The following is a 72,089-nucleotide window of genomic DNA, read 5'->3' on the forward strand; positions in this document are numbered from 1 at the left end:
TTCCAGAGAGCAACCTCGAGCCTGAATAATTTTCTGTGATGCCAAACCCACTTTGCAAACCATTATTTGCATCATGAGACAAGGTCCGTATTACATATTGGCAATAGAAATCGCAGAACGTTTTCAGGTTGCTTCAACAAATGGCCATCTTATCACTTTCCAGTGGATTACCGCGCATTGCGACGTGATGGGAAATGAAGAAGCAGACGCTGAAGCTAAAAATGCCTTAAGCAGTGCACCAGAAGTACGCATTGCGTTTTCACGAGCGGACACGAACGCCCTGCTTCACTGCTTGATGCACAGCTACACACTTCAACACTAGACCAAACCGAAACGGCGACACTTGCGACTTCACTAATGGGACCCAGAAATGGGGTTCCGCATGCCCCCTAAATTGAAATGCCAACTTGCAAGTACGATCCACCGCATTCGTCTTGGTGTGGCGTACACCAGACGTTACGCACATATCATCGGTCGCAGTGACACTGGTCCTAATTGTGAACACTGTGATGTGCCAGAAACACTTGAGCACATATTTTGTGATTGCCCAGCATACACACGTGAATGACAAACACTGATTTCTTCTACTGGACGACATCGCAGCAGGTCATTACCTGATAAGACCGTTTCGGGCCCTTGGCCAGACACCAGCAGTGCAACTGTGGTCATAAGAGCAGTTATAACCTTTTCGGAAGCAACTGGACTATGCGCGGCTATAATATTTTTCTCAGCTAGAAAGAATTCTATATACTCACCCCTCTATCTCACCATCGTCATCCATTAGTCTTTTTTCTCCCCTTACCCTCCTTCAGCGTAGAGTAGCAGGCTAGAGCAAGCTATCGCTCAGGCAGACCTCTCTGCCTTTCTGTAAATAAACTTGTCTCTCTCTCAGAAGACGCGTTCAAACACTAATAGTACGATGATGCTGCATATCACATACTAAATTTTGCATGTCTTTCTTAATAAACTATAGTTGGCATGTAAGCAGTTCTATATTTAGACTGAGAAGCAGGTTATTATCGTAATCACTTTGACCTAGTTATAGCTGCAGGGCCAGTTCATGTCAGAAATAAAAAAAAGCCACTGCTTGCAAGCCTGTAGCCCACTTCTAGCTGTACCGTGCCTGGAAGTCATGGGAATTTGTGAGGTAGTATTCCTCACCTTGTGTTTACATGGTTTGATTGTTCACATTAGTGGGATGTAAAAACTCCATTCAGTGGAGAACATGGTTAAATTCTGGTGCTGAAAAGAAGCTGTGCTTACAGAGAACAGAGCATTTTACCTCCCTTAATTTTGATAACTGTCCAGCTTGGACACAGGCTAGATCAGGGGGGAATCCAGCCACTCATTGATATGTGAAGTTTAACGTCCCAAAACCACCATATGATTATGAGAGACGCCGTAGTGGAGGGCTCCGGAAATTTCGACCACCTGGGGTTCTTTAACGTGCACCCAAATCTGAGGACACGGGCCTACAACATTTCCGCCTCCATCGGAAATGCAGCCGCCGCAGCCGGGATTGGAACCCGCGACCTGCGGGTCAGCAGCCGAGTACCTTAGCCAATCCAGCCACTCATTCTAGGGGGGGTGGTTGCCTGAATTAACACCGGAGAGGGAGGTGCAGCCTTGACTTTTTTTTTTTTGAGCAGAAATATGCTTTCAACCATGGATACTGTTAATCTGTGCTCACAGTGTTTTGCTCATTAATGCTAATTGGTGATTGGAGGTGGACGACAAGCAGGGTGGTGGGTGCTGACAGACATTTTGGGAAAGGCGATTGCCCCCACCACCCCCTCCTCTGGATCCGCCATTGGACTAGATGTACATAAACTGACCAAGGTTCTTATTGTAGCAGCATTCTTAGTTACAACAAGGGCTGTACAGTCAGATGTCTTTATATTGATATGCTCGTGTCTCAGTTTACTATCTGGCAACTTAGTCTTAAAGGTTGCATGCCATAACACTAGTAATAAAAGCAGGATTTGTGGTATCCTTCCATAGGTCATTGGGTCATAAAATCTTTTATAGTGTTTTTTTTTTTCTGTACTTTCAAGAAAGGTTGCAGCTGTGGAAGAACCTTTTCACTGTCACTGCCTGAAAGCGGTCTACGAGGTTGAACGCCCCAGAGCACTCGAGCTATGAGAGATGCTGTAGTAGAGGATTCTGGATAATTCCAACTAGCCGGAGTTCTTTAACGTTCGATCGCAGCGTGTCAAGAGACCTGTAGCACTCTGCCTCCATCAAAATCACACTGCCATGGCTGTGATCGAGCCTGCGTCTTTCACCTCGGCAGTCAGGCACCATAACAGCAGTGCCACTGGCTAAAAGAGTTTGCAGCAAGTTAATGTGTGTGTACTTTGTCGTGCTTGGGTGATTATCTTACAATAAGCCATGCAGTGAAGAAAGCCATTATGTCAAAGTGCAAGCAAAGTGCACATTATTCTGATCCTCTGATATTGTTTGGTGCCACATCATTTATGCGTGAAACTCCTTGTAACGAGGCTTGAAAACTGACAAAACCAGCAAGCCAATCTTCAAAACAGATCTCGCTGTACAAAGAAAACACCTTACTGCCACGCTTAGCCGGGAAGAGGATGGCTTTTGCCATGAGTCGTCTTAGGCAAATACTTTAGAAAGTGTGTGTGTATATCTTGTTTTATGTTTTTCTTTATTCACTTCCCCTTTATGTTACACCTCCTCCCCGCTGCCCAACGTCGCATGACCCCCTTCCCTCACTCATGAGGCTCCTCCATTCCATCTGACCACGTGGCCTGTGATTCTACAAAACACACTGCAAAGGGAACTAGACAACACATGCACCACAGCTCCCTGTACCCCCCCCTCTCATGTCTCCAGTGTCATAGCATCCCATTTCCACCACAGAGCTGTTCCTAGTAAGCTCTTAGTCCTAGTAATTAAACCATGAGTCCAACTGATACAGCTTACATTCTGTGGATATATTGTCACGATGAGTCACAAGTACTGGGGGATTTATTAAACCACCAGGTAGCTAGCACTAGGACGATGCGTCAGTCGTGGCTGGCTCTCGAGCAAAGAAGAACGCGATCTTCTTTTTTCCTCCAGATTTAGAGCCGCTCTTGCTGTCAACCCACTACGTGCTGGCGGCATTATCCCCCCTTCCGAAAAGAAAAAAAAACAAGTACCAAAAAGAGGAAAGGAAAGTACATAGCAGCACCGCGATGCTACTACATAGGCACGTAAAAAAAAATGGAAATTCGGATGAAGTGAAAGTAAAAATTGAAGAGCGTGCCAACATAGGAAACGTCAATGAAGGAGAAAGTAAGTTAAAGGCAATATAAAGGGCATTCGTGGCTTATTGGGCTAATCTTGAAGATCACACAGCTTAATTATCAACTTACAAATATGCAGCAGCAAAGGTGTCAGTTGCAAGGGAAAGAAAATGTGCTTGGCCTCGCTCTCCCTTCTGCACACTTTTATTCTAAACACTGCATGTTTCATGCTGAAACGAATCCTTCATTAGTGGACTTCCCAATTTCGATTACAATGGTGGCAGATTCTCTCCATGCACAGTCAGCCTGGCAGCAGCAAATGCTCATATTGGTGAGCAGCTGCCTGTGCTCTGATGCAGACACTCCAACCTGACATTATAGTTCAATGGCAGCTTGGCTGTGCTGCTGTCTGGTTAGGACAGCATGTAACAAGCTATGTCATTCCACAGCCTGATTTCCTGGACACTGTGTTTATCAGTTATACCATGAACCGGTCAGGATAGCAAGACCCTGGTAGACTGCATCAAGGTTCGCCAGTGCTAAGACTCGCTAGGATCCAGTAACAAGCCTGAAACATTTATTAATTCATATTTGGGGGATAGGGTGGTCATGGTCACGCATTATGTTCATGTATGTGTCTTTTGTATGTGTGTGTATATAATGTACACATGCGAAATCAGAAAAGTTTTGAGGACGTTAAACCTCCAACCTGGCTATGCTACTGAAGAAGACTCCAGCATAAGAAAGGGCTTCTTTGAGACTTCAACATGGCAGAGTCAAAGTGCAGTTTTAGCAAGTGCAGAACCTTCTGTGACCTGTTGCAGTGATTGATCAACCTGTGTCGGGTCAAATTGAGGCTTTCTTGCAAGATAACAAGATCACTTTCGTGCCAGCTATCCCAAGCTATGTATTTCTGTTCATTAGACCTAATGCTCTGTCCAGATGAATACAAGATAATTTTGGGACATTAAATCCCTACATTATAATTACATGTCGGTCTCAGTGAATGGGTGGTGGTCACTAGTGCCCTTTGCTTGGTTATGGAGTCTTTGTATGTGCTACAAGATCATCTAAAGGTAGCATATACGACAAATTAATTTGGATGGATGGATGGATGGATATGGCTGTACCCTTTAGATCGGGCGGTGGCTAGCGCCACCAAGCCGTAATACCTAATGAACCAAAAACTATATTTTTTTTCCTTAAAAAGTGAGTTTGAGGATTCGTACTTTGCAGTGAAGGGTTTAATCTTCACTCGTGCCTTGACTTTAGCCACCAATCAGATAACCTCCTTCTAGTTAAGTCTACCCGCTTAAAGTTTATTTTGCCCTCCCGGTCCCTAAACCCCAGTGCTTTGAAAAACTCTGCGCCATCATCCTGAACTATAGGGTGAAGGCCTTTACAGAACATTATCAAGTGTTCGGCAGTTTCTTCTTCCTCTCCACACGCACTGCATACTGTGTCTACCCCTTCGTATTTGGCCCGATATGTCTTGGTTCGCAGTACTCCCGTCCTGGCATCAAACAGTAGAGAACTACCCCGAGTATTATCATAGATCCTTTCCTTGGCAATTTCCTGCTTAAAAGTTTGATAGATCTCTAGTGCGGACTTCTTAATCATGCCCATTCTCCACGTCAGTCTCCGTTTCCTTCACTTTCTTCTTAACCGATAGTTCTTTTTGGTTTGGCCACCTGCTGTTTTCTAAGTATTTACCAGTCAACTTCCTGGTTCGCTTCCTCCATTTTGTGTCGACATTCTTCATGTACAAGTAGCTCAAAATCTTCCTAGCCCAATGCTCTTCCCCCATTTCTCTCAATCGTTTCTCAAATTTTATCTTGCTGCTAGCTTCCCTGCCCTCAAATGATGTCTATCCCATATCACCTTGTACTCCCTGATTTGGTGTATTCCCGTGAGCTCCTAAAGCAAGCCTATTTATTCCACGTTGCTTAATTTCTAATCTTGCTTGAACTTCTGATCTCATGCACAAGACCGCATTGCCAAACGTCAGCCCAGGAACCATGACCCCTTTCCATATTCCTCTCAAAACATCACACCTATTGTAATTCCACAGTGCCCTATTTTTCATGACTGCTGCATTCCTGTTACCTTTAGTCGTCACGTATATTTCGTGTTCCCTCAGATACTCGGTCCCATTGCTTATCCATAGGCCTAGATATTTGTATTTATCTGTTATCTCTAGCGTGACCTCCTGCATTCTAAGCGCACTACCTTCGTTGTCATTGAAAATCATTTGGTTAGATACGACAGCGCCCTCTGTTCAATATAGAAGGAACTGCTAGCACTGCATACAAAGTGGGTAGGTAGAGTAAAAGGGCTGCATGTGAAGTAATTCAGCAAAACAGCTGATGCGTTGGCTTGCAATATGGAAAAAACTACCGGAGACACACCAACAATTAGGTACTATATGGCTGCCAGTGTAGTGATATGGCAACAAGGAGCGTTAAGAAGAAAGCCTGATAGGTGGAGAGAATTTATACTTTGGACAGTAGCAATAAAGAAAGAAAAATGGCACTGAGTTAAGTACTGAAAGGGTAAGAACGATATAAGGTCAGAGAAGTTTTATGATTATTCAAGGGGGAGCGCTTAACTGCGTGAACCGAAGTCAGGTTGCCTCGGAATGTGTAGTTATTAAGCGAGATTCAGTAACAAAGAACAATGCACGTGCTGTGGGGAAGCTAAGAAAACTGCACAGCACATTCTGATTATTGATTTTTTTTTATTGATATGATATATAAGGAGATGTTGGCGCACCATTATGGCGCCGGCTACTGCTTAGCCGTTGATTGAAACTGGAACAAGTATCTTCAAGCAAAACATACAAAGCAGTGCATAGAAAATAGAAAACTCGGGCACAGATATGCAAAGACACACTTATACGCACATATCACAACATAATGGTAAGTAAATGTTCGAAAGTCAATGTAAGAGGTCTCTGGAAATGTCCCTCGTTAATATTCGGTCCACCAGCACAAAACAGTAGAGCACACGTCTGGTCCTTATAAAGATGCATTCGCTCGTATGTACATAATAGTCGACACGTCATTCATTTCACAACACACACGTGATGGGTGTCACATGATACTGTACACAAGTGCATGTGTTACAAATAAAAGTTTGTTCTTTGTTAATACTTGTCAGCAATCCCGCTGTCTTATAAAAAACGTGTTAATGCTTTTAAAGCGTGGGACTGTAAAACTCCAGTTGGCCACGTGCCCAGAAGTTTTTTCATGCTAAATGGTCTGCGGTCCAGTGCGAACAGTTCGGACTGAAGACGGCGTCTCGGCGTGTCATGATGTGGACAGTCTATGAGAAGGTGACAGACGTCTTCATCTATAAATCCACATTCGCGTTCGGGAGCTTCAGCTCTGCCGATTCTGTGCAAAAAATGTTTTATGTATGCGGTGCCTAGCCTCAATCGGTGAATTAGAGTTTCCATCCTTCTATCTAATGCCAGCGTAATTTTGAATTCAATAAATGGATCGATGTGATATAAATCGCAGCTCTTTGTACTTTGGTCAAACCAAGCAGTTTTGCTTATTCTGAAAGTTGTATTCTTTATAATACTACGCAATTCATTTTTCGAAATTGGTAAATAAACAGTAACGTCTTTACGATGTGCCTGTCGTGCTGCTTCATCGGCAGCTGTGTTTCCAGGAATGTTGCAATGGCCAGGTATCCACTGGAATTTGATCTCATGTTGCGCCTTCTTTGCTTTGGTGAGCTTCTTCAGCGTTTCGTATGTCATACTATCACTTATTACTGTCCTGTTTGTACTGGAGAGTGATCTTAATGCGGCCTGTGAGTCACTGAAAAGTACCCATGTTCTAGCGTCTGCTACCGAGTTTATAAACTTTAGAGCATACAGAATAGCGAAGAGCTCAGATGTAGTAGATGACGTCATGGGACATAATTTAAACGATTCCTGAATATTGAGCTGTAGTATGATAAATGCCGATGTTGAAGACGTTGTAGTACTTGAGCCATCTGTGTAAATATGTATGTACTCTGGATACCGCATGTGTATCTGATAAAGCGCTAGTTGTTGAGTAGCTTGGATGAACATGTCTCTCTTTCTGATAATGCCATCCACTGAGAATTCAATGCTTGGTATTACAAGCAGCCATGGAGGATAGTCCATTTCAGAGCTCCAAAATTAATTTCTGGATAATATATGTACATTACTCTGTACATCGTTATGAGCATTGCTTTTATCTCTTAGTAAAATCTCCAGTGCCAATGGGTGGTCCTTGTGTTGCGTCTGTAAGCGAAAAAAATGGCGGCATGTTTCAATTGTTCTCATGACTGGAAAGGGTGGTTGTCGAGTCTCTGCTATGACAAGGCTGCTGGAAGTCGCTCGTAGAACACCTAGGCAGACCCGCAGTCCCCTAGCTAATAGTCTTTGAAGTCGCTCCTCTGAAGTGCGGGAAAGGCCGTGTAACACTGCTGCAGAATATGCAACTTTTTGTCGTATCAAAGCATTGTGAACAGCGAGCATGGATGATACAGATCCGCCCCATGATGTCCCAGCAATTCTGCGGAGTATATTCACTGGCGTATTCACCTCGTTTTTTAGTTTCTTTATGTGAGGTGCCCATGATAGCTGCCTATCAAGTATTACTCCGAGAAACCGATGCTGTGTCAGCATCATTAGTGGTTCTTCTTCTAAATTGAGATTGAAGTTCTTTAACTTCTTACGGGTGAAGGGCAATACAGCTGTCTTTGCGTGCGATAGAATCATTCCTCTTTCTTTTAAAAAGTTGTTGATAATATTTACTTCGTCTTGCAATGCAATCTGAATTAATCGTATGTCTGTGCCAGATGCCCAAATGCACACATCATCTGCATATAAGGAGTATTTCAACCTGGAAGGCAGTCTTTTAGCTAAATCAGCCATAACACAGTTGAAAAGAAGAGGGCTTAGTACGCTTCCTTGTGGCACTCCCTGTCTGACGTCGTGTTCTGCACTTTTTCCTTCGCTCGTCTGAATGAATATTTTACGACCTGATAAAAATTTGGATACCCAACGCAAAGACCTGCCGGACAGTCCGAGTTCCAACATACTCAGCAGAACATGAGTGTGACTGACTGTGTCAAATGCCCTTTTGATGTCCAAGAACACTGCGACCGTCAAACTACCACAGGCGCGTTCATGCTCCACATACGTTGCTAAGTCCAGTATTGCATCCATTGTGCATCTTTGTTTCCTAAAACTTGTCAAGTAGTTGGAGAATACACCAGTTCTGTTGCACCACCATTGAAGTCGCGCATCAATCATTTTTTCCATTACCTTACATAGACAGCTTTTCAGACTGATTGGACGGAAGGATTCAAGGTTCAAGGGCACCTTAGCTTGTTTTAAGATCGGAATGATGCGAGCAGACTTCCAAGACTCGGGTACAACTTCTTGCGTCCATAGATTATTGTAAATATCTAAGAGAATAGTTGTGCCTGTGGGCCCAAGGTTCTTTAGCATATTGTACGTAATATTGTCCGGTCCAGAGGCCGATTTTTGACGACATGATGCTATCGCACAATGCAGCTCCCTTAAAGTAAATACAGGGTCTAGTTGAGGATGCTGGGCCCAAAAGCAAGCATTAATTTTCTGGCTGGCTAACGCGACAGAATTATCAAATAAGGCACATTGTGATGCGGCGGGCCTACTGATAAGTTGACAAAATTCATCTGCTACCACAGCTTCCAGTTTGTCCAAGGCTACAGCAAGAGCACGAAATGGGAAGCTCTGTGATACAGGGCCACTAAGTGCTCGAATTACAAGCCAAATTCTTGGAACAGGTGTATGGGGAGAGAGCGTGCCACAGAAATCACGCCAGCGTCGTTTACCTAAGTTTTCTAGCCGTCTGCGCATTACACTGTGGATTTTCTGTGCATTTTTGTATGCTTCTAAACTTCCGCTGCGTCGATATGCCCTTTCCGAACGTCGTCTGATAGCTCTTAGATGTTCATACTCTCCATCGACTGCAGCATAGTCTTTTGGAATTAGGACTTTCTTTGTACATTTATTCGCATTATCTTCCAGAAATTCAGTAAAGCTTTCAACTGTCGTGAGTTCACTATTTTGGTTTGTTAGGTGGTACCAAAAAGCTTTCCAGTTCGTCAGTTTGCCGTAGCGTCTGGTGTCGTCTTTTTGCAAGTAGGGGTGATTTATTAGAATGGGAAAACGGTCACTCCCACGTGGTTCTACATCCGTTGTCCATACCACACCATTCACTAGATCTTGGGAACACAAGATTACATCTATGCAACTCGAGTAATTATGCCCTCGGAGAAAAGTTCTGATTAAATGCGGAGATACTCGTATCCATGCCGGTACACCTGTGTGCATGAGTCTACAGAATAAGCTTTGGGTTATAGGGACAACAAGTAATGAAAAGCTGCATGCACATGTCCCAGATAGATAAAACTGTAAAAGGCAATCGTCATACAGAATTTAGGAAACTCTGTGCTTATACATGGTGGACGAAAATTAGAAGTGTTGATTCACAGATTCATTTTCTCTACTGGCACAGAGAGAAACAAACAAAGAAAGAAAGAAAAAGCTTTATAGAGTTTCAGCAGTTCACGCCCTAGCGAGCATTTGGCGATTCCCACTTCGCGACCGCCAAAGGACAAAAATACATAACAATAAAAGCACATCATGCAGATGTGAGGGTAGGACCTGGGTTAAGAATTCGTTCTCTTTTTATGCTTAGATCTATACAATTGAAGTAGCAAGGCACTGGGCAAACCTAATATTCAGGAACTACTCAACGTAAGATGGATGCACAACTTTGCCGAAGGAACAGCGTCGTCATACGCACGTTGCTGATCAAAGAATAGCCGATAATGAGGCACTTTCATAATTAATTGTTCCTTGTTGCTAGAGAACCACAAGCATTCATTTGGCACAGTGACGAGATGGCACACACACGTACGTAGCTACCGTGCCCGACGTCCACGATGACGCTCCGTTTAACCTCTCTGAATGAATATTTTCGTATTGCAGACAGCCGTGTTTTACGTAAACACGCGAGTTACATAATCAGCGTATTCGGCACGCTAAGGCACCACACACACACACACACACACAAAATGCCTACACCAGTGCTACACAACATACCGAGATATATCTATGAATCTACCGTTAGCAATAACTCTAAGAGAAGTAGCATGTTGCGCCACCACCAGTCAGCAAAATGAAACTTGACGTTCAACTTGCTAAAACACAACTGAATCGCACAACTTTTTAACATTTTTAGACTTTATTTGTTAAAAACACAACCCGATTAGTTAAAGAAAATGTGTCAAATACACATATCTAAAGAAAGAACTTAAGTACAAGAAGTGTGAATGTACAATTATTGCAAACTTTGTCAAATGAAGCCGTGCGTCACGGGATATTTTAGGCGCGTCCGAATGGATGGGATCACCAAGCACAACCGTTTCAAGGCATACTTACCTGGTGCCGGGATTACCGTGATCAACTAGGCGGTGTCCCCAGAAAGAGGCGCGGGCATTGCACTGCGCTCGTGCTGACTTCTGCCACTACCCCAAACTGGGGCAGATGGGGCATGCAATTTTTGGTAGTGGGGGACTGCGTTCGCGCTATCCCCCTACAAAGAATTCTAAAATTAGAACTTGAATGTAGCTTTGGCGCACAGTGCCGCTGGAGTAGCGAGCTGCTGTTCGTAGTGTTGGTGTCATTTTGATATTTACCAATTGCGATGTGCTAAAGTCGTCTGAGATGAAGTATGCGCCGTCGCGAATACAAGGGAAGGTGTATGAGGGGGAATCATGGAGTAATAAAGTCACAGTTTCGCCAAAAGGGCGAAGAATTAACATATTCTAATGTTTTACGAAGCGAGGCTAGCATTTTTAGGAGCAATATTGCGCATGCTAAGTAACCAAGTTTCCTGCGGCACGGCCTCAGTAGATGACCACAACAAGGCTCCTGCGTAGTGACGGCATTGATGAGAAGCGCTTCCATACGCAGCGCATGGTGGTAGTCGTGTGTCGCCGCTGGTGGCAGTTTGTTGTGTAGAAGTGTGAAGGGCAGATAACGTAAGAGGTAAAACGGCTGCAGTCGACGATAGATTATGCACTGATGTCACACGGGGTGTATGATACAACGTTACTAGATTACCTCAGTTTGCAAACTCCGCCGGGATGTGGCAGCGAAACGCGGCCCCCTTCGTTTCCCGCTCTCTAGGTGGCGCTTCCGACGCCATTTGACCGGTCGCCGCATCGTAACGGAGCCTTCGCGCAATGTTAAACGGAATTTACGCGGTTAATTTTGTGCAATGGGAGTTATTTCCCGAGAGGGTGAGCGAAGGTTATTACGAGTGTGCAAGTAAATCACCAGTTGAGCCGCTAAGGCGATGCCACACGGCAGAGACGTGAACGCGATGCCCGAATCTTGCGGGACTTCTGTTCATACAGCTCTTTTGCGTTCCTGTTCTTTAAAATTCGATTACCTATGTAAAAAAAACCATTGACAGTGGGCCACAGCATTAAGTCTAAATGTATCCGATCTCGGTATAGCCCGTCGCCACAGTTGAAGGCGCACCTCGTCAGCGGGAGGCTTGAAAAAATGTCTCTTTTCGGCCGCGGATTTCGTCGAATCGTACCCACTTCGGCAACCAGTCACAAAGCAGCGAGGCATGTTTTCTCACACTCAAGAACCGTCACATGACACATGTGAGCTGTGTAGCTCACAGGGAAAGCGATGACTGAGTTGAAGACATTAAAAAACACCCGGCACCATGCAGATCACGCCAACGCTGACAGCGTCGGTGCCACGCCGGGCACCACGTTGATCGCTACCGTAGTAAGTTGCAGCCAGAGCACACACTACGCGAGTTACGTCGAAATAAATCTTGCTGGGACTCAGTGACAGCGATGACTACGAAGCGTTTAGAAAAAATTTATTGCCACAAACGTCAATAACACTGACTACGAAGCACACTTGAAAGCAACAAAGCAGCACCCGGCATAAGAACACAACTGCAGTAACTCCGCCGGCGTGGGTCCGGGCACCGCCGAGAGGGGGCGCGCTTGCGGCTTTTTGACCGGTACAGGGAAGGGTGACACTCGCGGCGCCGCAGTTTGCAAACTGAAAAAAGTATCTAATAGTAACGTTGGTATGATAGGCTCAGAGGAATGCACATAGATGAATGTGGCTCCAGAAGTCTGGGTAGTAATTACAAACGTATCACGCTAAGTTTTGGTAGAGGAATGAAAGTGGGAAGGAGGCAAGATGAGCAACTACAGGGAAATATTCATTCAGAAAGGCAAATAGAAATATGTATTTACTAAATAAATTGAGAAAGTAATCGCTGAGGATATATGTAGGGTTCAACGTCCCAAAACCACCACGATAGGATTTTGAGAGACGCCGTAGTGAAGGACTCCGGAAATTTCGACCACCTGGGGTTCTTTAAAGTGCACCCAAATCTGAGCACACGGGCCTGCAACATTTTCGCCTCCATCGGAAATGCAGCCGCTGCCCGCGACCTGAATCACTGAGAATAATAAAACAGTGTGGACGAACACGAATCTAATTACACTGCTTGAGTTGAAGTTGCTAAGGCACGTGACAAGTCACCCCGGAAAAGTAGACACAAACAAAAGAGTTGGTGGGATGAGGAAGTTAAGAGAGCGATAGGAAAATGTCAGGAAGGCTCTAGAGAACACAGACATATGCCGGGGCTTAGAATTTTTCAGTCACATGGTCTCCCTACTCGTCACCTTCTCACCTGCCCTCCGGTAGCGCGGCGCATTCCAGTGGCAAGTTGAAAGGCCCTGCTCTCGGTGCTCTGCCCCCCACTGCTCAGTGCCCTGCCCCTCTACTAGGGTACCTCTACTCCTGTTCTCTCAATGGAATTCGCCATAAGCAGCAGAGTGAATCGACAGCTGATCTTGAAAGAAAATGGGACATCTTTCTAAGCTGTAGAAGGGAGGTATCCCTTCTGACCAATGAAAAGATTAGAAGAAAGGGGGCTCAGTGGCTGGCAGAAGTACATAAAAAGGAGAGAAAGGCAGCTGCGAAGTTTTGTAACCATCTAAACTCGCTAAGAAATGAGACAAGCCTAGAACAGAGGCTTATAACTACAGCTCAAGGTGCTAGGCTGGAAGGGGGCGAAGCTTTTGAATATATAAGAACAAAGGTGACAGAAAAGTTTCAACAAAGAAGTGCCTTATGCACCACAATAGACGAGGATGGATAAAGTAGCGCAATGGCTCCATTTTCACAACGAGAGTGAGAAAGGGCTGAGCAGAGGGTTCCTAGCAGTACATCAACAGGCCCAGATGGCATTCCAATTATGCTGATAAAGACATTAGGTCCGAAGACTAAACAGACTTTGAGAGAGGCAGTGAGCAAAACAATAATTGATGGTGAAGTCCCCTATGGATGGAAACTTAGCAGGATGAGCATGATCTATGAAGGAAAGGGGGACAAAGCTGACTTAAACAACTACCATCCTATAACAGTGACATCTGTGGTCTACAGGCTGTAATGCAGATTAGAAAGGAAAGACTGCAGGGAAGGATAGAGAACGAGGGGGTGCCAGGAGAACTGCAGAATGGATTTCGAAAACACAGAAGGTTGGAAGACAATCTGTTCTCACTGATGCAGTGCATTGAAATAGCAGAAAAGGAACACAGGCCCCTGAGGCTAGCATTTTTAGATATCAAGGGAGCATACGATAACGTGGTTCAAGAGGACTTGTGGGAAATACTGGACACACTAGGTGTGGAAGATGGAGTCACTAATCTTTTGAAGGATATCTACAAAAATAACAAGGTAGCTATAAGGTGGGAAAATCAGGTATCCAAGCCCACAGAGGTAAAAAGGGGGCTTAGGCAGGGGTGCCCCCTGTCACCCTTATTATTCATGATGTACCTACAAGGATTAGAGGCCAAATTAGAGGGAAGTAGACTTGGCCTCAACCTCTCTTTCGTCAAACAAGGAAAACTCATTGAACAGGCACTACCAGCATTGATGTACGCAAATGATATAGTGCTAATGGCCGACAACAGAGAAGATTTGCGAAGATTGATGGACATCTGTGGTAATGAGGGAGATAGGTTAGATTTCAGATTCAGTAAGGAAAAATCAGCAGTTATGATTTTTAATGATAATGAAGGCAGTGAGCTTTGAATACAGGAGGTCACGCTAGGGATAACAGGTAAATACAAATATCTGGGTGTATGGATAGCAATGGGACCGAGTACCTAAGAGAACGCGAAATATACGTAACGACTAAAGGTAACAGGAATGCAGCAGTGATGAAAAATAGGGCACTGTGGAATTACAATAGGTGTGATGTTGTGAGAGGAATATGGAAAGGAGTCATGGTTCTGGGTCTGACGTTCAGCAATGCGGTCTTGTGCATGAGATCAGAAGTTCAAGCAAGATTAGAAATTAAGCAATGTGAAATAGGTAGGCTTGCTTTAAGAGCTCATGGGAATACACCAAATCAAGGAGTACAAGGTGATATGGGATGGACATCATTTGAGGGCAGGGAAGCTAGCAGCAAGATAAAATTTGAGAAGCGATTGAGAGAAATGAGGGAGGAGCGTTGGGCTAGGAAGGTTTTCAGCTACATGTACATGAAGAATGTCAATACAAAATGGAAGAAGCGAACTAGAAAATTGACGGGTAAATACTTAGAAAACAGGAGAGGGCCAAACCAAAAAGAACTATCAGTTAAGAAGAAGGTGAAGGAAATGGAGACTGACAATGGAGAATTGGCATGATTAAGATGTCCGCACTAGAGATCTATCAAACTTTTAAGCAGGAAATTGCCAAGGAAAGGATCTATGATAATACTCGAGGCAGTTCTCTACTGTTCGAGTCCAGGGCAGGGGTATTGCGAACCAAGACATATCGGGCCAAATACGAAGGCGTAGACACGGTATGCATTGCGTGTGGAGAGGAAGAGGAAACTGCCGAACACTTGATAATGTTCTGTAAAGGGCTTCACCCTATAGTTCAGGATGATGGCGCGGAGTTTCTCAAAGCACTGGAGTTTTGAGACATGGAGTGCAAAATAGACTTTAAGCGGGTAGAATTAACTAGAAGGCAGTTATCTGATTGGTGGCTAAAGTCAAGGCACGAGTGAAAATCAAACCATTCACTGCAAAGTACCAGTCCTATACTTCACTATTTGAAGGAAAAAAAAAGATAAATCTAGTTGGTGGTTCACTAAGTATTACGGCTAGGTGGCATTAGCCGTCGCCCGATCTAAAGGGTACAGCCACACCAATCCATGCAACGGTGCTGGAATGTAATGTCGCGTCCCTAAACCCCAGTTGCCCTGGTGCTTTGAAAAACTCTGCGCCATCTTCCTCAAGCCCTTTACAGATCATCATCAAGTGTTCGGCAGTTTCCTCGCCCTCTCCACATGCACTGCTTACCATGTCTACCCGTATCAGGCCTGATAAGTCTCAGTTCACAATACGTCCTGGCCTCAAGCAGAAGAGAACTACCCCGAGAATTATCATTGATTTTTTCCATGGCAATTTCCTGCTTAAAAGTTCGATAGATCTCTAGAGCCGACTTCTAAATAATGCCTATTCTCCACTTGTCAATCTCCGTTTCTTACAACTTACGTCTTAACTGATAGTTCGTCTTGGTTTGGCCCCCTGCTGTTTTTTAAGTATTACCTGTCAATTTATGGCTCGTTTCATCCATCTTGTATCGACATTTCTCATTTATCAATAGGTGAAAACCTCCCTACAAATAGCTGAAACCCTTCCTCGTCCAACGCTCCTCCCATATTTTTCTCAATCACATTCTCAAATTTTATATTGCTGTCAAAGCTTCCATGCCCTTGAATATGATATGTTCATCCCATGTCGCCTTGTATTCCCTGATTTAGTGTATTAAAGCAAGCCTATACCTATTCCACGTTGCTTAATTTCTAATCTTGCTTAAACCTCTGCTCTCATGCATAAGACCGCATTGCCGAACGTAACCACGACCCCTTTCCAAATTCTTCTCACAACATCGTATTTATTGTAATTCCACAGTGCCCTAACTTTAATCACCGCTGCATTCCTGTTACCTTTAGTCGTCGCGTATATTTCGTGTTCCCTTAGGTACTCGGCCCCATTGCTTGTCCATACGCCGAGATATTTGTATTTATCCATTATCTCTAGCTTGACCTCCAGTTCAATACTTTCATTATCGTTAAAAATCATGACTGCTGATTTTTCATTACTGAATCTCAAATCTAACCAATCTCGCTTATTACCGCAGATGTCTATCAATGCTTGCAAATCTTCCTTGTTGTCAGCCATTAGCACAATATCAATGTGTATTATTATCGTAACGTGTCTACAACATATTAAAATTCATAGTATTGCTCTAATTTAAGAATACACTTTTTTGTTTAATTAAATAAATATATGCTTTAGATCAAGCACCACAATTTCCTAGGTCATCGGTAATCTTTCTATTATAAAATCTCCATTACTCTAGAACTGTGCAATAATTTATAAAACCACTAAATTCTTGGCCAATCCCCCACAATGTGTATGCACCACGGGCATTAGGAGAACAATAACAAAAAGAAGACCTTTTTCTGATATTTTCATTGATCAGAAGGGATGCTTCCCTTCTATAGCTTAGAAAGACATCCCATTTTCTTTCAACATCATATCTGTCGGTTCACTCTGCTGCTTATGGCGAATTCCATTGAGAGAACAGGAGTAGAGGTACCCTAGTAGAGGGGCAGGGCACTGAGCAGTGGGGGGCAGAGAACCGAGAGTAGGGCCTCTCAACTTGCCACTGGAATGCGCCGCGCTACCGGAGGGCAGATGAGAAGGCGACGAGTAGGGAGACCACGTGAGTGAAAAATTCTAAGCCCCGGCATATGTCTGTGTTCTCTAGAGCCTTCCTGACATTTTCCTATCGCTCTCTTAACTTCCTCATCCCACCAACTCTTTTGTTTGTGTCTACTTTTCCGGGGTGACTTGTCACGTGCCTTAGCAACTTCAACTCAAGCAGTGTAATTAGATTCGTGTTCGTCCACACTGTTTTATTATTCTCAGTGATTCAGGTCGCGGGCAGCGGCTGCATTTCCGATGGAGGCGAAAATGTTGCAGGCCCGTGTGCTCAGATTTGGGTGCACTTTAAAGAACCCCAGGTGGTCGAAATTTCCGGAGTCCTTCACTACGGCGTCTCTCAAAATCCTATCGTGGTGGTTTTGGGACGTTGAACCCTACATATATCCTCAGCGATTACTTTCTCAATTTATTTAGTAAATACATATTTCTATTTGCCTTTCTGAATGAATATTTCCCTGTAGTTGCTCATCTTGCCTCCTTCCCACTTTCATTCCTCTACCAAAACTTAGCGTGATACGTTTGTAATTACTACCCAGACTTCTGGAGCCACATTCATCTATGTGCATTCCTCTGAGCCTATCATACCAACGTTACTATTAGATACTTTTTTCAGTTTGCAAACTGCGGCGCCGCGAGTGTCACCCTTCCCTGTACCGGTCAAAAAGCCGCAAGCGCGCCCCCTCTCGGCGGTGCCCGGACCCACGCCGGCGGAGTTACTGCAGTTGTGTTCTTATGCCGGGTGCTGCTTTGTTGCTTTCAAGTGTGCTTCGTAGTCAGTGTTATTGACGTTTGTGGCAATAAATTTTTTCTAAACGCTTCGTAGTCATCGCTGTCACTGAGTCCCAGCAAGATTTATTTCGACGTAACTCGCGTAGTGTGTGCTCTGGCTGCAACTTACTACGGTAGCGATCAACGTGGTGCCCGGCGTGGCACCGACGCTGTCAGCGTTGGCGTGATCTGCATGGTGCCGGGTGTTTTTTAATGTCTTCAACTCAGTCATCGCTTTCCCTGTGAGCTACACAGCTCACATGTGTCATGTGACGGTTCTTGAGTGTGAGAAAACATGCCTCGCTGCTTTGTGACTGGTTGCCGAAGTGGGTACGATTCGACGAAATCCGCGGCCGAAAAGAGACATTTTTTCAAGCCTCCCGCTGACGAGGTGCGCCTTCAACTGTGGCGACGGGCTATACCGAGATCGGATACATTTAGACTTAATGCTGTGGCCCACTGTCAATGGTTTTTTTTACATAGGTAATCGAATTTTAAAGAACAGGAACGCAAAAGAGCTGTATGAACAGAAGTCCCGCAAGATTCGGGCATCGCGTTCACGTCTCTGCCGTGTGGCATCGCCTTAGCGGCTCAACTGGTGATTTACTTGCACACTCGTAATAACCTTCGCTCACCCTCTCGGGAAATAACTCCCATTGCACAAAATTAACCGCGTAAATTCCGTTTAACATTGCGCGAAGGCTCCGTTACGATGCGGCGACCGGTCAAATGGCGTCGGAAGCGCCACCTAGAGAGCGGGAAACGAAGGGGGCCGCGTTTCGCTGCCACATCCCGGCGGAGTTTGCAAACTGAGGTAATCTAGTAACGTTGTATCATACACCCCGTGTGACATCAGTGCATAATCTATCGTCGACTGCAGCCGTTTTACCTCTTACGTTATCTGCCCTTCACACTTCTACACAACAAACTGCCACCAGCGGCGACACACGACTACCACCATGCGCTGCGTATGGAAGCGCTTCTCATCAATGCCGTCACTACGCAGGAGCCTTGTTGTGGTCATCTACTGAGGCCGTGCCGCAGGAAACTTGGTTACTTAGCATGCGCAATATTGCTCCTAAAAATGCTAGCCTCGCTTCGTAAAACATTAGAATATGTTAATTCTTCGCCCTTTTGGCGAAACTGTGACTTTATTACTCCATGATTCCCCCTCATACACCTTCCCTTGTATTCGCGACGGCGCATACTTCATCTCAGACGACTTTAGCACATCGCAATTGGTAAATATCAAAATGACACCAACACTACGAACAGCAGCTCGCTACTCCAGCGGCACTGTGCGCCAAAGCTACATTCAAGTTCTAATTTTAGAATTCTTTGTAGGGGGATAGCGCGAACGCAGTCCCCCACTACCAAAAATTGCATGCCCCATCTGCCCCAGTTTGGGGTAGTGGCAGAAGTCAGCACGAGCGCAGTGCAATGCCCGCGCCTCTTTCTGGGGACACCGCCTAGTTGATCACGGTAATCCCGGCACCAGGTAAGTATGCCTTGAAACGGTTGTGCTTGGTGATCCCATCCATTCGGACGCGCCTAAAATATCCCGTGACGCACGGCTTCATTTGACAAAGTTTGCAATAATTGTACATTCACACTTCTTGTACTTAAGTTCTTTCTTTAGATATGTGTATTTGACACATTTTCTTTAACTAATCGGGTTGTGTTTTTAACAAATAAAGTCTAAAAATGTTAAAAAGTTGTGCGATTCAGTTGTGTTTTAGCAAGTTGAACGTCAAGTTTCATTTTGCTGACTGGTGGTGGCGCAACATGCTACTTCTCTTAGAGTTATTGCTAACGGTAGATTCATAGATATATCTCGGTATGTTGTGTAGCACTGGTGTAGGCATTTTGTGTGTGTGTGTGTGTGTGTGGTGCCTTAGCGTGCCGAATACGCTGATTATGTAACTCGCGTGTTTACGTAAAACACGGCTGTCTGCAATACGAAAATATTCATTCAGAGAGGTTAAACGGAGCGTCATCGTGGACGTCGGGCACGGTAGCTACGTACGTGTGTGTGCCATCTCGTCACTGTGCCAAATGAATGCTTGTGGTTCTCTAGCAACAAGGAACAATTAATTATGAAAGTGCCTCATTATCGGCTATTCTTTGATCAGCAACGTGCGTATGACGACGCTGTTCCTTCGGCAAAGTTGTGCATCCATCTTACGTTGAGTAGTTCCTGAATATTAGGTTTGCCCAGTGCCTTGCTACTTCAATTGTATAGATCTAAGCATAAAAAGAGAACGAATTCTTAACCCAGGTCCTACCCTCACATCTGCATGATGTGCTTTTATTGTTATGTATTTTTGTCCTTTGGCGGTCGCGAAGTGGGAATCGCCAAATGCTCGCTAGGGCGTGAACTGCTGAAACTCTATAAAGCTTTTTCTTTCTTTCTTTGTTTGTTTCTCTCTGTGCCAGTAGAGAAAATGAATCTGTGAATCAACACTTCTAATTTTCGTCCACCATGTATAAGCACAGAGTTTCCTAAATTCTGTATGACGATTGCCTTTTACAGTTTTATCTATCTGGGACATGTGCATGCAGCTTTTCATTACTTGTTGTCCCTATAACCCAAAGCTTATTCTGTAGACTCATGCACACAGGTGTACCGGCATGGATACGAGTATCTCCGCATTTAATCAGAACTTTTCTCCGAGGGCATAATTACTCGAGTTGCATAGATGTAATCTTGTGTTCCCAAGATCTAGTGAATGGTGTGGTATGGACAACGGATGTAGAACCACGTGGGAGTGACCGTTTTCCCATTCTAATAAATCACCCCTACTTGCAAAAAGACGACACCAGACGCTACGGCAAACTGACGAACTGGAAAGCTTTTTGGTACCACCTAACAAACCAAAATAGTGAACTCACGACAGTTGAAAGCTTTACTGAATTTCTGGAAGATAATGCGAATAAATGTACAAAGAAAGTCCTAATTCCAAAAGACTATGCTGCAGTCGATGGAGAGTATGAACATCTAAGAGCTATCAGACGACGTTCGGAAAGGGCATATCGACGCAGCGGAAGTTTAGAAGCATACAAAAATGCACAGAAAATCCACAGTGTAATGCGCAGACGGCTAGAAAACTTAGGTAAACGACGCTGGCGTGATTTCTGTGGCACGCTCTCTCCCCATACACCTGTTCCAAGAATTTGGCTTGTAATTCGAGCACTTAGTGGCCCTGTATCACAGAGCTTCCCATTTCGTGCTCTTGCTGTAGCCTTGGACAAACTGGAAGCTGTGGTAGCAGATGAATTTTGTCAACTTATCAGTAGGCCCGCCGCATCACAATGTGCCTTATTTGATAATTCTGTCGCGTTAGCCAGCCAGAAAATTAATGCTTGCTTTTGGGCCCAGCATCCTCAACTAGACCCTGTATTTACTTTAAGGGAGCTGCATTGTGCGATAGCATCATGTCGTCAAAAATCGGCCTCTGGACCGGACAATATTACGTACAATATGCTAAAGAACCTTGGGCCCACAGGCACAACTATTCTCTTAGATATTTACAATAATCTATGGACGCAAGAAGTTGTACCCGAGTCTTGGAAGTCTGCTCGCATCATTCCGATCTTAAAACAAGCTAAGGTGCCCTTGAACCTTGAATCCTTCCGTCCAATCAGTCTGAAAAGCTGTCTATGTAAGGTAATGGAAAAAATGATTGATGCGCGACTTCAATGGTGGTGCAACAGAACTGGTGTATTCTCCAACTACTTGACAAGTTTTAGGAAACAAAGATGCACAATGGATGCAATACTGGACTTAGCAACGTATGTGGAGCATGAACGCGCCTGTGGTAGTTTGACGGTCGCAGTGTTCTTGGACATCAAAAGGGCATTTGACACAGTCAGTCACACTCATGTTCTGCTGAGTATGTTGGAACTCGGACTGTCCGGCAGGTCTTTGCGTTGGGTATCCAAATTTTTATCAGGTCGTAAAATATTCATTCAGACGAGCGAAGGAAAAAGTGCAGAACACGACGTCAGACAGGGAGTGCCACAAGGAAGCGTACTAAGCCCTCTTCTTTTCAACTGTGTTATGGCTGATTTAGCTAAAAGACTGCCTTCCAGGTTGAAATACTCCTTATATGCAGATGATGTGTGCATTTGGGCATCTGGCACAGACATACGATTAATTCAGATTGCATTGCAAGACGAAGTAAATATTATCAACAACTTTTTAAAAGAAAGAGGAATGATTCTATCGCACGCAAAGACAGCTGTATTGCCCTTCACCCGTAAGAAGTTAAAGAACTTCAATCTCAATTTAGAAGAAGAACCACTAATGATGCTGACACAGCATCGGTTTCTCGGAGTAATACTTGATAGGCAGCTATCATGGGCACCTCACATAAAGAAACTAAAAAACGAGGTGAATACGCCAGTGAATATACTCCGCAGAATTGCTGGGACATCATGGGGCGGATCTGTATCATCCATGCTCGCTGTTCACAATGCTTTGATACGACAAAAAGTTGCATATTCTGCAGCAGTGTTACACGGCCTTTCCCGCACTTCAGAGGAGCGACTTCAAAGACTATTAGCTAGGGGACTGCGGGTCTGCCTAGGTGTTCTACGAGCGACTTCCAGCAGCCTTGTCATAGCAGAGACTCGACAACCACCCTTTCCAGTCATGAGAACAATTGAAACATGCCGCCATTTTTTTCGCTTACAGACGCAACACAAGGACCACCCATTGGCACTGGAGATTTTACTAAGAGATAAAAGCAATGCTCATAACGATGTACAGAGTAATGTACATATATTATCCAGAAATTAATTTTGGAGCTCTGAAATGGACTATCCTCCATGGCTGCTTGTAATACCAAGCATTGAATTCTCAGTGGATGGCATTATCAGAAAGAGAGACATGTTCATCCAAGCTACTCAACAACTAGCGCTTTATCAGATACACATGCGGTATCCAGAGTACATACATATTTACACAGATGGCTCAAGTACTACAACGTCTTCAACATCGGCATTTATCATACTACAGCTCAATATTCAGGAATCGTTTAAATTATGTCCCATGACGTCATCTACTACATCTGAGCTCTTCGCTATTCTGTATGCTCTAAAGTTTATAAACTCGGTAGCAGACGCTAGAACATGGGTACTTTTCAGTGACTCACAGGCCGCATTAAGATCACTCTCCAGTACAAACAGGACAGTAATAAGTGATAGTATGACATACGAAACGCTGAAGAAGCTCACCAAAGCAAAGAAGGCGCAACATGAGATCAAATTCCAGTGGATACCTGGCCATTGCAACATTCCTGGAAACACAGCTGCCGATGAAGCAGCACGACAGGCACATCGTAAAGACGTTACTGTTTATTTACCAATTTCGAAAAATGAATTGCGTAGTATTATAAAGAATACAACTTTCAGAATAAGCAAAACTGCTTGGTTTGACCAAAGTACAAAGAGCTGCGATTTATATCACATCGATCCATTTATTGAATTCAAAATTACGCTGGCATTAGATAGAAGGATGGAAACTCTAATTCACCGATTGAGGCTAGGCACCGCATACATAAAACATTTTTTGCACAGAATCGGCAGAGCTGAAGCTCCCGAACGCGAATGTGGATTTATAGATGAAGACGTCTGTCACCTTCTCATAGACTGTCCACATCATGACACGCCGAGACGCCGTCTTCAGTCCGAACTGTTCGCACTGGACCGCAGACCATTTAGCATGAAAAAACTTCTGGGCACGTGGCCAACTGGAGTTTTACAGTCCCACGCTTTAAAAGCATTAACACGTTTTTTATAAGACAGCGGGATTGCTGACAAGTATTAACAAAGAACAAACTTTTATTTGTAACACATGCACTTGTGTACAGTATCATGTGACACCCATCACGTGTGTGTTGTGAAATGAATGACGTGTCGACTATTATGTACATACGAGCGAATGCATCTTTATAAGGACCAGACGTGTGCTCTACTGTTTTGTGCTGGTGGACCGAATATTAACGAGGGACATTTCCAGAGACCTCTTACATTGACTTTCGAACATTTACTTACCATTATGTTGTGATATGTGCGTATAAGTGTGTCTTTGCATATCTGTGCCCGAGTTTTCTATTTTCTATGCACTGCTTTGTATGTTTTGCTTGAAGATACTTGTTCCAGTTTCAATCAACGGCTAAGCAGTAGCCGGCGCCATAATGGTGCGCCAACATCTCCTTATATATCATATCAATAAAAAAAAATCAATAATCAGAATGTGCTGTGCAGTTTTCTTAGCTTCCCCACAGCACGTGCATTGTTCTTTGTTACTGAATCTCGCTTAATAACTACACATTCCGAGGCAACCTGACTTCGGTTCACGCAGTTAAGCGCTCCCCCTTGAATAATCATAAAACTTCTCTGACCTTATATCGTTCTTACCCTTTCAGTACTTAACTCAGTGCCATTTTTCTTTCTTTATTGCTACTGTCCAAAGTATAAATTCTCTCCACCTATCAGGCTTTCTTCTTAACGCTCCTTGTTGCCATATCACTACACTGGCAGCCATATAGTACCTAATTGTTGGTGTGTCTCCGGTAGTTTTTTCCATATTGCAAGCCAACGCATCAGCTGTTTTGCTGAATTACTTCACATGCAGCCCTTTTACTCTACCTACCCACTTTGTATGCAGTGCTAGCAGTTCCTTCTATATTGAACAGAGGGCGCTGTCGTATCTAACCAAATGATTTTCAATGACAACGAAGGTAGTGCGCTTAGAATGCAGGAGGTCACGCTAGAGATAACAGATAAATACAAATATCTAGGCCTATGGATAAGCAATGGGACCGAGTATCTGAGGGAACACGAAATATACGTGACGACTAAAGGTAACAGGAATGCAGCAGTCATGAAAAATAGGGCACTGTGGAATTACAATAGGTGTGATGTTTTGAGAGGAATATGGAAAGGGGTCATGGTTCCTGGGCTGACGTTTGGCAATGCGGTCTTGTGCATGAGATCAGAAGTTCAAGCAAGATTAGAAATTAAGCAACGTGGAATAAATAGGCTTGCTTTAGGAGCTCACGGGAATACACCAAATCAGGGAGTACAAGGTGATATGGGATAGACATCATTTGAGGGCAGGGAAGCTAGCAGCAAGATAAAATTTGAGAAACGATTGAGAGAAATGGGGGAAGAGCATTGGGCTAGGAAGATTTTGAGCTACTTGTACATGAAGAATGTCGACACAAAATGGAGGAAGCGAACCAGGAAGTTGACTGGTAAATACTTAGAAAACAGCAGGTGGCCAAACCAAAAAGAACTATCGGTTAAGAAGAAAGTGAAGGAAACGGAGACTGACGTGGAGAATGGGCATGATTAAGAAGTCCGCACTAGAGATCTATCAAACTTTTAAGCAGGAAATTGCCAAGGAAAGGATCTATGATAATACTCGGGGTAGTTCTCTACTGTTTGATGCCAGGACGGGAGTACTGCGAACCAAGACATATCGGGCCAAATACGAAGGGGTAGACACAGTATGCAGTGCGTGTGGAGAGGAAGAAGAAACTGCCGAACACTTGATAATGTTCTGTAAAGGCCTTCACCCTATAGTTCAGGATGATGGCGCAGAGTTTTTCAAAGCACTGGGGTTTAGGGACCGGGAGGGCAAAATAAACTTTAAGCGGGTAGACTTAACTAGAAGGAGGTTATCTGATTGGTGGCTAAAGTCAAGGCACGAGTGAAGATTAAACCCTTCACTGCAAAGTACGAATCCTCAAACTCACTTTTTAAGGAAAAAAAATATAGTTTTTGGTTCATTAGGTATTACGGCTTGGTGGCGCTAGCCACCGCCCGATCTAAAGGGTACAGCCATATCCATCCATCCATCCATCCAAATTAATTTGTCGTATATGCTACCTTTAGATGATCTTGTAGCACATACAGAGACTCCATAACCAAGCAAAGGGCACTAGTGACCACCACCCATTCACTGAGACCGACATGTAATTATAATGTAGGGATTTAATGTCCCAAAATTATCTTGTATTCATCTGGACAGAGCATTAGGTCTAATGAACAGAAATACATAGCTTGGGATAGCTGGCACGAAAGTGATCTTGTTATCTTGCAAGAAAGCCTCAATTTGACCCGACACAGGTTGATCAATCACTGCAACAGGTCACAGAAGGTTCTGCACTTGCTAAAACTGCACTTTGACTCTGCCATGTTGAAGTCTCAAAGAAGCCCTTTCTTATGCTGGAGTCTTCTTCAGTAGCATAGCCAGGTTGGAGGTTTAACGTCCTCAAAACTTTTCTGATTTCGCATGTGTACATTATATACACACACATACAAAAGACACATACATGAACATAATGCGTGACCATGACCACCCTATCCCCCAAATATGAATTAATAAATGTTTCAGGCTTGTTACTGGATCCTAGCGAGTCTTAGCACTGGCGAACCTTGATGCAGTCTACCAGGGTCTTGCTATCCTGACCGGTTCATGGTATAACTGATAAACACAGTGTCCAGGAAATCAGGCTGTGGAATGACATAGCTTGTTACATGCTGGCCTAACCAGACAGCAGCACAGCCAAGCTGCCGTTGGACTATAATGTCAGGTTGGAGTGCCTGCATCAGAGCACAGGCAGCTGCTCACCAATATGAGCATTTGCTGCTGCCAGGCTGACTGTGCACGGAGAGAATCTGCCACCATTGCAATCGAAATTGGGAAGTCCATTAATGAAGGATTCGTTTCAGCATGAAACATGCAGTGTTTAGAATAAAAGTGTGCAGAAGGGAGAGCAAGGCCAAGCACATTTTCACTCCCTTGCAACCGACACCTTTGCTGTCGCATATTTGTAAGTAGATAATTAAGCTGTGTGATCTTCAAGATTAGCCCAATAAGCCACGAATGTTCTTTAGATATCCACAGAATGTAAGCTGTATCAGTTGGACTCATGGTTTAATTACTAGGACTAAGAGCTTACTAGGAACAGCTCTGTGGTGGAGATGGGATGCTAGGACACTGGGGACATGAGAGGGGGGTACAGGGAGCTGTGGTGCATGTGTTGTCTGGTTCCCTTTGCAGTGTGTTTTGTAAAATCACAGGCGACGTGGTCAGATGGAATGGAGGAGCCTCATGAGCGAGGGAAGGGGGTCATGCGACGTTGGGCAGCGGGGAGGAGGTGTAACATAAAGGGGAAGTGAATAAAGAAAAACAAAACAAGATTACACACACACTACAGTCTGCGAGAACAAAAGAAACGAGCTCCTAGAACAACAACCCAATATGGAAAACAAAGTATTGCTTACCAGGTACCTCAGGTTTTAAATACCCTTGCAGATCAATTGAACTTTAGGGCTAGTAGTGCGACTTTCAAGAAACAAATAAAGAACTTATTCATAACCATCGGTCTACACTATCGAAACTACGTAATGCGGAGTCTCATGCCTCTGCAAATGCTTAAATTGTTCATAAACTTCTATATCAATTATACGAGTGTATACAGCGGAATTCATTGTATCCGCATGCATTTTGTGTATGTTTTTGAGTTGTTTCATTGATATTGCTTAGTTGTGAATTTAAACGAGTGTGACCTCTAATTCTTAAAATGTGTTATGTAAACTTCTTATGCTATTTATGTTTGAATTTTGTGTTTACAATTTCAGGTTGCTTGAAACCAATGTATTGAATATATATATTGTTTGTCAGTGCTGATGTCTAAGCTTTGCACTGTCACGGACTGCGGAGGGACAAGGGCCTTTGTCAGGCTGTTCGCCTTTAGGCCTTTGCCCCTGCAGTGAGCTCTGTATCCGGCTTACTGTAAATAAAAATACTACTACTACTACTACTACTTGCTAAAGTATTTGCCTAAGACGACTCATGGCAAAAGCCATCCTCTTCCCGGCTAAGCGTGGCACTAAGGTGTTTTCTTTGTACAGTGAGATCTGTTTTGAAGATTGGCTTGCTGGTCTTGTCAGTTTTCAAGCCTCGTTACAAGGAGTTTCACGCATAAATGATGAGGCACCAAACAATATCAGAGGATCAAAATAATGTGCACTTTGCTTGCACTTTGACATAATGGCTTTCTTCACTGCATGCCTTATTGTAAGATAATCACCCAAGCACTACAAAGTACACACACATTAACTTGCTGCAAACTCTTTTAGCCAGTGGCACTGCGGTTATGGTGCCTGACTGCCGAGGTGAAAGACGCAGGCTCGATCACAGCCATGGCAGTGTGATTTTGATGGAGGCAGAGTGCTACAGGTCTCTTGACACGCTGCGATCGAACGTTAAAGAACTCCGGCTAGTTGGAATTATCCAGAATCCTCTACTACAGCATCTCTCATAGCTCGAGTGCTCTGGGGCGTTCAACCTCGTAGACCGCTTTCAGGCAGTGACAGTGAGAAGGTTCTTCCACAACTGCAACCTTTCTTGAAAGTACAGAAAAAAAAACACTATAAAAGATTTTATGACCCAATGACCTATGGAAGGATACCACAAATCCTGCTTTTATTACTAGTGTTATGGCATGCAACCTTTAAGACTAAGTTGCCAGATAGTAAACTGAGACACGAGCATATCAATATAAAGACATCTGACTGTACAGCCCTTGTTGTAACTAAGAATGCTGCTACAATAAGAACCTTGGTTAGTTTATGTACATCTAGTCCAATGGGGGATCCAGAGGAGGGGGTGGTGGGGGCAATCGCCTTTCATAAAATGTCTGTCAGCACCCACCACCCTGCTTGTCGTCCACCTCCAATCGCCAATTAGCATTAATGAGCGAAACACTGTGAGCACAGATTAACAGTATCCATGGTTGAAAGCATATTTCTGCTCAAAAAAAAAAAAGTCATGACGACGCCCCCCTCTCCTGTCTTAATTCAGGCAACCACCCCCCCTAGAATGAGTGGCTGGATTCCCCCCTGATCTAGCCTGTGTCCAAGCTGGACAGTTATCAAAATTAAGGGAGGCAAAATGTTTTCTTCTCTGTCAGCACAGCTTCTTTTCAGCACCAGAATATAACCATGGTCTCCACTGAATGGAGTTTTTAGATCCCACTAATGTGAACAATCAAACCATCTAAACACAAGGTGAGGAATACTACCTCACAAATTCCCATGACTTCCAGGCACGGTACAACTAGAAGTGGGCTACAGGCTTGCAAGCAGTGGCTTTTTTTTATTTCTGACATGAACTGGCCCTGCAGCTATAACTAGGTCAAAGCAATTACGATAATAACCTGCTTCTCAGTCTAAATATAGAACTGCTGACATGCCAACTATAGTTTATTAAGAAAGATATGCAAAATTTAGTATATGACATGCAGCATCATCATACTATTCATGGTTAAACGCGTCTTCTGAGAGAGAGACAAGTTTATTTACAGAAAGGCAAAGAGGTCGGCCTGAGCGATAGCTTGCTCTAGCCTGCTACTCTACGCTGAAGGAGGGTAAGGGGAGAAAAAAAGACTAATGGATGACGATGGTGAGATAGATGGGTGAGTATATAGAATTCTTTCTAGCTGAGAAAAATATTTTAGCCGCGCATATAGTCCACTTGCTTCCGAAAAGGTTATAACTGCTCTTTTGACCACAGTTGCACTGTTGGTGTCTGGCCAAGGGCCCAAAACGGTCTTATCAGGTAATGACCTACTGCGATGTCGTTCAGTAGAAGAAATCAGTGTTTGTCATTCACGTGTGTATGCTGGGCAGTCACAAAATGTGTGCTCAAGTGTTTCTGGCACATCACAGTGTTCACAATTAGGACCGGTGTCACTGCAACCGATGATACGTGCGTAACGTCTGGTGTACGTCACACCAAGACGAATGCGGTGGATCGTACTTGCGAGTTGGCGTTTTCAATTCAGGGGGTATGCGGAAACCCATTTCTGGGTCCCATTTGTGAAGTCGCCGGTGTCGCCGTTTCGGTTTGGTCTAGTGCAGAAGTGTGCAGTGAATTCGCCCCACCGCGGTGGTCTAGTGGCTAAGGTACTCGGCTGCTGACCCGCAGGTCGCGGGTTCAAATCCCAGCTGCGGCGGCTGTATTTCCGATGGAGGCGGAAATGTTGTAGGCCCGTGTGCTCAGATTTGGGTGCACGTTAAAGACACCCAGGTGGTCGAAATTTCCGGAGCCCTCCACTACGGCGTCTCTCATAATCATATGGTGGTTTTGGGACGTTAAACCCCACATATCAATCGAAGTGTGCAGTTAGGCGGGGCGTTCGTGTCCGCTCGTGAAAACGCAATGCGTACTTCTGGGGCACTGCTTAAGGCATTTTTAGCTTCAGCGTCTGCCTCTTCGTTTCCCATCACGTCGCAATGCGCGGTAATCCACTGGAAAGTGATAAGATGGCCATTTGTTGAAGCAACCTGAAAACGTTCTGCGATTTCTATTGCCAATATGTAATACGGACCTTGTCTCATGATGCAAATAATGGTTTGCAAAGCGGGTTTGGCATCACAAAAAATTGTGCAGGCTCGAGGTTGCTCTCTGGAAATAAATCCTATTGCCTACCGGATTGCGACAAGCTCTGCGGCAGTTGATGTGGTTTCCTGGTTCACTTTGAATTGTCGAGCGATATCCGTGTCTGGAATGACAAAGGCTGCGGTGGAGGTGTTTAGTGGCTTCTCGATGACAATTGAAGCAAATGAGGTTAATAAAGAAAAAACACACGCAAATGTAACACATCATACAATAACTTTGATAGGTGATGTCACTTGAGAATGTCCCAATAGCGACAAGATTCAGACTAAGATCCACTGAAGGCATATTTTCGTGAATACCAAAAACTTTAGTTTGACATTTGGGTATTCATAGAGGGCTCATGGTACAATTCTAATAAAAAGTGCAGTCCCAAGTGTGGCACTAGAATGCGAGCATCATGCTTATTAATTATAAGAATGGCAATGCTGTGTACTAAAAATTTGACTGCGCAATTTTTGTGGGCGGCTATATGAACTGCTAATGTGTCAATGGAAATTCGGTCAAGAACTGGCAATTTTTATGCAAGCCAAGTTCATTGACACACCACCGTGGAGTACAGTATGCTAGCACAAATAAGTTGGAATGAAACAACCAGTTTGTACAGAACAGTTTTTGTTTTGTTTTGCGTTCTTTCGAACGCTTGTCTAACAAACTTCCAGATTACTCGTTTCCGACGAACGCGATTCTGCATGCTTGTCGCCACGTTAATTTAAAGCAGCCTAACAAATCTGGCGCAATATTTACATAGAAACAGCTAACTTCGCAGTAGTGGTGCCTAGAGGAGCAGCACAAATGGTTCGCCTTGCTTCTTTTTATTATATTTTTTAATCTTGGGTCTCCTTTTCTTCCTTTTCTATACAAAATACGAAGAGTACAAAGAAAGCTTGCACCTACAAAGTTTTTTTCCAACTTTTTGCAAAGTTTGTGAGAAACAGCACTAAAAATGATAGTTTTCGTTCCACTCGCCCGGATCAAGCTCAAGTTCATAAACTTGTGGCAGATCCCATGCACTGTCGCAATTTCATGCAACAGTGCATGCAACAGTTGCTTTGAGCCATGCTTTACAAAGTGCATTGACGTGTTAATGCACCTTAGCAATTGTGTCCATATCAAGACAAGATCCGTTGTGCCGAGAATTTCCCCATGCACATTGACTATGCTGGCATATTACTGTGGACACGAGCGATGCTAGACCAGCTTGCCAAGTCGTAAGGGTACATGTGCTTATTACACGATTTCGAAGCAGACTGCCAGTACTGCAACTATGAATGACTTTACAAAAGCGCAACCAACTGAACTGATTTTACACAACCATCTACGTAACATCTGGTCTTGAAAGGTAGTACCTGGTTGGTGGATAAGAGTTGTATCTCATTTAGCAGCATTTGTCTGCTAGCATAACATTGCCAACTATAAGAAAGGGTCTGTTTTTTATATAACCCTTGTAAATTGCCTTATTAAGATTTTAATGTCATTTTTTTCTGTTCCTACATTAGTACCAGCTTTGTACTACGTACCCGCAAGCCACAGCCCATGTTATGCGGTTCTGTTCCACATGCGAGTGTGGGAAAAGGGTTTCATTATGTGGCACGCATGCCACGCTATGCAGGTATGTGCCCTACCAATTGAAAATTTAACTGATGGGCAACAAATGTTTAAACATCAGCCTTTTAAAACCTGCATCCGAGGAGTTCCAGTGCATGCTTTTATTCATAGTTTATTTACTATGTGGGATTTCAAAAATTTGAAAATTTACAGTTGAGCAATTGACAATCTGGCTTCACAAGTCAATTTAAGATGCGTGGGGCAGAACAGGATGCAAGACACCTAAAGCATGCGCTGACCTCCCGAACTACGTTTTGTAGTCACTGAGGCAATATTCTGCGACATGCCTATGCATGCTGTAATAGGTCAATAACGTGAGAACACTTACCTTTAACAAGTGCTACCAGCTGTCACACATTGAGAGTTATCATTATCGACACGCAGATGTATCATATTTTTTTACCTTCTAGAAGAATAATAGCCAGTATAGTATTAAAGATTTTTATCTGCACACAGATGCAAGCTGCTGTGGTCATAGCAGTGGAACACAATATCATACATCATTATCTGCTCAGAGCCTCTTTCAAGAATAAGTTGCACCGTGCACCGGAAGGCCTAGAAAATCACCGAAATCATTTTTGTTGTACAGAGTGGCAGACACAAAGAACCCTTGTAGCATTGACATTTCTCTCAGCCCCTATGAACGTTATCAATAGCCACCACTTCACGGAGGCAGCAAGTCAAAGAATAAAACAAAATTGCGTTCGTCCTACATACGTGACACGAAAAAGAAGTGCTGTCACTAAAATAACTCCGCCACTTGTGCAGCCACTTGAAACGCACGCAACAAACGCTTAGATTTCTCGCTACTCTTCGAAGTGCACTCACGAATCTATTGCAAACCCCAAATCACCGCATCATCAAAGCGACACATTCTATGCACCAACAGTAAACAAAGCACTGTAAGCCGCTCACAGCGAAAGCAACATGGCAGGCAGACAAGACTGACAGAAGGGCCACAATCGGGCAAAATACTCTCTCCAACATCTTGTCAGATATATATATATATATTTTCTGTACACTTATCTTGGCTAGATTATGTACACATCAGAAAAAAAAAAGGAGCCACGCGAAAACAAGTCGAGAACATCCCACCACGCTCTTCGCAGCAGTGATTCAAGCATTAAGCTCCAAGCTAGCGTGAATGTATGTACAATTTTGAAGTACTGGTGTCAACTCCTTAGTCACCCATAGACAAACCCAAACGCACAAATAAAGTGTTGATGGCCATCTTGTCCTTCAAAGAACAAACGAAACCTCACGATACACTTTTTTGTAGCACCGTGCTGGGCCCTTCACTACGGCGCTCAGTTTGCCATGCAACTTGCGATGTGCATCAACAGTCAGCTGCATTTGTGAAATTGCTGCTCTGTATGAGACTATCAAGCTGCAAACATGAAGCAGCTGCAACAGCTGCTAAAGCCACAGCAATGATTTGGACTTCAGTTCAATGATTACAGGTATGTGTCCAAAGTTACCATTTGAAAAGTTTGATTTTGAATATTCCGAAATTACTTTGCCATTAATGCAGATATCTGTACAGGTAAAAGGGACAAAACATCCTAGATGAAAACAAGAGCCCATAAAAATCAATGGTGGCACATAACGACCACAAAGATGGGCATACAAGGGAAAGCTCCGTTTTCTCCTAATACAACCTATTTAAACAAAATCATAATGAGCATTATTGATTTAAAATGACCATACAGGACGGTAATGTAGTAGTTCATATCAATCCACTCCACGGCTGCCGAATCTGCCAAGCTCTGTAACAGAAGTAGTTCGTGCTGTGTCGTTTCACCGATTCCAAGTCTGTGAGCTAATGTGTGTGGCTTGCACAAGCATGTTAAACAAAACTTTGAACTGATATGATTTTAGATCAATCTAGGTCAATATAAGAACGGTGTTTTATCAAAGATTCATTAGCTGTGGCCTGCAAATTATAAACGTTCGAAGCGCTTCCACGGGAGCTGGATGCCCCGCAGTGGTAAAACCGATTGAATTTGACACCTACATTGTCTTAACACTTACAAAGGCTCAGTTCTCGTGTGAAACACTATGCACACTAGACACCTGGAATTGTCAGTACGATTCACGAAAGTACTAGCTTAAGCATCCTATTTAGGAGAGGCCCTATGAAAACATCAGACATGCAGAGATAGGGTCCCGTCCATGCATTGTATCATCTCAGTAGGGTAGATCGAACATTACTAGAAGCACTCAACCCTGTTTATAACTTCAGGAGAAATAAATAACCGCAGAACACTACGAAGACAAATAGACAAATAGCGGAACACAACCAAGACAAAGCAGTGGTAATCACAAGCTGCGTGAATTTTGTGAAATGCGTGCTTTAGCCAACGTACCACCCCCATAGACAGACATAAAGAGGCTTTTACACTCAATTGCGGGATGCTTCATTCTCACAGCAGCTGCTGCACAAAAGTTGTGGGTGATGCTTTTAAGGAACTCATATTTGACTGTCACATTCCAGCTCGTTACAACTTAGGTCTGGCTGTACTCACACCTCAATATAACAAACCTGGATATAACGAAATATTAATAACAAAGCAAATGAATAGTTTTGTAACAGACAGTGTTAATATAAATTCATAACGATTTTCAGATATAACAAACTTATATTCATGTAAGATGCAGCTCTTGTAATGTGGTCTGAGTAAATACCATTGCAATTAAGCAATGTAGTACTTATTCTGAGATTATGTGCAAGTTACATTCGGAGCCTTCTGACAAATCATGTTTTAAAAGATATGTGCTTGTTATCGCACAATAATGGTCACCATGATTATGCAGCATGTCTGCAGTGAAAGATAAAGTGCCAAAAGCAGATGTCGAGAAAAACGAGGGCTACAATTAAATAAATAAAAAAACTTGAAATGGGAAATGTCATTTATTCCAATGCTTCCCCAATGCTTTCTTGCATACTACTGTTCTCATTTAATGCAGCTCCTCAGCTGAAATTGCACAATTATCTCTGATACTTTTGTAGTGCACCCTATAAGTTCCAAGTGTTCATCACAGATGGCAGCACCGATTGTGCTAGAATGAACAAACACAAAAATATTTTGACAGAAATAATACAAAAAGAAATAAAAAATGGTTAAAATTATTTCAATTATTATTATTCATTGCAGGCTTCTGTGCAATGAATTCAAGAAAGATATAAAAAAAAATCTCGAACCTGTGCTCGACTGCGCTACCAGTAGAAGCAAGTAAAATAGGTCAGTTGTCACAGTTTGCTAGTTTGAAGAGTATTCGAGGAATCCAAGAGCGCAGTGTCTCACAACCTAAAAAAATATTCCCGCTGATTATTTCGCCTGTCAATAACTGCCGACACCTATGCAATTGTCACATCGCTTCTCTACCACTATGGCACACGTGGCTGCTTGAAGAGACGCAGGCCATGATTCAGCACTCTGATGGATGCACGTGCGACTCGCCAAAGCAACAGCTGCATCCAACAACAGCCCCACGAGTTCAACTAGCCACACAACTATGTCTCAAACTCTGTAGTGTACATTTTTTCCTGCTTTGCCATCAGTTAGTATGAATGAATGCACTGCAATATATGAGAAGAATACAACTCCTTTGTAACAGCACTATCGGTAATAATGCTTGACATAATGAAAGTGTTCGCATACCCTGCACAGCACAAAGCGGATTTGCAGACATGCAAGAAGGTGAAGGATTAACGCAGAATTTGATTTTTTGTTAATAAAGGTTTTAGGAAGTGCATGTACAAGAGTAAAGCAGGTGCTTATTTTCGAAAAATTTAAGTGTTCTTGACGGCTATATTATTTACATATATTTTGTTCTTATCGCAACCTCCAGACTACACCCACAACGGTTCGGGTGACAGACACGCCTGGACTTCGGTTTTGCACCGACTTATGCAAATAACTGAATAGCGCAGAGTGAATGCTGTCTGCAACATGGACGTTATAAGACATGGGACCACTTCGTGCGGTGGACTTGCCTTACAGCATGGCAGCTCCTGAAAAAAGCCCCCTTGGGCTTTGTAACTGCGGTTAAGGCCAGCCTCCTGAACACATCAAATCGACAAAAAAAATGGCAGTTTTTAAACACTGATTCTATCTCTCTCATGTTAGAATGAATGATGCTGGTTATAAATGTAAGAATGAGTGAATGACACAGTTGATGGCACAATGAAGCGCTGAAAGGTTCCCTGATGCATGTGTAAAGTCTGCGCAAGAACATCCGTTCGAACCGAGGTCATGCGACAAATCGAAAAGCCCCGGCTAACGGTCATTATGCTCCGAGCATTCGCGTGCGCTGGTTACTCACCGGCAATAAAAAAAGAACAACATGGCTGTGACAACGCCTATCACCCAAGCCACGACAGAGGTGCTAGGGGCAGCTGACAAAGAGATTCGTCGCGCATACACACAGGGGCGCACTGCTACTGTTCTTTTTGTTCACTCGATTGGCGCCCACGTGTGCCATGGCGCTGTGGGAATCCCGTCATCAAGCACTGACTGCGAATGTCATTCATCAGCAGGCGACTCCTCTAAGCCACAAGGAATGTTCTCGGTTGCTGCTGTGCCACCGGTATGGAAAGCAAAAGCACGGCAAAAAGCAGACAGCATCACTGGGCAGGCACATCAAGTGTAGGACTTGTGAAACAGCTACTTCGCGCCGTCGCGTGTGTAAAAAGCAGACAAAAGTTGTTGCCTTGCTTGGGGCACGAGGTAGGGAGACGAGAACACCGGACGATGCACACTCCGGTAAGCTGGAGGAAAAGGGGATCCCAAGAAGTGCCCCTCAACTATTTGTCTCAGCTGTTTAACTGTCTAGTTAGACAGTTCAACACCTCGTATGCGGTGGCATGCCTTCTGCTACCACACGATACTGGACGCTGCTGGCAGCAGACAGACCTCGCAGACGACAAAACGCTGTAGTCACATCCCACAGAATCGGGGGGATACTGCCGAAAGAAAGCGGCCGTCTCGAGCTCTTCATTCTTTTCACTTTCAGTCAGTCTCGCAGGGTCCAGACGACTGCTGCTGGGCACAGATGGGTCCCACCGCCGGCGCCACATTTGATCGGCGGTGATGTCACTTCTACCGCAAGTTTGTCCGCGACACGTGTTCGCGCGTGGGCGCCACACTCTGCTGCGACGGCTGCCTCGGAGGCGTCTCCCTCGATGTCTCGATGTAGCAACCCTTGACCCTGCCAATGTCCTGCGTGACCACGATGAAGATCTCCCGGTCCTTGCACTTGATCTGCTCCCGCAGGTACTGAAGCAGTTCTTGAGACTGCACGGAGAAAATGTGAAGCAGGAGCTTGAGAGGAGGCTTCATATATTAAATGTCATGGAGTTATATACGCCAATAACACAACAGAAGAATGAGAGACTGTTGTGGCAGAATACACATTAATTTTGATTAGTCATGATCCCTTAACATTGATCTAAATCTGAATACAAGGGAGTTTTTACACAATTATCCCCCATCGAAATGCAATGCCTATGACTGAAAATCAAACCCGCGATTTAGTGCTCACTAGAGTAACACTAAATGAAAAGGTGCTCGACTATCCCACTGGCAGCACTTTAGATTGCAAGGCCCTCACAGCTGTTGGTACCCACGAGCCCCACTGCACATTAGCAAACTTGATTTTGGAGTCTCACGTGCAAAGGCCACAAGCCAATGATGAGGTATGCAACAGTGGTGGAGTCTAGATTAATTGGAACATTTGTGAGCTATTTAGTTTGCATTCTGTGATAGAGGTACCAATTTTGTATAGTAGGAACTAGTTTGGTTTTTGGTTAGTACGTCCTTTTAGAACTTGTAAATGTACAGTTTAAAGGGCCCTTCAACCCCCTCAGATATTTTCCCAAACATTTCAGGTAAACAAGCGCATCGCGTGCAGAATGCCATCGCGATCCACGATGTTACACGCCGCAGCGCTACAGGTAGCGGGCGCACCACAATTTCGAAAAAACAATAGCTTCTCCTTTCCGGTCCCCGCCACTCCCGCCACTGACATCTGTGACATCACCAGTGAAACTCGATGACATCACTACTTTCGATGTTTGCGATTGGCAGAACGACAACAGACCAGTTCCGGTCACTCAGCAAACAGCTGTTCGTGCGCACCTTGCTGTTCTTGGTTTTGTTGCCACTTGCGAATCGATATCTGCGGCCCGTAACGCAACCGCCAAGTCGCTAGCATAGGGGCACGGGTCGGCACGACAGCATTTATAGATACTTTTTAGTTTCGGAACTCTCTGCTTCGCCTTCAGGGAGCAGGGGGCCGGCTGCAGTTCCCCCCACCGTGGTGCCGCAGGCCAACTTTGCGCCAAGCAAACGAGGGTCATCTGCTACCGCTAGGCGCGGTGCAGCCAGTGAGCAGCGTTTACACAACACCGCAACTTGGTTTAGGCACGAGAAGTATAACACAGAGCGTAGATGCGTGTGCGGCGTCTTTCCAGGTCCGTGGTGAAAATAATAGCGCACATAGCGTGGTGCTAGACGAGCATTTGTCAATTAAAGCACCGTTTTGCAACCCTGTAACTTCTTGTTTTTCCAGGAGGTAGAAACAAAATTTAGAGCTCAGTTGTATAAGAAACGTCTCACTGAAGCCGCGATAAAAGCCGTGACTCATCTAGTTTGAGCTTAGTTGTTTAGAAGCTGTTTTTGCGAATTTCAGCATACGGATCTTTGACGCTGTGCACATTAACAGCCACATTTAAAATCCCACTGAAAGGACGCTATTTATCTGTTCAGCTGGTATATAAACCAGTGCACTTTCTTATTTTGAAGTATTCAGATTTATGGGTTTCCGAGTGCATAATACTTAGGATCATTTAAAAAATGCCAAATTTGTGAAAATAGGAAAACTTCTGTGTATTGACACAAAAACAATTGTCACTGTCACACACTAGTCACAATCATTCGAATTCTAATTTCGAACAAGCGCATAGCTGAATTCCTGTAAATATTCGGGCTTGTGAGAGGCAAACAAAGCATGAGACAATCTGTTGTGTACCTATATCGATTTGGTCATTTTGCTTGTTGCATGATGGATGTACCATAAAGTGACACTTTCTGCACTTCAGGTAAATCTTCAACTAGATCAGTGAGAGTCGCTGATGATAGTTTTTTTTTTTTTACTCAGCCAGCTTATCTTAAGTTTTCTCCGTTCTCGAGCGATGGTGGCACAGATCAAACGTTTCCTCAATTCGCTGGTTGCAATCTACACATTGCTCTTGGTTGCTTTTGTCATTCTGTATTTTTTTTCGTTGTAACCGCTAAAATGACACAAGACGCACATAAGTCTGTTAGCACCAGTCATGCCCACACAGCTGTCCTTGTAATGAATATTTCTTAGCCGCGCACTTTCTCCTTTCGCTGTGCCAGTAGATGTATTCTGTCAATTCTGCATTATAGAAGGTTATTACCGGAAATTTTTCCGCCTCCTCAAGGACCGCCGAACTCTAGTTGCAGGAACGTTGAAGCGCAACTTTTTTTTAATCGTTCAGAAAAATTGGAGTCCTCCGAATGAGCGGGGGCACCTTGTCGGCATTATTCTGGCAGATCACAAGGCAGCAGCAGTTGGTTGTTATACAGGTACCCTTTATTTTGCGGCTTCATTACAATTACGCTGGGAAATTCGGAAATTATCAAAAAACTCCATCACTACTCGATGCCCGTGCACCTTGGTCGGTTTAGACTTCTCAAGTTATGATATGCCTATATGTCTTCAGGATGTCGCTTTCTTGAAAATAAACATCATCCACCTTGAGCGTCTTTCCCAGAATTTCCCATGGATCTTTCCCATTTCTGCAGTAACAACGCCGGTCGGACGGCGGGGAGAAGTGGCGTTTTTAGAGGCTTTTCCTCTACCCGCTGATGCGCCCGGTCACAAAACACATTGTTATGATGTCCGGAGAGTCCGAGCTATGGCACACGGGATAGCAGCAACAGTAGAGACGTACGTTTACGTGCTCTATGCATCCACACATGGTCAATGCTTAGATCGTGCCGCGATGTCTACAATCGGAGAGTTTCCTACGTCGTGGATGTCCGAGTATCTTCGTGGCTGTAGGCGTCGAATTGTCTTCAGAAGACCATGGAAGCACGCCATGCGACGAGACATACACACAGAAAAAACAAGTGCGACCTAACACCGGTACGGAACGCACGAAACTGCAGCAGCAGTATTCCAACCACCTTAGCGGCAGTGAAGCCAGTGGGAAGCAGCTAGTCACTTGGCGCAAATTTAGACTGCAGCGCCCTCACACTCCCTTGGAGCAAATCTTGCCCGCCTCGAAAGGAGAAGTTCGAAAACTGAAAAAGTATCTATAAACGTTGGGCACGACAGCAACAGCGGTCAGTCAACGATCAGTGCACCCAGATGACACAACAACACAGTAGACGGCGAGCTGGGTACGGGGTAGCAGATCGCGGCAACAGGAAGTAAACGCTGTCTCGAACAGCGGGTCAGTGGCGACGTATGCCACGCGAGATGAGGAGGGACACTCAGCTGACTCAGCGCGGAGGGGTCAAGCGGTTTTGGAAGAGGGTAGCGTAGGAAAGAGGGAAAGAAGCGATCATCGCGTTTGGATCATCAAACGCGTGCAACTCCGCTGTTACGGCACCGTTTCGAAAAATTCTCACGGCTACGTGTTCGTTGTAAACTCGAGCACAACTTCCTCACCTAAACTAAATTTCGACCGCTGGGTGGTATAGGGGCCCTTTAAAACCACGGCAAGAAGTTTTCCAACATCCTGTCACTGCCACATGGTGGCCATTGGCTCCCATATACTGAAAGCACCAAGAATATGTGTCCCACTTAACAAGTGTTCTACTTGTTGAGTAATGAACAGAGGTGCCGAATTCAACTATGAATCCAATCATATTAGACACAGTTGTCCCATTTAAACAGCAACTCTGCTTAATCCTCCTTACTGAGTGTCTACTGTAGTACTCCAAGAGAAGCACAAAAGACAGTTTTCCTTAACACTTTTCGAAGCATCAAAAAAATGTAGTACCCAATGGGACTTTCAAAACACCTCCTCACTGATGTAACTACATTCACTCTGACCAAAGAACATGATTAGTTGAGAAACAGAGGCCGAGTCACTCGCCTTGCCAATGACGGCTGGTGCCTCGAGCTTTGAGTCGAGGTTGTAGAAAGTGCCGTTGACCTCGCGCACGGCAATCCAGTGCTTCCGGCTGAGGGGAAACTGGAGAAAGCCAAACTTCATCTCGCTCGGCACATTCAGGATGAAGCCCACTATTTTTGCCAAGTCAATGCACGACGGATCCCTGCAGGTAACCGACATAAAGACTGTCATCAGGAACGTACAACCAGGACGCGAACTACTAGCACAGTTGCAACCGCAAATTTTGAAGCCAATATTACAGAGTTAGACTTCAGCACATGAACTTTCTCTTTGCTAAATGTAAGCTGGGAGTGTAGCATCACGTGACATTTTCTCTGCACGAAAGGTCACAACTGGCAACCCAGAGAAGCCAGGTTTTCTTTTGACAACACACATCACGAAAAGATATGGCACGATCTCGTTGATTCACGCCTCACTGACTTGAGCTTTTCAATAAATTGAACTAGCATGGTCCAACTGAGCTCCACACAACTCTTTGCCTCAAAGAGCTTATCGGTTTGCATGCAAAACAGTGAAAAAGTGAATGCACCGTGGGTAATTATTCAAACTGTACACTGCCATACAATAGTGGTCACTTACCCAGCTGCAAAGCGACAATTGACCATTGCTAAGCGTCACACCATAACGATAGCTGCCCCTCTGCTCCTGAAACTGCAGAAGCCATCAATAATATAAAAATAGTGCGTACTTTCGCTTGTCGAACCAGATGGCCTCGTATCCGCGCAGCTGTAGGGCAGACATGATGACGTTGACATCGTAGTTTCCCAGGCCTAGCATGCTCTTGTGAGGGTTCACGAGGTGGTCGGGCGACAGGCTGCGTGATGGGACAGGACAAAAAAGAAAAAGAAAAAGCAGGCCACAAAGGACCGCCTCAATGCGTCACCTTCGCAGCTGAAACACCGTGTCACTACACATCAGGTGAAAAAAAAAAAGGAAAAAAAAAAACCACCAGTTAAAACGTGACCACACAACTCAAACAAGACCCTAAAAATCAACTTGCTTCTACTTCGACTCAGCCATTTACTCACCCCCTCATCAATGTCTTACCTGACCGGAAAAATGTTTCACGAAAGCCACATCTACAACTGCTACCTGAGACCTGTTTGGTTCTATAGGAGTTCAGAAACAGCCCATTTTTAAAGCCTGTCCGATTCAAATCCTTTCCATTCTAGGCTACAAGAAAATACCCATAAAGTTGAATCTTGAAACATACTTCCGAGCCTTAAGCACCAATAAAAATGCACAACAAAAGGCCACCATTACTTTCTTTTTCGGAATAGCCGATACTGTCCACATATGGGACTAATGCACGAATTCAACAAGACAGACTAACTAACTGATCACCTGAACTATAAAATGTGACAGGTCCTTGAGGAGACAAATGTAAATAGGAGAAAAATGCACATTGCAAATAATGTCCTGTTCTATTCTGCCCCCCTGCAAACACCTTTAACTGCGCAAAATCAGCCTAAATATGCGTCTATCGGTTCAAGTTAGTGCTATTGCACATTTTACAACAATACGTTCAAATGCACGCATGCGTGGTGCAAGTCCCACCATCATGTGCATTATGCAAGCATGCATGTGCACAAACACGTACACACACATTCACAACAATGACATACAGCATATTTTAAAGGGCCCCACACTGAGCATTAACAAATTTGACTTGTGAATATCATAAAGCCACAATATAATTATGAGGTACGTCATAGTGGTGGACTAGTTAATTTGACTATTAAATTTTGTTGAAGCGCACTGATGGCCAGTGCGCTTCAACAAAATTTTCAAATATGAATGTAATCTAACTAGCCCAACTTGCCACCTTGAGCTATTTTGTTTGCAATCTGAGATAGAAACAAACGAAACATCATGAAAGAACAAGAGGGAAGCACATAGGATTGGTTGAGGCTCGTCTGATGGCCCGACGCCAAATTAGCAAACGAAAATAGCAGTGCTGTCAATCATTTTGGCAATGACCGGACACAGATAAGATGCAGGCACTGTTCTGCCCGACAGAAAGGGTACAGATCGTATAACATAGATTGGATATAAATGTAAGCACTAAGGCCGGAAAATTGAACTAACCTGATTTTTGTTTGGTGCTGATTTTTCGCCGATTTTTAGCGAAGATCTCAAGCAGCCCACCACGGTCTAACAACCAGTGAAGTCGCAACACACCCCATTTCTCACTGAAGACATTAACACAAATTGTCAAAGACACTGCGCTCTTCAATGCATTGAAAATGTTTCTGAATTCGCTAAGCTCTCCCTTTGGCAGTTTGCTCCCTGTGGTCCACTCGAAGCATTTTGTTCCATTTTGTGATAGAAAACATACAAAAATAGCTCACCTAGACTTATTTAATGTACGCGTGAAACTCAACCCAAGAATATGATTGTCATTGAGTTTCGTCTGCAACCACTGTGGCCAGGAATCGACCTGCACCTTCGAACTCAGCAGTGCAACAACTTGCCTGATAAGCAAAAACGGTGGGCAACTTATAGTACGTTTTCTAATATGTTTCAAGTTACAGTAGAATCTCGATGATACGATTACTGTTGATGCGAATTTCACGACGGTACAAATTTTAATATTGTTTCATATGAACTACATTATACAAAATACACCGTGATTCGGTGTTATACGAACGGTTTCCTTTTAGCCACCGTGGATGATACGAACAAGTGATTGACAGTCGGAGCGACGCAATGCGGCTTGTCTGTGGGAGGAAGGCCCAAATGCGGCAAAAGTCACCAGAATTTAAGAGACTATGAAACCAAGTACCTCCGAAACCCAATTTTCCCACCACGCAATAGTAGATTGCCTTTTTTGCTTCACAGCTTTGGCTACACCGGCTTCACTAGCTCTCAAACCACGTGATGTAAATAATCAGTGAGATACAAATTCAACATGGCGGCAAAGGTGTCGGTGGTGGATCACGTCGACGCTATCGCGAAGTACCGGCGCAGCTCCCTTCGATGTCAAGTGTGAACATGCCTTTAAGCGCCAGCAGCACCAGTGAGGAAACCGCGGCACTTTATTGAGATACGGTGAAGGAATGAAAGTTCAAAAGAACATACTGAATGGCGTTTTGTACAAAAAAAAGAAAACAAAAAAAAAGGAAGAGAGCACAGACAGGCACAGACGACAGTACCATCCGACCGCACAAAGACTGGACATCTTCAGGGCAGGTTCGAGCCTTCACATGCCAAGAAACGGTCCTAGTACGGCATACGCAAACAGCGTAAAGGGCCACCAAAAAGGCAGGGTTAACTGTGGAAGAACTTAAATACTGAAAAGATCCCCAAAACCTAGTAACATACCTTAGAGGAACTGAGCGTTAGGTGAATTGGTATTCTACTGTGTATGGCATTTTGCGCAAAAAAAAAAAAAAAGAACAAGAAGGAAGAGAGCTCGGACACGCACAGTCTGTGCTCTCTTCTTTCTTGTCTGTTTTTTTAGCAAAATGCCATCCACAATGAAATACCAACTTTCCCAACGACTGGTTCTTGTAAACATCATTTGCTCATTTCAGCGAGTAGTAGTTGACCTCAATAAAGTTCTTGTTCATCTTCATGATCAGCATTGACTTGTTTTTGGTTCATACAAATTGAGGATTGAATATTTTACGTGCTTTTTTTGAATTCCTATCATTGAGATTTTACTCTAGTCAATTGCTTCTTTTTTTCTTGCTATGTAAAGCTGAACCCAACCAATTTACTTTCCAATTATATTGACACCAGAGGAGCAGGTTTGTCTGCACTGTTGAAGTCTCATATCACGTATGAAGTCCACATCACCAACGTCAACATTGCCTTGCATGTTGACGTTCTTATGTGCCAGTGAAAGCTTGCGAAGCCGTAGACAGGCGCCGCTCAAGCAGAAATGAAACACGCTGGCTGGCTCTGTCAGTACAAGGACCGCGAAGGGGTGCTGCCAGAAAGAAGGCTGTATTGCTCGGACAGTTACTGACAACATTAGCTAAAAAGGTACGGAAGCGTGTGTGCCAGCGATCGTCATCATCATCATGTGGTAGCGCTGGCGGTGACCCCTGGCGAAAGCAAGCCTTGGTGGCGGGCGAGAGTTAAGTGAGTCTCTTCTACGCATGGCGGTTGCCGCGAACGGTTGTCTCTCGCAGTGGGTCTGCCGTGGGCCGCCTGCGGTAGGCCCACGTGGTGAGTGAAGCGTTGGCGACGCCACCTTTTGTGTGCTCTTGTGTTATGTTGTTTGAGTGTATGGTAATTTTGTGTATTGATGACTTAGCGTATTGATAACAATTGATGTATTGATTCGACGGATGATGCCGTCTAAATTAGTTAAATAAATGTATGTATGTTGTTTGGTTTATACCGACCGTGTCAACTGTGTCCGTTCACACCAAAAGCGTGGCATGGCGCTTGCACGCCGATTCGGGACCCCACACTTCAAGCTGGCAAAAACATTTTCTTGAAAGCTGATACGTTTTTGAGTACAGTGTCCTCACCATTTGTGTTAAAGCAAAAAACAGCGCTACAGCTGCTTCGTGCCATAGAGTTGCTGCATTCCCTTACATAGTTATGGCAGATAGGCTACCAATGGAGTCAGCTGGCTAGCCCCACTTTGTATAACATTCCAATTCGATGCTATTGTATTTAGTGCTTTTGCCTTCAGTAAAACTGACTTTTCTTTTTTTTCTTGTAAACATTTCTGCACAGATTGCTATTTATCGACAGGAAATTGCATGTAACAGGTCAAAGAGTTTAATGCATTTAAGCTTAGGAGGAGCTACCCTCCTAAAGTTGGTTGGTCAAGTTGGTCTGCCCAACCTGACCAAGTGCACAGCACTTGCTTTATTGGCTTAATGCTTCACCGAATTCTGCATGTCTAATGCGATTATCGCTAAGGCCTGACATCGACGGCTGCTTATTTTTTTCACAGGCCTTACGAGAAAACCTTTCTCTGGAAGAATACAATTCACAGCAGCTGTAAGGCAGTACGCTTCCTAAAGGATTCCTACGCAAGCATTGTGCCTATGTAGCCACAATCTTGTGCCCACTACATTTGTACACATAATAAAGCTTTCTTTTTTTCACCGATCAGTCCACCACCCTTCTCCCTTACACAACATAGAATTTCCTACAAATGCACCAGAGGGATCTCTCACGTTATTGTCCATGGAAGCTGCAATTCATCACATTTCAGACAACATGGGAATAATGAGTAATATGTGAATTAGCCAAAGTTTTGTGCTTTTCGCTCTATTTGACATTATACGGCTTGCATGCACTTTGTTGAAAGACAAAACTCGCCAAACGTTCCGCAGTTCCACTTAAAGTTCTGACCATTTTAGGTTCTCCAATTGAAATTGGCTCACAAATTTCATAATATATTCCTTTATCTGAATTAAACAACACCGCAGCCCAACAGTAAACAAAGCCACTAAGTGTGTTCCAAGCTGCAAGCACTAATAATGGGCAAATCAAGTGTACCGCCCTTCATTTCTAAGCTGGCAGAATGATTGCAGCACCAGGGTTCCAGCTAGTAAACGTTGCAGGAAAATCTATGCAACACAGTAATCGATGCAGGTCTATTCGTTTCTAATGCAAGACAGTGGGGGGCCCTTTAAGGTCAAGGCGCACGCAGTGGACGTAACACAGAGGAGGCGTGTGCGGGAGGGTTTGTCTCTCGAACTAGGAGTGCGGCGGGCGTCACGCACAACCTGTGGCAGATGTCGTCGAGCGAGCCCTTGGTGAAGGCCTGGCCGTCCTGGAACAGGTTGTTGAGCGCATGCAGGGCGCACAGCTCCTTCACCTGCCGCTCGTGGTACACGTGCCCCGCACCTGCTGCTCCACCTGCGGCGGGAACATGCAACGCTTCACACGCTGGACGATGTTGAGCTACGAGCGAGCACGAGAGAGAAGCGCAGCGGAATGTTTTCCATCAAAATCCTTACTCGTACCACCCATACTTTTTCGTTCTTCATCTAACCAAAGGACGTCTTCTGGCTGAAAATTGAGAGAGTCGATCTGTAAAGCAATGTACACGACTGAATACCACGAACAGTGCTGTTGGAAATTCCTTCCCACTCTCCTAAACCACCAATTCAGGGGAAATCCACACTGCTGCTAAGCAGTCCTTCATGGTTAAGTAACCACAGCACCTGCATTCTGATCAATTTTTTTTATTTTAAAGGGGTCAGCAGTGAATCTGAACAACAAAAATATGCAACACAATTTTTCCATGCCACATTTATAAGTATGACGATGCACTTCTATTCATAAATAGATGAATACTAATAAAAAATTTATATTTAAATGAATTATTATTGGTAATCACATGCACACAATAGTGCTGAGGAATCATATGGCATTTTGTCGGAAACTAGAGAAACATTTTAAAAGTGTTAGCAGCACATGTTCGAAAGCAAGGTAGTTATTAAAAGACAGGATCGGAAGACATCCTAGTCGGCATGCAGTGGAAAAAAAAAAAAAAGACCTGGGCTGGCCACGTAATGCGCAGGAGAGACAGCAATGGACAGCACGAGCAACAGAACGGTTATCGAGGAATGGGAAATGTAGTTGAGAAAAGCAGAGAGCTAGGTTGCAGGCATGAGATAAAGTCGGCTTGCTCAGAACAGGGATGGCTGGAGAGCATTGAGAGAGGCCTTCATTCTGCGGTGGAACTTAATTGGATGAACATGATAAGAGCATTTCTTCCCAGCGTTCGGGTAGTTGTTGACACTTTTGACGCACCCATCATGTGGTAAAATAGACGATCCAAAAGCGTCGATCACCCGTGATCGATTTGAATAGGTGTGGTAACAAAAGAGTTAATAGTGACACGAATGATGATTATGACAAGACCGACAATGTTCTACATCCAGCTAGCCAATGACATCAAAGCCTAAATCAAACTCATTAAGAGCAGTGGTGCAACTGATTTGGCTGCCATCATTTGAAGGGACAACTATCGGTTGATGGTACACAAGTTTATGCAGCGTGTGTGCTCGATACACTCGTAACTGAAGACACCTGCCACTTATGGGGGTGAGAAGACATGCTGTGGCAGTAAAGGGAACTTATGATTTTAAAAAAGTTCTGAAACCTTCACATCCTAAAACTACAACACAGTTACGACATTGGCCTTATAGGAAGACAATGAATTTATTTCGCAAAATTTTTGCCACTTGGGGTTCTATAAAAAGCATTTAGAAGTTCAGTACAGGGTGTTTCGGGGTATTGCCTCCATCCAAATGCCATTGCTGTGGCCATAAAATGAACCTGCCTCCTTCAGCTTAGCAAAAAAAACCCCTTAGACTATGCTTCACTTCACACATAAGGTGTGAACACTATAAAGGATAGTGAGACCTCTTGCAGTAAATGCATTTCGCACCAAAATATAGTTCAACAATTTTACCAGCCACAATGTGAGTTTCTTTCTTTAGGTTTTCGATGGAGTAATAAATGAAGACACTTTGAGCCTTAGAAAGAAACAAAACATTATTTATGTGCTTGTAAATCAACTGTTCTGAAGTCTCCTTGTTTTCCTATTGCAGCTTACGCGATCAGTTCTAGAAGGGTGAAGCTGCAACCAATGACAGAGTCCCCACAATGAAATCCAAGCACGAAACGCGCGAATTACAACATTTTGCCGCCTAAACTTTCTGAATAGCTCCCACAGCGTTCACCTGATGCATGAAATAGGAGTACAAAGTACTGCACTGAGTGTCCAATAAAGCACAGAGACTACAAACTGCTAAACATTGAGTTTTTTTCTAGTCAAACCAGGCCTGCCGTGATAGCTGAGCATTCATAGCAATGTTTCACATGAGCATTACTTTCAGCAACCATAACTAACGAAAGGCAATTCTATAAACGAAGAAATGTCAGTGGCACTGCTGTGATAAATGTGCCTTCATTGGCTGTGCAGATAAGGTGGGCCACTCACCCGAGCCGCCGGCTGAGCCCAGTCCGGGTTTGTGGTCCTTGCGGATAAATCTGTCCACAAATTTCAGGCACTGGTACATGGGGATGCCCTCCCTGCACAGGGACCACGCTGCTGCTGCTGCTGTCAATCATTATCAGAAAAGGGGACATGAAAAAAAGTAAGAAAAGGAAAACACAGGGAAGTTAATTAACAAAAACATGGTTTAAACAACAATTAGAAGATTGAGAATAAAGAAAAGACAATGTATAACTGAGCCATAGCAGCCAAGGTCAAGGAGCATAACGCAAATGCTTGCATGAACGAGTCTCTCGCTAGTTTGCGAATCGCAAAGGAATAAGCGCAGTGTGTGAAATGCTTAAACTTGATTATAACATCAGAAAAAATGCCGGCTCCTTTAAAAACCATCGCTGTCCCTCCCACAAATAATTTACATAACTACTCCCTCAAGTAGCAGTTAGTCACTTTCATGAAGGGCACTTATCTAATGTGTTGAACAGCTGGCTTTCCCATATAGACACGTTTGTATCGCTGCTTTTAAATCAGGAACTTGAACGTCTTATAAATTCCTTGGGGATTCTCGCATTGCTACTTCGTTAAACATAATATTTTAGGAAGTAATGACAGACCTTTAATGTTTAGTATGTGTAGTATTTACATTAGCCGAGAAAACATGCCAACGGTTCAAGCAGAAATCGGCTAGCACGACTGTTTTTCACAGGTGAAGAGCAGGCACTCCATTGTTCTGTTTTTCTCAGGTTGTACCAAGTACAGTGGCCATCGTGTTTGTAAGCATAAATAGGCTGTGTGACATAAGAATGGCTGAACTAAACGAAAAACTGCACACCTTTTCAACAGAGCCTTGCTTTGAGAGGAGATTGAAACATAACGTACACGCACAAATGTTCCCACAACAGGTACTGTTGATCGTAAAAGTCTGTGGGATCTGCATCACTGCGTCACCTACTGTTACATGGAGGGTGTTGAAGCTATTGGACTTAACGTTTAGAGATGGCACGTTTAGACAATGCACCGTTACCAGATCTCGGCGCAAAGGTTGTGGCTGATGTTCTCAGCACCAGTCACATTACGATAGGTGACACAGCGATGCAGTTTTCCGCTGCCGTGCCACGTGCTGCCGATCCCGCAAGCTTCTGTGGCCAACAATAGTACTTCTAACACTGCAAATTACGGCAAGTAACTTTCTTAATGAAAGGTAGAGGTTCGGCCGATATCTGCCTGGTTGGGCTAACAGAAACTTGAGAGAAAGAGAAAATTCGCCTAATACATTGGGGAAACTAGGTACTTTCAGGAGAGAATTATGCAGCACTCAAACAATCTTCATCATTTAAACAGTAAACAGAGGGCAGTGGCAAAGCATTGCGAGCAGTTTGACCACTGCATTCATCTGAACGATATGATTTTAGAAAAGCAAACACACCTCCACCGGCAGCCCTTTGTGGGATTCTGGCACACACAGTAGACAGTGGGAAACAAACTGCACCACAAGGACACTTCCCTCCCTCTACTGCCAAGGCTTACGACACTACCTGGTAACCTTGTTCGCACAGCAAGAAGGCACGTATAAGCAAAGCACATCTTGGGATTTCTCAGCCTTGAACAAGCTGGCCGGGCTTCGAAGCATCAGACATTTTAAAGTAAATCTTCAAGTTTGCTGTTTTCCTCAAACTTTTTCAATTTACAATCCAGTGCAGAGTTTGGAAATATGACCGCTGGAAATGTGTTGTGAAAAGATACCAAACAGACCCAACACATGAATGGGCCCATTTAGAATTTGTATGAAACACACTGTTACGCTTCCCACCAAACATTGGTGTGCCCAATGCAGCCACTCACATGATGCACATTTTGCAATTCCTTATGAGGCCAACCAAGGTATACAGCACTTCATCATTAAAGCGTATTATCAGTAATATCCACTTACTTCATAATTATACAGAAATTCACAGAGGAGACACCCAGTAATACAGTGGTCCCCAAACCCAGACTCGCAAGTTGCTACTTCAGCGCCACATTAATTTCATTGTTTGCATATATTGCAAATCTGTTTGATTCACCTGCACCAAACAGAACCAGTTAACAATGGTGCATGAGAAGTCAAGAAATTGTGCAGCACAGGTTCAATGGTGCAGGCACAGAGCACCACCAGAAACTAATAATGAGGCGCCCTTGCAGCGCAGGCTTTATTGTGGTTCATTTTATTTAAGCCGTCCAGCTAACTTTGACATGTGGTGAACCGGACACGTGGACAGTTTGTGAGGTGCAGGCATGTTGGCGAAACACAGCATGTTAGCAGACGTGTGTGCGGCACGGCACATACACCTGAATGCTGTGTTGTCTGCTCAGCTGCTAATGCGCAGCTGTACCAAACTGGCACTGTCAGCATAGGGGGTGCAGAAAAAACGTGAACTAGCGCTGCACCTCATTAGCACAATTTGGAACGGATGTAGTGTTTCAGAATCGCCAATGCCGCTCCACTGAAAGGAATGGCAAGACGCAGCACCTCATGAACTGGTTCAGGTGATGCAAGCGAATCAAACGGACCTTGCACACTAAAGATTAGGTGAGAGAAGAAAATTACGGCCGCAGTTTATGGAACGCTTTTTGCATTGCAGAATTGCGTTTGGCACTTAATTTCTATGCCTGATTTCCTGTACCCCAGAATCCTGCAAGACTTTCGAGCTCTCTGTACAATGCTTGAAATGCGAAAACAGCGTTCAGTATGTAAGCCAGAAGAATATACAAACAATGCGGAATAGCGGAAATAATTAGAAAATTGAGTTCAGCACACCTACTCGTTGAAAAGCTCGTAAAGAAACTATAACTCCGAGCGCACGATAAGCGCGATGCTTCTTTAAATAGGGGCCATAAACATTAAGTGACACACATGTTCCCACAGAGCCTGGCATTAAGCACACGAGGTCCACAATTACTCACAGCCTGCAGTCAAACAGGAATGTTTCTGGAGCCCACTTTTTTGGGAGGGCATTAAGTTCTTCAACAAATGCTCTTATAAAGTGGCTCTACGGACGTTCTCTGCTAAATCACTGCTCACCACTTGAAGCCTCCATCCTCTTGGAGTGTCTTGTTTGGAAAGTGAGCAACAGTTACAAAAGGTTGCGCGAGATATTGGTATCTGCTCCTGTTACGTCACCTGGACACTCCCTCATTTTTGCCATGTGAGCAACACACGGGCTACCCAAAGTGCCTGCCTTTTCAAGTTATAAGCGTGTCCCAGGCACAAAAGACGCCAATGGCCACAACTAAGCATCTTGGAGCAGTGTAAACAGGAAGCAGTGCCTAACAAATAAATGAAACCGTGGCTTGAAAGAGTGGCGTAACGGTGCCTTGATAACAAGCGCGCACGAGATTTAGGCAGCAAACAAGCTGCGATAAAAAAGAGCAACGAGGTGCGTTGAGCCCCATTTGCGGTCGTAGCACGTTACTTCCGCTGCCTTGGCTATAATCAGCTTCAAAATGCTCTCAGAATGAGTACGAAAAGGTAGCGATGCTCTTGCAAAACTGTGACGAATATAGACACCACAGCTAAACGATTATTAGGCACAAACAATGCAGAAGGGCTGCTAGTTCAGGCTTGCAGTCCTAGAAAAATGAAGTGAGATGTGAATCTACGAGAACATAATTATGGTTGGGGTTTCGCATCTGATAACTATGATACGACAATAAGGGTTGGTTTAGTTGAGGGCTCCAGAAATTTAAAGACTGTAGTGCAGTGAAAATGGCTAATAGTTGCTGCAAGACAACCAGGCAGCACAAGTGGTCAGAAATTAATCGTTACAATAAGAAGCTGCGACAGGATCGGATGGCAATAGGCTTTTGTCTGCGCTTTGCACAAAAGTACGCTACACTACATGTTGCCTTCACAAACCAGATAAAAAAAAAACAACAAGGATAACTAGACTCATCATGTGTTATCAAAGTGCTGCAACTGTTCTCAATTGCAATAGTCACCTGACAGCATTTATCAGTGCAGCACCCATCATTAGGCGACTGCTACCAATAAAGGGCCACAGCAGGGAGAATACGTGACATGACAAGGAATTCAATACTGTCTCCTATCTAATAACTTTCTAGATGGGACATGACATCACTCATTTGTCCATAGCACATTGCAACTGTTTTGTTCAAGAAAGATGCCCGTAGTTTTGAAAAAGGAAGAACACATTTTTTAGCATAGCATGGAAGTGAATGCAGGTGCGCATGGGTGATAACAGTGATAAGATAACTAGCCCAGGTAAGGGCTCTTGTGGCCAAGAATGCTGAATTTGGGAGGTGCAAACGTCCACTGCTCATGTGTCACAATACACTTTATTATTTTATTACTTACAATTTACCAGCAGCTAATTATCATAACCAAACGACACAGCTAACTCCAATGCACCTGGCACGTCGGCAGGCAGAGCTGTCAGAATGCGGCATGCAGTGCCAGCCTTTGGGTTAGCAGTCAAAACTGCTGTGCGGAACTAAACACATGAATATTCAACAATTGCAACTTCCCTCGTTCCTTGTTAGCTCAGCAGGAAAGTCCTAGCTTTCTTTAACTGCATGACTAAAAAGTTCTGGCATCACATTTTGAAATGTCTCACCATTTGATTGTGAAGGCGCGTGCACGGACCCAGCGACACCCTGTGTTAGGAATTCTTTAGCATTTGGGCATGTGTGCGTTTTTATACCTATTCAAACATCATGTAATTGATTCACAAATACCATACATACAACAAGACGGATATTTGGAGGGAGATTGCAATGACTAAGATGAGTTCTACATTTTGATGGCTGGTGTTTTTGTAAGAGCAGCATTATTTCTGCATGCGCAATTCCCTCAGCCTCACCGTCAGTAAAAGAGAAGGAAAGGAATATGGTGAGTAAGCTAAGAATTAATACTGAATCTGTTTCTCCTCTATAGGTTTTCACAGAGACATATGTGTTCATCTTCTAAACAGTGAAAGTATTAATGCCTGACCTAGTGGGCCCAAATCTGTGCTGTCTGAGGCACACTACAGATTATTTTTCAGAGCATAGGTGCTCTTAAAAAGTAATATTAATAATATAATCATAAAGTAACTGCAGAGGCTGAGGACTTCCATCCCAAAACCTTGACAAGATTACGAGAGAGGGTGTAGTGGAAGGCTCTGCCTTGAAAGTGCGTCGAAATGTAAACAACGAGCAGTTTCGCAGTTTGCCTCCATACAAACACTACTGGGAAACAAACACACAACCTCCATGTTCAATGGCAGAACGCTGAAACTACTGATCAATCATGCTGGTTCTCTTGTGAAAAATTCAACTACAATACAGTGAACAAGGAAGGTGTCACAGCTATGCCACTATGAACACCATTAAATCAATACTATATAAACACTGCGGAGCTTTGCGAGTAAGCAAGCTTGGCAACATTGCAGGAAAGATCATTTCACAATTTTGTAACATGGCAAACTACTTGACTTAATCTGAAAGACAGCTTTACAATATTGAAAAGGAGTACATAGGTAGATAACAAAAAGTAGAAACAAGTCTGCTTACCACTGCAAGCAACATATTGTGCCAGTTGTTGCTCTTGCCAAATGAACACTTGCAATGAATTGTATTTACCTAGCAATATGATGCACACAACAGGCGCCCGTGTGACAATCCCCCACGTGCATGTCACATCAAGAAAGACCCATCCGACTTCAAAGCAACAAAAGCAGACTGAGAGCCCCTGTCAACATTTCCTATGCACCCCTGTCACACAAAGGTGTCGACGAGCCTTCTCCAAACACTTGTCAGCCCCGTGGAGTCTATTCACTCGTCAAGTTCTGGGAAAAAACCCTCGATTGGCAAACGCACGTAACAATAAGCCAGACGTGCTTCAGGTGCCACCGGGGTCTGCGTCGATGCATCTAACGCAGTTTCGCTACACACTCCTTGCTCGAAACAGTTGAATAAGCTGGCAGAATCCCAAAAGCCATAGATAATGGGCCACTCTGCATACACCGGGGCCACCCAAACATCTGAGGCAATGCTTATAAGGAAAGGACACTGGAACTCCCTATCAATACGAGGCTCACTGCAAACTCCGTCACGAGAAGCAATTTCCGACGCGACATGCGAGGCCGCCTCTATACAAACAGCTGCAAACGCTACAGCCCTTACCTTTTGTTTTGATTGCTTTTTCGTAACAGCCTCGAGTGCACAGGATCTTGTATATCAAACGGAGTGGGCTTTCGCTTTGCACGACACAGGCCAGCCACAAACTGACCAACGAATAACAACGAGGAAATAATGTGTAACCAAAACCTCCAGCGCAAAACTTACAGAAAGGCGCCGAAAACCACTCAGCTCCACGGTGCACACCACATTAAGTACGGTACACACCACATTAGGTCGCCAGCAGCTCCCAACAGAAAAACTCCGTCGAAAAAAACCCTGCCCACTTCAAGGCGATCTGGTCGCAAATATGCTTAACGAACGTCCCCTCTGCCCAGCGGGCGAGAGGAGAGAAGAAAAAAATTACAACCAGGTCGGCATTTCATATACGAGCTCGGCACCCCGTAGTACTTACCGAAACCGTGTCAGGTCGGTCGGCATTTAGCGCGTCGCGGTTAGCTTCGGAAAAGGGGCTTCTTATCTCACAGAAACGGGCGCGGCGGTACGTTGTTTTGGGTGGATCGGTGAGGTGCTGGCAACACCCCCCAACGAGTTCCGAAAAGAGTAAAATACGACTTGCACGGGACAGCGGCGTTTTTGCACGCTCCGCCAGCGATGTCCAGTGGCGGGCCGACTGGAGCGACAAGTTGACGTGATTGCGTGCGACGAGGAGGTCATATCGTATTCGCATCACGTAGTTCGGTCGCCTATGCCGCCAAAACGAACTACCGGAGGCGAGCACCACGTCCCGTGGGTCGCGGTAGCGCACACCACTCAAACACACAATGAACAGCGGACGGCGACAAGTTGGCGACGGAAAGTAGTACTCGAACCAAAGTTCAGACAGAGCATGAGGGTGGCGTTCGCGGTTACGAGGAAATTGCGAAAATGAAACCTCTTTAAAGCGACGCAGCGCCTTGGGTCAATGAACCACCGTACTTGTTTCCCCGCGCCTTAACGACGTCGCTTTGCACTAAGTGACAACAGTGCGGCAGTAAAGTTTGTCGACAAACTATGACGCAGTCCGCGCGACGAGTGATAAGTACAACAGGCTTACCTGAGCATGGAATCCGAGAAACATTGACGAGCAGCTATAACTTGTCACAACAGCTAAACGCCATATTGACTCGCAGAAAAGTTACGGCTTTGGTCACGAGAGGTCAGAAAAATGAAACCGAAACCGAACATTATATGCCTATTATGAATTGTTTTTTAGCATAATGCAGTTAAAATATTTTCGCGTAAAATTGCACAAATCAAAATAATTATGAACGTGCGATTGCTAGTGGGGATAGTGGGGCTGAATGTAGGATGCATACGGTGATACCTTAATTGGTTTTGGTTTCGTTTTCATTATCCTAGCCGCTGGTTGCGAGCGTTCAGTGGAGAAAAAGTACCAGAAGACTTACCGAAACATTTTAAATATAATTAAACGAAACAAACAGCTACTCCTTGTCTTGCATTATCACAGGTTAAAAAGTCGAATTAACACACACACAGAAACACACACAGAAACACACACAGAAACACACACACACACACACACACACACACACACACACACACACACACACACACACACACACACACACACACACACACACACACACACACACACACACACACACACACACACACACACAAGCAGCTTATGCTCCCACTCCTCAAGAAAAAATGACATGCTGACACTTCCCTACGGCATAATGTACATGTATTTTTCAGGGACCTTATTTCACCAACGCTGCCAGCGCTTCCTATATACTGCAGCGCCACACGATATATGCTTGAACCACGGCTCAAACCAACTTTTATGCAGCATTTGGTTGTTAGCGGTCACATGACCTGGATGGCGTACTACCCACTGAATGGCGATCCCCTTTTGGGGTGCCACGTGGTGTCCCGCTTCTCCGAGACCCGCTCGCGTACGTAAAAGGGAGTTTTCGAATAGTGTACGCAAAGCTGCATTTGAATTGCGCGTAAGTTAAGTCCCACTACATACAAAACCTCTACAAAACGTCGTGAAACGGGTACAAACTGCGTTAGAGGTGACGGTCTTCAGGAAGGCCTAAAATAGATGTTTTCGAAAATTTATTGGTTCAGCGTCTAGAACACGTGTCGTCAGACTTTTGACTTAAATGGAAGTCACTAATTGTCATAGCTAGAGCTCATATGGTGAATAAGTTCATAATGGCTACTCGAAGACTTCGTTTAGACGCTTAATTTGTCCAAACGTGCGCGTGCTATGGCAACGGCTGCTTCGAGAAGCGATTCTGGAAACATCCATCGATGCATGTTTCAGTGATCACGAAAAAAATGACCACTGGCACATCAAAAGAGCGATGATTGCCGGGTTTAAAGAAAAAAGGCTTAAAAACAAAGGTTCCATTAAACAAAAATAATTTCGTAACGCGACAGTTCACGCACATTTTTTTCAACCCATGAGTTAGCCAGCGATACCTCCGATGATACCTCCGATATAAGGGATATGGCATATCTCTTACATCGCGTTGACAAATTAATTCATAAACGCCACATCGGCAGGACGAATTGACCGTCGTTATCGAGAACATCGACGTTACATTTTTATTACGAGTGTTATTACGTTTTTGTTGCATCTAAAGGATGGCCCCATCGACGAATTTTTTATCTTATAAATTATGCTGTTAATGTTGTCTGATAAAGACGTCAAGCGCAAAACTTCCCTTGGTGTATATATATATATATATATATATATATATATATATATATATATATATATATATATATATATATATATATATATATATATATTGTAAGATGGCGTCCTGTATCCTCAAGACTCTCCTTTTATTGTCTCGAGTATGTGCCCCACAACCTAAACTTCACTGGTGATGATGAGTATGTACAGATGAAAAGATGTGACGCATAAATAATGCTCACACTTATTTTCCTCGCGCACTTGAGCGGCCGATCCGGCCGAGACTTAGGCGGGAAAGGTGCGGCGAAGGAACGGTTTAAGACGTGAAACGTGGACTTTCTCGGAGACACAGTAACGATGGTCCGAGGAACCCTCGACGGGAGTGACAAGGTGATTGACTGGAGATGTTCGTTCACAAACAGCGTAAGGTCCCAGAAAGCGTGACTGAAACTTTTCACACAATCCGGGTGTACGAACAGGCGTCCAAAGTAGTACTTCATCTCCAGGACGGAAGGTGACGTCTCGACGAAAGCTGTCATAGCGTTGCTTGCGGTCTTGTTGACTGGCCTCCGTGTTGAGTTGAGCACGTTGCGGTTCGTCAGCGAGTCTGGAGACGAAATGTTCTGGCGTAGTCGTGGACGTTTTTGCCGTTACATTGAAGAAACAGGCGTCAATGGTGAATGTCGGCGCACGACCATAGACGAGGAAGAAAGGTGAATACCCGGTGGTTCGTTGAAAAGCGGTGATGTGTGCAAACGTTACGAACGGCAAGATTTTGGGATATCATGTCGATTAGAGTCCAGTGGAATCGCCCTGTCAGGCCATTTGTCATGCGGGTGGTAAGCGGATGTGGTCTTATGAACTGTGCCACAAGTTTTTAGAATTTCGTCAAGAATTGTGGTCAGGAAGGCCTTGCCTCGGTCACTCAACAACGCGCGAGGTGTACCATGACGCAACACAATGGCTTCTAAAAAAAGCGGCAATGTCTGAGGCAGAGCTAATGCGTAGAGGAGCGGTCTCCGCGTATCGTGTGAGGTGGTAGACGGCTGTGACGATCCAGCGGTGGCCCGCTGGCGTTATGGAAAGTGGTCCGACGAGGTCAATTCCGACAAAGACAAAAGGTGTATCGGGACATGTAATGGGTTGTAATAAGCCAGCAGGAGCTGAATTTGGTCGTTTCCGGCGTTGACAAAATGCGCAAGAAGCGATATAATTAGCCACAAAGGCAGAAAAGGCCAGGCCAGAAGAAACGGCTCCTAAAGCGGTTGTAGGTCTTTTGAAATCCTAAGTGTCCAGCTGACGGGTCGTCGTGCAATGCTTCAAAAACTTGTTTTCGCAGCGAACGGGGAAGTACTGGCACCCACCGATGCCCACCCGCATTGTAAGTATAGCGCTGCAGGACATTGTTCTCTAGCTTGAACTGCCGTGGCTGACGACGTAGTCTGGCATTAGGTGGAGAAGGCGAGCCATTCAAGTATCCGATGATGCAGTTACAGTAGGGGTCGTCACGTTGGCACGCGACAAACTGGGCGCTGCTGTTTAAAGATAGTGACCCAGCAACTGCCAGGGGTGCTAACGTGAGTGAAGAGGAAGCCACTTGATCATCTGAGGCCTCCCTATCGGAAAAAAAAACGAATGGTGGGCATGGTGGAAACCACCACCCACCATTATAGTGGATTAATGTAGTGGGTGAATGGTGGGAAACACCCACCATGGCGCATGGTGGGTATGGTGGGTGCTGCAGTGCCGGCAACACTTGAGCGCGAAATGACGTCAGAATCACCGTGACGAGCTGCCCCAAAAATAAAAAAGAATTCTATAAAAACGGCATAAAAAAACACCCGTCCCGTAAAAAAAAAAAAAAAAAAAAAAAACAAGGCGCCACGGAGGATCGAACGTGCAACCTGCGGCTTCCCATTCGAAGACGCTAACCACTGCGCCACACCATTTTTTTTTTCTTTATTTAAGCACTGCGCCACACCAACATGACGGTGCTTGCGTGTTAAATACTTAGTTGGCATACAAACTTAAGTTTCAACTTGAGTTATGTTTGTCGTGTACACAACATAGACAAGATCTACACCTGCTACTAAAAATTGCACATTTATTAAACACAAGCAACTGCGGCCTGTAACGATTGTCACTATGCTATTGGCACTAGTGCTATTTTTTTTACAATTCACAACTTCAAGGAAAAAAAAAACCAAGTGGACTGGGGAGCAGCAACAGTTTACCGGCGGGGTCTGCCAAGTTTAATATCCGTTTCGCGCTCGTTCTAAAGGGCGACATCTGCTCACGCTTTATGACGCTTCTAGGCTCATTTCATAGATACGCCCGCCTAATTTATTTGATTGAGTATTGGGATGCTTTTCGCGCAATGTAGAGGGCGGTCGCGCCAGCGCAATGCTGTAGCTCTTTCGCTAAAGCAACAACTACATAACGGCTTGGCCAAAACCAATGCAGTGTACCGGAAACATTACGCTATCATAATGGTTCACCAAGAACACGAATTGCCACGTCTGAGTTCTCGTACAAAAGCTAGAGAAGTGCCGGCGAGTGCGACCGGCGGCTGTCGGTGAGAAGACACTTAATTACGTTCTCTGGGAGTGCTTTAACGCGTCACATCGATGTTTGTTGCTTCTTGAGCGAACACCATACACAATGAAAAATGCTTCATTTAGGTTAATTGATGCCATATGGCTGCGCTGTATTGTCATACTTAATCGTCGTAATCGTGTATTCTGAAACCCGGAAGCACGGATAACACAATTGTACGGGCTCGGTCAGTAGGCGTAACCTTTGGTGGAAATCATGATGGTTGAACATGTAGTGTACAGATCCCAGCTTGGTACACTATATAATTTGCCCGCCATTATAAGCCCACCTATCATCTGCTTACTGCTTCCTAGCATTATCGCGATGGTGGGCAGAGCTTCTCAGCTTGGTACACCATGTGGCCCACCATAACAAGCAGCACCCATCATCTGCTTAGTGCTTCCCAGCATTATCGCAATGGTGGGAAGAGTTTCTCAGCTTGGTACACCATGTAGCCCACCATAATAAGCACCACCCACCATATGCTTAGGGCTTCCCAGCATTATCGCAATGGTGGGCAGAGTGTCCCATTATTGCCCACTATCTAGCCTCTGCTTTCCACCATCATTTCCACTTTGCCCATCATCTGTACACCATACCACCCAGTATGTTCCGGCATAACCACCATATTTTCCACTACGTCCCACCATAGCCATCATAATTTCCACCATGCCCACTATTATTTCCACTACGCCCACCATGTTTTCCAGTATCCATCATGGCAATTTTTCCAATAGGGGGGGCATTGAGGATGCGTGGTTGGAGATGAAAGTGGCAGAGGGCAGCGAGAGAGAGCGTTGGCATCCTAATGCTGTTTGCCAGACCTATACACAACGTCAAAATTGTACTTGCAAACGGACTATCCAGCGACCGAGGCGCCCAGACAAATTCTTCAGTGAGGACAACCAGCATAGAGCATTGTGGTCGGTAATCACAATGAAGTGGCGTCCATACAGATAAGGTCGAAATTTCTGGATGGCCCAAACGACAGCGAGACATTCCTGCTCTGTTATGGAGTAGTTCTGCTCCGCAGGTGTTAGTGGGCGGCTGGCATACGCAACTACACGCTCACGTGAAATGTCGTCGCACTGGAGGAGGACATCACCGATTCCGTCGCCACTGGCATCTGTGTGCAGGAAAGTGGGTGCACTCTCATCGAAGTGATGGAGGACGGGGTCTGATGTCAATGCACGTTTAAGGGCTTGGAAAGCACACTCGCACTCGTCAGTCTATGCGAAAGCCGTTCTGTACTGACGTCAGGAGCTTGTGTAACGGCCCCGCAATGGCAGCAAAGTGACTGATGAAGCGGCGAAGTAAGACGCCAGGCCCACGAAACTTTGCAATTGTTTTCGATTGCCTGAACGTGGAAAACTAATTACGGCAGCAACCTTGTCGGTGTCGGGTCGAACGCCATCTTTGCTGACAAGGTGACCCAATACTTTGATGCTTGTGCTGGCGAAGTGGCACTTCTTTGTATTGAGCTGTAGGCCAGCGTTCGAAATGCCCGTTAGAACTTCGTCCAAACGCTTAAGGTGCCGAGGAAAAGTAGAAGAATAAATTACGATGTCGTCTAAATAACATAAACAGGTTTTCCACTTGAGACCACGTAAGACAGTATCTATCATGCGCTCGAATGTTTCTGGAGCGTTGCATAAGCCAAAGGGCATGACGTTAAACTCGTGAAGCCCGTCAGGCGTTGCAAACGCTCTTTTCTCCTTGTCTGCTTCGCGCATAGGTATTTGCCAATACCCGGATCGGAGGTCGAGGCTGGAGAAATATTCTGTGCCTTGTAGGGAGTCCAGGCCATCATCTATGCGTGGCAACGGATATACGTCTTTTTTCGTGATATTATTGAGCGCTCTGTAATCAACACAAAAACGGACAGAGCCATCCTTTTTCCGGACCAACACCACAGGAGACGAACAAGAGCTGGATGAAGGTCGAATAATATCTCGTTTGAGCATATCGGTGACGTTTTCATCAATGATCTGCCGTTCCGCCGAAGATAGACGGTATGGGCGGCGGCGTACAATGAAGCTGCCTTCGGTTTCGATGCTGTGCTCTGCAAAGGAGATGCGGCCCAGAACTTTGGAATGTACGTCGAACGAAAGGCTGTGCTTTTGGAGAAGGTCTAAGAGGTCTCTCTTTTGCTTGGCAGTAAGGTGAGGACTTATGGTAGCATTTAAAGCAACATTGCTAGCCTTGATATCAGTTGTAGCAGACAAAAGGGGTGATTCTGCGTGAAGGGGAACCAGCGAAAAAGGCTCGCTGTCAGCGAAGCAGCTCACAGCAGTGCCCTGGGGCAGCATCACTGGCGATGAAGTTGATTTAAAGGCGGTGACTAATGCTTTACGGTCGTTAAACCACACAAGGCTGGGTGCTATGGTAAGCCCCGCAGGTTTGGAGCGAACTGATCGAGCTTTGAACACGTTACCGGTAACTATAGTATCCGAAGCAATCGTGAGAATTTGTTCATCTCCTGGTGAATTGAAACAATCAGCGGCAGCAAGGAAACGCAAGCCGTATGAATCGACATCAGATGAACTCTCAGTAGCTGACACTTGAATTACTCGCTGCCGACACGATATGAAAGCTGATGCCGAAGAAAGGAAGTCCCATCCTAAAATTACTGTGTGAGTGCACCATGGAAGTACAAGAAACTGAATGTGGTGAAGGATGCGATCTGTGAAAACGCGGACTGTGCAAACACTTGAAGGCTGAATAGGGACTCCATCTGCGCAATGAAGGGGAGGGTCATGGTATGGCGCCGTAACTTTTTTCAAGCGGGCACAAAAGTCTGCACGAATTACGGAAAGTGATGCGCCTGTGTCTACTAGTGCCTCTGTCTGTATACCTTCAACATACACTGGGGTCTGGGGATTCTGCACCACAAGCGCATTAAAAGCGACAGTCGCTATGCCTTTTAGCAGGTGGCGCACACAGTCGTTTTCCGCCATATGGTTGTCGATGCGGTGGCAAAGGGCGAGAACATATTCAATGTAAGAAGTGTAAGACTCGCCGAAGCGCTGAATACGTGCACCAAGTCTCTTCTTGGTGATATCCGAGCGCACTGGCGGGTTTCCGAAAATCTGGTGGAGCTGACGTGTAAGGCGGGCCATGTCGGAAAATCTGTGGCGTGGTTGAGAAACCACGTTTTTGCGACGCCGCTTAAGTAGAATGCAACGTGGACGAGTTTCGTAGGCTCATTCCAGTTGTTGATAACACTCACGTGGTCATACTCCTCGAGCCAGTCTTCAACGTCCCCACCCGGAAGCCCTGCGAACAGCGGAGGATCCTTTTGAGGGATGGTGACCAGGTGAGAAGGGTTTCTTGGCGGTGGGAGTGGTGGCGAAGCTGGCCCGCTGGGCTGGTCGGCTTGCGACATTACTGAACCCATGGAGGTCGTTTAAGCGGCGGCCTGAACGGAGCTCCAGGGATGTGTTCTAGAAGACGCCTGGGTTGTCCGAGATCACGAGAGGACGCAGGGACCGGGCAGCACTCTCCACCACTTGTAAGATGGCGTCCAGTACCCTCAAGACTCTCCTTTTGTTGCCTCGAGTATGTGCCCCACAACCTAAACTTGACTGGTGATGATGAGTATGTACAGATGAAAAGATGGGACACATAAATAATGCTCCCCAAATTATATATATATATATATATATATATATATATATATATATATATATATATATATATATATATATATATATATATATATATCTCGCATTTTTGTTGCAACTCAAAATGTGGATTAGTTCATTGATGAACACCGATATTGACCCTGATTGTCCCTTTTTTATCAATTGCTTTTGTTTAGACGAACACACACACACACACACACACACACACACACATACACACACACACACACACACACACACACACACACACACACACACACACACAACCACACACACACACACACACATACACACACACACACACACACACACACACACATATATATATATATATATATATATATATATATATATATATATATATATATATATATATATATATATATATATATATATATATATTGTCGCGACGTCAAGAGAGAGGTCGTACTCAAAGACGCTGAGAAAACAGCAGTGGGTCGGTCTTTTTGTTAACCGCGCGAGAGAGAGTTCCTCGTCTTTCTCGTTGTTGCGTTCTGCATAAAAGCGTGCAGATGCGCGTATGCGCTGTCGCCTTCGTCTTTTTCGCGGGACGCACGTGACAATATATATATATATATATATATATATATATATATATATATATATATATATATATATATATATATATATATATATATATATATATATATATATATATATATATATATATATATATATATATATATATATATATATATATATATATATATATCACGACCACTTGCAATTTTTTAGCGCGATGCAACTTTCCAGCGCGACCACTTTGCCGGAGCGAAGGCAAAGTGTCTTTGTGTCTTTGTGTGTGTCTCTGTCTTTGTGTGAAAGTTTTGGACACTCAATGCGTTGCCTTTCCACGAACACCCAGCGTTTGCTGACAATCTGCAGTTGGCCTACACTCACGGTAAGAGACTGTACCTTCCTTAAATCATGCACGCAACCTTCGTTTTCGCGCGAAATCGGTGGCGCATTGTATATCCTCATTTGATTGTTCTCTTGATGTTCTTGAACAGCCTTCATTTCTTTCTCACTTGAGCGTTTCACTGTCGGAACAATAATACAAATTTTCTTGTTTTATGTGTTACTGCACACCATATTTTATTTTCTTAGCTTGTTGCCTTTCATTTCCACGCAGTTCTGCTTTATTGCCGTGTTGCTGCCTAACTGCCATTTTTTTTTCGCATCATGGCAAGCCGTAGCTTGAATGTTTGTACATGCCGTTCAGTATGAGTGCCTGTTACATATATTTCCTGAGACGTGATGTTGATATGGTAGAGTGCTATGGAGAATGTAAGTGGACATTTTTGTTTTTGTGGAGAAAAGGCACAAAAATGAAGCTTGCAGGGACACCAAGAATGGCTCGCGCAAAAGTATATTGTGTCAAGTGTCCACCATGCACACAGCAGACAACAGCTGTTTTACATATTTCAAACAGGTACTTGATAACTCTGCACACTTATTAAAAAAAAAGAGCCTAGTTTAATCTTGGGCTTAAATTGTGCTCGTATTTCTTTAAAACGAAGCCTGCATGTCTCAACCAGACAATAAAAATGTATCAAAGAACTTGCCAGTTTGAATCCACAGTTATCTTTCATAGTGTACCTGGTATTCATAGTTTAAATCTAAGCATCCTTACGAAGCACATGATCTCAAGATTGCTCCAGCTAGGTAGAAAAAAATTTGTAACAAATTAGGACAATGGCGTATATTTCGTTATTTAAAACGGCTTGGCACACAGCTTTGTTTAATTTTTAAATGCGAAGCATTTCTAAGCGAACTTCGGTCACTGTGAGCCTGCCTGCCTGCCTGCCTGCCTGCCTGCCTGCCTGCCTGCCTGCCTGCCTGCCTGCCTGCCTGCCTGCCTGCCTATCTATCTATCTATCTATCTATCTATCTATCTATCTATCTATCTATCTATCTATCTATCTATCTATCTATCTATCTATCTATCTATCTATCTATCTATCTATCTATCTATCTATCTATCTATCTATCTATCTATCTATCTATCTATCTATCTATCTATCTATCTATCTATCTATCTATCTATCTATCTATCTATCTATCTATCTATCTATCTATCTATCTATCTATCTATCTATCTATCTATCTATCTATCTATCTATCTATCTATCTATCTATCTATCTATCTATCTATCTATCTATCTATCTATCTATCTATCTATCTATCTATCTATCTATCTATCTATCTATCTATCTATCTATCTATCCATCTATCTATCTATCTATCTATCTATCTATCTATCTATCTATCTATCTATCTATCTATCTATCTATCTATCTATCTATCTATCTATCTATCTATCTGTCTGTCTGTCTGTCTGTCTGTCTGTCTGTCTGTCTGTCTGTCTGTCTGTCTGTCTATCTATCTATCTATCTGTCTGTCTGTCTGTCTGTCTGTCTATCTATCTATCTATCTATCTATCTATCTATCTATCTATCTATCTATCTATCTATCTATCTATCTATCTATCTATCTATCTATCTATCTATCTATCTATCTATCTATCTATCTATCTATCTATCTATCCATCCATCCATCCATCTATCTATCTATCTATCTATCTATCTATCTATCTATCTATCTATCTATCTATCTATCTATCTATCTATCTATCTATCTATCTATCTATCTATCTATCTATCCGCCTACGACTTTTAGCCCTCCTGGCCGTTTCGATAATGGTATCGATACCAAACTTGGTATGGCATAACATGACTGTGTGAAGATCGTATTTGACTAGTCATAACATGAAAACAAGCAAGACATGTATGTCATGAATGTCATGATTTACATTTCATCGTCCTGCAGCTTTTGCGGTGCTTCCGATCACATGGCATGTTGCAAAACTCGAATGGTATGGCATGATTGCATGTCGAACACTAGTGACAGACCCTAACATGAAAATCATGCCATGCTTGTCATGTAACAACATGACTACATGCCACGCTCTTGATGCACTCGCGACCGTTTCGTTAGCGTCATATATATCAAATTTGGTATTACAGTACGTGAATGGATGACGACTTAGTGTGTGACGGGTGGAACCATAATGATCATGAGAAGCGTGTAATGTAACAACATGACTACACGCCACGCTCGTGATGCGCTGACGGCCGTTTGGCTAGCTTCATTTATAACAAACTTGGTATTACGGGACGGGAATGAATGACGAAGGTATGATACTGGTGCAAACATGATGATCATGACATGCGTGTAGTGTAACAACATGACTGCATGCCACGCTCTTGATGCGCTAACGGCCGTTTCGCTAGCTTCATTTATACCAAACTTGGTATTACGGTACGTGAATGGATGACGAAGGTTTGATACTGGTACAAACATAATGATCATGGCATGCGTGTAGTGTAACAACATGACTGCATGCCACGCTCTTGATGCGCTAACGGCCGTTTCGCTAGCTTCATTTATACCAAACTTGGTATTACGGTACGTGAATGGATGACGAAGGTTTGATACTGGTGCAAACATGATGATCATGGCATGCGTGTAGTGTGACAACATGACTGCATGCCACGCTCTTGATGCGCTAACGGCCGTTTCGCTAGCTTCATTTATACCAAACTTGGTATTACGGGACGTGAATGGATGACGAAGGTATCATACTGGTGCAAACATGATGATCATGGCATGCGTGTAGTGTAACAACATGACTGCATGCTACGCTCTTGATGCGCTAACAGCCGTTTCGCTAGCTTCATTTATACCAAACTTGGTATTACGGGACGTGAATGGATGACGAAGGTTTGATACTGGTGCAAACAGGATCATGACATGCGTGTAATTTAACAACATGACTACATGCCACGCTCTTGATGCGCTAACGGCCGTTTCGCTAGCTTCATTTATACCAAACTTGGTATTACGGGACGTGAATGAATGACGAAGGTATGATACTGGTGCAAACATGATGATCATGACATGCGTGTAGTGTAACAACATGACTGCATGCCACACTCTTGATGCGCTAATGGCCATTTCGCTATCGTCATTTTTACCAAACTTGGTATTACGGGACGTAAATGGATGACGAAGGTATGATACTTGTGCAAACAGGATCATCACATGCGTGTAATTTAACAGCATGACTACATGCCACGCTCTTGATGCGCTAATGGCCATTTCGCTATCGTCATTTTTACCAAACTTGGTATTACGGGACGTGAATGGATGATGAAGGTATGATACTGGTGCAAACAGGATCATGACATGCGTGTAATTTAACAACATGACTACATGCCACGCTCTTGATGCGCTGACGGCCGTTTCGCTAGCTTCATTTATACCAAACTTGGTATTACGGGACGTGAATGGATGACGAAGGTATGATACTGGTGCAAACATGATGATCATGACATGCGTGTAATGTAACAACATGGCTACATGTCACGCTCTTGATGCGCTAACGGCCGTTTCGCTAGCGTCATTTATACCAAACTTGGTATTACGGGACGTGAATGGATGATGAAGGTATGATACTGGTGCAAACATGATGATCATGAGATGCGTGTCATGTAACAACACGACTACATGCTATGCTCTTGATGCGCTCGCGGTCGTTTCGCTAGCTTCACATGTACCGAACTCGGTATTACGTGACGTGAACGGACGACATAGGTAAATTACACATCCAAACATGATAATCACGACTTGCGTGTCATGTAACTACATCACTACATGCCACACTGATGATGCACTCGCGGCCGTTTCGCTAGCTTCACATACGCCAAATTTGGTATTACTTGACGCCAATGAATGATGAAGGTATGCGACAGGTGCAAACATGATAATCACGACTAGCGTGTCATGTAACAACATGACTACATGCCACTCTGATAATGCGCTCGCGGCCGTTTCGCTAGCTTCACATACGCCCAATTTGGTATTACTTGACGCCAATGGGTGACGAAGGTATGCGACAGGTGCAAACATAATAATCTTGTGATGCGTGTCATGTGAGAACTTGACTACTACATGCCACACTCAAGGCGCCAATACATTTCGACCTGACGCGGTGTGCCGCTCGCCGGCGTTCATTTCGTCGCGTCACGCCGGCGTTGCCACGCCAAGCGCCGGTACACCATACCAACGCCTCCTCTAAGAAGATGAAGAAGATGCCTGCCGCATGAGAAAAAAAAAACAGCTGCCACACCCTTTCTCTCCTTCATTTTGAAAAAAAGTTCTCGGTCGCTAGTGTCACTTGTGGAGGACGGTGCAACAATGCAACACTTTGCATAGCCTGCGAAACAGTGGTGCAGAGTTGCAGGTCTCGAACAACTCTCGACTAACGCGCCCCTATGGGCCGCAGATGAAAAACGCTTAGCCGGTACCGTCCGTCGCCGGGATAATGGATGGATGGATAGATGGATATGGCTGTACCCTTTAGATCGGGCGGTGGCTAGCGCCACCAAGCCGTAATACTTAATGAACCAAAAACTAGATTTATTTTTTTTTCTTTAAAAAGTGAGTTTGAGGATTCGTTATTTGCAGTGAAGAGTTTAATTTTCACTCGTGCCTTGACTTTAGCCACCAATCAGATAACCTCCTTCCAGTTAGGTCTAGCCGCTTAAAGTCTATTTTGCCCTCCCGGTCCCCAAACCCCAGTGCTTTGAAGAACTCTGCGCCATCATCCTAAACTATAGGGTGAAGCCCTTTACAAAACATGATCAAGTGTTCGGCAGTTTCTTCTTCCTCTCCACACGCACTGCATACTGTGTCTACCCCTTCGTATTTGGCCCGATATGTCTTGGTTCGCAGTACTCCCATCCTGGCCTCAAACAGTTGAGAACTACCCCGAGTATTATCATAGATCTTTTCCTTGGCAATTTCCTGCTTAAAAGTTCAATAGATCTCTAGTGCGGACTTCTTAATCATGCCCATTCTCCACATGTCAGTCTTCGTTTCCTTCACTTTCTTCTTAACCGATATAGTTCTTTTTGGTTCGGCCTCCTACTGTTTTCTAAGTATTTACCAGTCAATTTCCTGGTTCGCTTCCTCCATTTTGTATCAACATTCTTCATGTACAAGTAGCTGAAAACCTTCCTAGCCCAACGCTCCTCCCCCATTTCTCTCAATCGCTTCTCAAATTTTATCTTACTGCTAGCTTCCCTGCCCTCAAATGATGTCCATCCCATATCACCTTGTACTCCCTGATTTGGTGTATTCCCGTGAGCTCCTAAAGCAAGCCTACCTATTCCACGTTGCTTAATTTCTAATCTTGCTTGAACTTCTGATCTCATGCACAAGACCGCATTGCCGAACGTCAGCCCAGGAACCATGACCCCTTTTCATATTCCTCTCACAACATCATACCTATTGTAATTCCACAGTGCCCTATTTTTCATGACTGCTGCATTCCTGTTACCTTTAGTCGTCACGTATATTTCGTGTTCCCTCAGATAATCGGTCCCATTGCTTATCCATACGCCCAGATATTTGTATTTATCTGTTATCTCTAGCGTGACCTCCTGTATTCTAAGCTCACTACCTTCGTTGTCATTGAAAATCATGACTGCTGATTTTTCCTTACTGAATCTAAAATCTAACCTATCTCCCTCATTACCACAGATGTCCATCAATCTCTGCAAATCTTCCTTGTTGTTGGCCATTAGCACTATATTATCTGCGTACATTAATGCTGGTAGTGCCTGATCAATAAGTTTTCCTTGTTTGACTAAAGAGAGGTTGAAGCCCAGTCCACTTCCCTCTAATTTTGCCTCTAATCCTTGTAGGTACATCATGAATAATAAGGGTGACAGGTGGCACCCCTGCCTAAGCCCCCGTTTTACCCCTGCAGGCTTGGATACCTGTTTTTCCCACTTTATAACTACCTTGTTACCCTTATAGATATCCTTTAAAAGTTTAGAAACTACATGTTCCACGCCTAGTGTGTCCAGTATTCCCCACAATTCCTATTTAACCACGCTATCGTACGCTCCCTTGACATCCAAAAATGCTAGCCACAGGGGCCTGTGTTCCTTTTCTGCTATTTCGATGCACTGTGTCAGTGAGAACAGATTGTCTTCCAACTTCCTGTGTTTCCGAAATTCATTCTGCAGTTCCCCCAGCACCCCCTCATCCTCTATTTATCCCTACAATCTTTCCTTTATAATCTGCATCGCCAGCCTGTAGACTACTGATGTCACTGTTATAGGACAGTAGTTGTTTATGTCAGCTTTGTCCCCCTTCCCTTTATATATCCTGCTCATCCTGCTAAGTTTCCATCTATCGGGAACTTCACCATCGATTATTATTTTGCTCACTGCCTCTCTCAAAGCCTGCTTAGACTTCGGACCTAATGTCTTTATCAGCGTAATTGGAATGCCATCTGGGCCTGTTGATGTACTACTGGAACCCTTTTCTCAGCCCTTTCCCACTCTCGTTGTGAAAATAGAGCCATTGCACTACTTGATTCGTCCTTGTCTATTGTGGTGCATAAAGTACTTTTTTGTTGAAATTTTTCTGTCACCCTTGTTCTTATATATTCAATAGCTTCGTCCCCTTCTAGCCTGGCACCTTGGGCTGTAGTTATAAAACTCTGTTCTAGGCTCGTCTCATTTCTTAGGGAGTTTAGATGGTTCCAAAATTTCGCAGCTGCCTTTCTATCTTTTTTATGTACTTCTGCCAGCCACTGAGCTCCCGTTCTTCTAATATTTTCATTGATCAGAAGGGATGCATCCCTTCTACAGCTTAGAAAGGTTTCCAATTTTCTTTCAACATCATATGTCGGTTCACCCCACTGCTTAGCATGTCTGTGTTCCCTAGAGGCTTCCTGACGTTTTGCTATGGCTCTCTTAACTTCCTCATGTCACCAACTCTTGGGTTTGTGTCTTCTTTTCCAGGGTGACTTGTCACGCGTCTTAGCAAGC

General features: G+C 44.2%; 1 protein-coding gene and 2 non-coding genes across 11 annotated transcripts; 1 reads left to right on the forward strand and 2 right to left on the reverse strand.

The window, feature by feature from the left end:
• The first annotated feature begins 10,720 nt into the window (after positions 1 to 10,720).
• LOC119180455 (U1 spliceosomal RNA) lies at positions 10,721 to 10,884 on the forward strand. The gene has a single exon (XR_005111044.1). It is a non-coding gene; the product is annotated as a U1 spliceosomal RNA (small nuclear RNA).
• An 8,349-nt stretch (positions 10,885 to 19,233) lies between these two features.
• Positions 19,234 to 19,397, reverse strand: LOC119180456 (U1 spliceosomal RNA). Its single transcript, XR_005111045.1, has one exon. It is a non-coding gene; the product is annotated as a U1 spliceosomal RNA (small nuclear RNA).
• A 13,007-nt stretch (positions 19,398 to 32,404) lies between these two features.
• On the reverse strand, positions 32,405 to 56,381 carry LOC119180106 (josephin-1). Of its 9 annotated transcripts, none has more exons than XM_037431242.2 (6): positions 56,302 to 56,381; positions 49,077 to 49,196; positions 46,846 to 46,981; positions 41,838 to 41,963; positions 41,111 to 41,291; positions 32,405 to 37,274 (listed from the first exon to the last, which is right to left on the reverse strand). In XM_037431242.2, the coding sequence occupies exons 2-6, from the start codon at positions 49,153 to 49,155 to the stop codon at positions 37,080 to 37,082; spliced, it is 717 nt and encodes a 238-aa protein (XP_037287139.2). In that variant the 5' UTR covers positions 49,156 to 49,196; positions 56,302 to 56,381; the 3' UTR covers positions 32,405 to 37,079. The 9 variants fall into 9 exon arrangements, with proteins under 9 accessions (XP_037287139.2, XP_037287140.2, XP_075725455.1 ...); XM_037431243.2 differs by having other exon boundaries at positions 49,077 to 49,193; positions 56,302 to 56,371; XM_075869340.1 differs by lacking the exon at positions 56,302 to 56,381 and adding an exon at positions 55,660 to 56,275.
• Between the last annotated feature and the right edge of the window lie 15,708 nt (positions 56,382 to 72,089).

The sequence above is a fragment of the Rhipicephalus microplus genome, chromosome 7 (genome assembly GCF_043290135.1).
Source record: "Rhipicephalus microplus isolate Deutch F79 chromosome 7, USDA_Rmic, whole genome shotgun sequence".
NCBI lineage: Eukaryota > Metazoa > Arthropoda > Arachnida > Ixodida > Ixodidae > Rhipicephalus > Rhipicephalus microplus.

Bases quoted from the DNA above. Each gene is read 5' to 3' on its own strand.
- LOC119180106 (XM_075869338.1), bottom strand. The intron at 46,982-49,076 runs GTGAGTGGCCCA...TTCCCGCCGCAG, and splicing joins GGGCTCAGCCGGCGGCTCGG to GTGGAGCAGCAGGTGCGGGG. The intron at 41,964-46,845 runs GTGCGTGACGCC...CCCATCACGCAG, and splicing joins GACGACATCTGCCACAGGTT to CCTGTCGCCCGACCACCTCG.